The sequence below is a fragment of the Dendrobates tinctorius genome, unplaced genomic scaffold (genome assembly GCF_039654945.1).
Source record: "Dendrobates tinctorius isolate UK_male_01 unplaced genomic scaffold, ASM3965494v1 ptg000004l, whole genome shotgun sequence".
Taxonomy (NCBI): domain Eukaryota; kingdom Metazoa; phylum Chordata; class Amphibia; order Anura; family Dendrobatidae; genus Dendrobates; species Dendrobates tinctorius.
Window position 1 is genome coordinate 28,314,949 of NW_027361672.1, and position 72,089 is coordinate 28,387,037.

Below are 72,089 nucleotides of genomic sequence, written 5' to 3' on the forward strand. Positions count from 1 at the left end.
ACTTCTCGTGGCAGCCTGTTCCACTCATTGATCACTCTAACTGTCAAAAAGTTTTTTCTAATATCTAATCTGTGTCTCCTCCCATTCAGTTTCATCCCACTGCTTCTAGTCTTTCCTTGTGCAAATGAGAATAAAGATGATCCTTCTACAATGTGACAGCCCTTTAGATATTTGTAGACAGCTATTAAGTCTCCTCTCAGTCTTCTCTTTTGCAAACTAAACATTCCCAAATCCTGCAACCTTTCCTCATAAGACAGGGTTTGCAGACAGGTCACCATTCTGGTCGCTCTTTTCTGAACTTGCTCCAGTTTGTTAATGTCTTTTTTAAAATGTGGTGCCCAAAACTGGACACAATATTCCAGATGAGGTCTGAACAAAGAGGAGTAGAGGGAAATAATGACTTCACGTGATCTAGACTGTATGCTTCTGTTAATACATCCTAGAATTGCATTTGCCTTTTTTGCTGCTGCATCACACTGTTGACTCATATTCAGTCTGTGATCTATTAGTATACCCAAGTCTTTTTCACATGTGCTGTTGCTTAGCCCTATTCCTCCCATTCTGTATATGCTTTTTCATTTTTATTGCCCAAATGTAGTACTTTGCATTTTTTTACTATTATTACTACCTTCATGCAATTTTTGCAATATATTTTTTTACTTTTTTATTCCAGGATATTTGTTTTGTGTTTTGTTTTCTCTGTGTAAAGGTCATGTGTTCATATGCAATTACATTTTGCATGCACATTAATTTACTTTTTCTGCTCAGACCCAGTTTCTCATTTGTTTCATTGTGCATTCTGTGCATATAAGGGTGTGACCGCCCTGCTTCTGAGTTGGAAAATCCATCCTGTCTGGCATACACTATTACTGGTGGTTCAGTCCCTCTGTCCTTGTTCACATTTACGTCACTTGACAAGTGGAAAGGTTTTAAATACAAGAGTTAGGACTGTCCCACAAGGGTTGCCGTGACGTGGCAGGATGGCTTCTACATTATTTTGATCAAAATTATGTTAACTAAATACCCTTATTATTACTACCTTCATGCAATTTTTGCAATATATTTTTTTACTTTTTTATTCCAGGATATTTGTTTTGTGTTTTGTTTTCTCTGTGTAAAGGTCATGTGTTCATATGCAATTACATTTTGCATGCACATTAATTTACTTTTTCTGCTCAGACCCAGTTTCTCATTCCCTAGATTTTAGAGTGATCAGGTGAGAAGGAGGTTACCTAGGTAAGTACTGGCCCTGAGAATCACCCATTCTGCAGATGCAAAGTTACTTGTATTATCAGCAGGGACCAAAGGGATATGTTTTGCCAAAAACACCCCTCCCCTCAACGAAAAGAATGCCACAGATAATACAGTGATAGCTCACTGAGTACAGATAATGTAGAGGTCACCTGCAGTCATGTGTAATTCCAGTGGTAACTGTGAGTACAGATAATGTAGTAGATATAGAATCATAGAATCGTAGAGTTGGAAGGGACCTCCTGGGCCATCTGGTCCAACCCCCTGCTCAAAGCAGGATTCTCTAAATCATCCCAGTCAGATGTCTGTCCAGCCTCTGTTTGAAGACTTCCATTGAAGGAGAACTCACTACTTCTCGTGGCAGCCTGTTCCACTCATTGATCACTCTAACTGTTAAAAAGTTTTTTCTAATATCTAATCTGTGTCTCCTCCCATTCAGTTTCATCCCACTGCTTCTAGTCTTTCCTTGTGCAAATGAGAATAAAGATGATCCTTCTACAATGTGACAGCCCTTTAGATATTTGTAGACAGCTACTAAGTCTCCTCTCAGTCTTCTCTTTTGCAAACTAAACATTCCCAAATCCTGCAACCTTTCCTCATAAGACAGGGTTTGCAGACAGGTCACCATTCTGGTCGCTCTTTTCTGAACTTGCTCCAGTTTGTTAATGTCTTTTTTAAAATGTGGTGCCCAAAACTGGACACAATATTCCAGATGAGGTCTGAACAAAGAGGAGTAGAGGGAAATAATGACTTCACGTGATCTAGACTGTATGCTTCTGTTAATACATCCTAGAATTGCATTTGCCTTTTTTGCTGCTGCATCACACTGTTGACTCATATTCAGTCTGTGATCTATTAGTATACCCAAGTCTTTTTCACATGTGCTGTTGCTTAGCCCTATTCCTCCCATTCTGTATATGTTTTTTCATTTTTATTGCCCAGATGTAGTACTTTGCATTTTTCCCTGTTAAAAACCATTCTGTTAGTTGCTGCCCACTGCTCCAGTTTATTTATATATTTTTGAATCCTCTCTCTCTCTTCTCTAATAGTATTTTAAAATTTTTAACAATGGTGGGCCCTGCGATAGGGAATAGGGAAGTGGAGACCTCCTGAGCTCCCCTGAGCCAGTGTCCCTGCACTCCTAACGTTCCCTATGCCGGTTCCGCACTGGGCGCGCAACAGGAACCTAAAAACCCTAGCTCGTCCTGACCTAAACCCTCACTAGGGAATTGGTCGGTGCGGAAACTAATCCCACCACTGCACTAAAACACACATGAGGAAAGATAACAAAACAGGGGAAACACCACTTAGCTTTGCTCCGTTGCCTACGCTCCCAGCAACAGAGCCCACCACCTGTGTGCATCCTCCCCTCCACCCAGATCCATCACCACAACTGGATCCCCCACCACAGCGCAGTTCCGGAGCAGAGTCCACCACCAACTGCAGCTGTCCAGCAACAGAGTCCCAAAGACGAGTTCAGCTCCTGCCCAAACGTCCAGCATGCTTGAGTCCAGCTCTCAGCAACCAAGTCCCACATGCTGAGTGCAACTCTCTCCATAGTCGTCACTCCACCAAGCCATGCAAGCACTTCCTGCCAACACCATAAACTGTGACTCCACCACGCCATGCCAGCCCCTCTTGCAGACCACCTAGCTGCCACTCATCTCCTCTGGCTGGGCTGCGCAGGACCCAAGCCCAGCCCCCTCCTCCCCCAGGCCCACCTGCAAAATGACATACAATATCACCTGCAGTCCTATGTAACACCACAGATAACATATAGTGATAATTCTCTTAGACCTACAGATGACATCTATTACATTGTACTCAGAGAGTTATCAGTGTGTTATCTGTGGTGTTATATAGGACTGCATAGAATTATCACAGTGTGAGTACAGATAAAGAGGTAGATGTCACCTGCAGTCCGATGTAACACCGTGGATAACATTGTGATAGCTTTCTGAGTAGAGACAATGTGGTAGATGTCCCCCACAGTCCTATGTAACACCACAGATAACACCGTGACAACGCTGCGTAAGGCCTCTTTCATACATCCGTTTCTCCGGTATGTGTGGTGACAGTTTTCACACGTACCGGAGACACTGACACACGTAGACCCATTCAAATGAATAAGTCTGTGCACATGTCAGTGTTTTTCCACCGACCATGTGTCCGTGTGCACCACACGTAGACATGGCTGTTTTTTACCATCAGCACAGACGTCAAAACGTCCCGCACATGGAGAACACACATTGATATCATCCGTGGGACACGCATTGGCACGGGGGAAGAAGCGCTATAGTAAGCGCTGTTCCCTGGCAGCAGGTGCCAAAGACGCTCTCATCATTGTCCCCTGCTACTGGCGATTGGTGTGAGCAGAAGAGAATGATGAACGTTATATTCAAGTCAGAACGATGACAGCAGAAGGGGGCTTTTGGGACTCTTACTCTCATCATCCGACACATGCAGCCACTAATAAAAGTGACAGTAGGAGTGGATGATCGGGGTATTCCTCCCCCGCCGTCTGCGATATAACTAAATAAATGAATGAAAAACCCGGAGTGGGTTCGAGTCTATTTAACCAACCAGGCAAAACTCCCAGCTGGGGGCTGCAACCCTCAGCTGTCAGCTTCAGCAAGGTTGGTTATCAAGAATAGAGAGGTCTCCACACTGTTTTTTTAATTATTTAAATAATTTAAAAAACGGCATGGGGTCCCCCATATTTTTGACAACCAGCCTTGCTAAAGCTCACAGCTGGGGGCTAGTATTCTCAGACTTGTAAGGGGCCATGGATATTGACCCCCCCAGCCTAAGAACAGCAGCCCGCAGCTGCCCAGAAAAGGCGCATCTGGCAGAGGGCGGCTATTTAGTTGCCAATGACCTAGGTCCAGTGTCTGTTATACTCCTGCCCTCAGCTGAGTTAGTTAACCCCTTGCATGCCTGTGCCTTGTGCCTGATATCTTGTTGCTTGTTTTGACCCGGTCCGTCTCTTCGTTGTGAGTTTGACTACTGTCTTGGCACTATGTATTTGCTCGCTCTGGTTACTGATCTCTTGCTATGTCCTGACTATCCGTTCTGTCTAATCCTTTGGTACTGTCGTGCTATTTCGTGCTTTGACCCCGGCCTGATCGGGTTTACATCCCTGTCTATGCCCCTTGGTACCTTTGTCTAGTAGTTACCATTCTAGGAGTTTTCCTTGAGCTCCTAGCTCTCTGAAGCTTAGACCATGCCCCCAGCAGTGACGTGCTTCAGGTCCTATTTGTCTGGAGCACACATCTTCACCACTGCTGCCCCACAGGTATCTTGGAGCACAGTTTGTCTTACTCAGGACACACGCACTGGCTCAGTGAGCTAGTGAAGTGCGGTGTTCCTGACAAAAGTCCTTGAATTGAAAAAATGACACAGACTCTTTTAATATTCTCCATTAAACCATACTTGCGACCTCGTCTAATTCCACGGAAGCCCTCGTTCTCCTGTAATAAAAATATTAAAAACCAACAATATACTATACCTGTCCGTCGTTCTGTCCCACGCCATAATCCATGTCTGGGGTTTAAATAGTTTTCAACCTGGACGGTGCCAAGATGCGACCATCCAGGCTGACAACAACTGGTGAATGAGATGCTGTGAGTGCAGCCTCAGTGATATCACTGAGGATGTGCTCGCAGCCGGCCTCAACTGCGGTGACCTCAGGACTGTGGGAAAAAGTCAGTGATGAGGTCACTGCAGTTCAAGGTCAGTGTCTTCAGAGCAGATCAACGTGAGAATGTTTCTCTGTTATTTGCTGTGAATTCACTGACCCTGAACTGCGGTGAACTCATCACTGGCATTTTCCCATGGTCCTGAGGTCACCGCAGTTCAGGCTTGCTGGGAGCACAGCCCCAATGATGTCACTGAGGCTGTGCTCACAGCATCTCATTCACCAGTGTTTGTCAGCCTCGATAGACGCATCTTGGCACCGTCCAGGTTGAAAATTACTCAGCCCCCAAACATGGATTACGGCGTGGGACAGAACAATGGACAGGTATGGTATAGCATTGCTTTTTTATTTTATTTTTATTACAGGAGATTGAGGGCTTTGGTGGAATTAGGCGAGGTCATAAGTATGGTTTAATTGACATCTCTCCATTATTAACCTTGGGGCTTGATGTCACCTGACAATACAAAGGTGACATCAACCCCAAAAATATGAACCCCAATTGCCACCGCTACAGGGCAAGTGGGAAGAGCTGGCAAAAGCGCCAGAATTGGCGAATCTAATAGATGTGCTCTTTCTGGGCAGCTGTGGACTGCTGTTTTTAGGCTGGGGGGCAATATCCATGGCCCCTTACCAGCCTGAGTATACCAGCCCCCAGCTGTGAGGTTTCGCAAGGTTGGTTATCAAAAATGTAGGGGACCCCATGCTGTTTTTTTTAATTGTTTATTTAAATTAAAAAATTGCGTGGGGACCCCTCTATTCTTGATAACCAACCTTGCTGAAGCTGACAGCTAAGGGTTGCAGCCCTCAGCTGTGAGTTTTTCCTGGTTGGTTAAAGAAAATAGGGAGGAACTCACGTCGGGTTGTTCTTTCATTCAGTTAGATTGCAGGCGGCGGGTGAGGAATAGTTCGATCATCTGCTTGTGCTGTCACTGTTATTAGCAGGTGTCGAATGATGGGAGTAGTAGTCCCAAAAACCTGCTGTCATCGTTCTGACTTCAATATAACTCATCATTTTCCCCTGCTCGTGCTGATCGCCGGCAGAGCAGGGGAGAATGATGAACTGTACTTACTGTAGCGCTTCTTCCCCGGCGGCTGTCCATGTGGTACTGATGCGACACACGGGCAGCACATGCTTGCCACACATGTGCCGCAAGTATTATGGACACGGATATCTCCGATACTGGTTTTTCCGGTACTGGAAATAAACGTGTGTGTGAAACCGGCCTAAGGATAATGTGATATATTTCACTTGCAGTCCTATGTAACACCATAGAGAACAACATGATAACTCTCTGAGTAAGGGCTCATTCTCACTTGCGAGAGACTCGCACAATTCTCGTGCGAGTCTCTTGCATGAAAATCTGGCACTGCCGCCGGCACTCGGACCGGGGTGTGCGGCTACATGTATTTCTATGCAGCTGCACGCTCCGGTCCAAGTGCCGGCGGCAGTGCCAGGTTTTCATGCGAGAGACTCGCACGAGAATCGTGCAACTCTCTCTCAAGTGAGTATGAGCCCTAAAGATAATGTGCTAGATGTCACCTGCAGCTCTATGTTACACCACAGATAACATAGTGATAATAGGGTCAGGCGCAGTCCCAGCCTGGATTGATCAGAGCAGTTATGACAGCAGGCCTCCCTGTCAGATACCAGCAGTAATTAGTGACTGCTCTGAGCGCTATGCTCGGTTGGTGCTGTGTGTTGATGAGAAATCTGATCCTGCTACTACCAGACAGCTTGGAGCTCTGGATGACAGTCACTAATCATTGATTCCAATCTCTTTGCTGCCATATAGCCCCCGTTACACACAGTGAGATCGCTAGTGATATCGCTAAAGCGTCACAGATTTTGTGACGCAGCAGCGATATCGCTATGTGTGATACTTACCTCCGACCGGCTCCCCCGCTGGTAATCGCTGATCGCGCGAGAACGTCCTGGACCATTTCTCGTCGGCCACTTCCTGCTGGGCTTCCTGCTGGCGCCGACGAGCGACGTGTGGACGCGGGTGGGAGGATGTCTTCATCGCCGCGTCTGACACGTTTGGCAGCTCACTAGCGACCATTTAGCGATGCACCAGCGATACTGACCGGGTCGTATCGTGGTCGGAATCGCTGGTGCATCACTAAATGTAACGGTACCCTTACTTCAGCAAGGAACTGAGAGGCAGCAATTTTCATTCCTGGCAATTCTCACCTCCTGCTGAAGAGGCTCTGGGTCTGTGTGTGCACAGACTCTGCTCAGCACAAGCTGGAACATGGTAGCGGGAGGTTGTAAGTAGTGATGAGAGAGTAGCATCATTGCTCGGGTGTCCTCCGAGTGTTTTGGCATGCTCGGAGATTTAGTTTTTGTCATCTCAGCTGCATAATTTGCGACTTAACAAAAAGCAAAAAACACAAATATCCTGAACTAAAAAGTAAAAAATGTATACTGCAAATAATGCATAAAGGTAATAATAATAAGGGTATTTAGTAAACATAATTTTGATCAAAATAATGTACAAGCCATCCCGCCACGTCACGGCAACCCTTGTGGGACAGTCCCTACTCTAGTATTTAAAACCTTTTCACTTGCCAAGTGGCGTGAATGTGAACAAGGGTCGAGCGGCTGAACCACTAGTAACAGTTTAGGCCAGACTGGATGGCTTTCCCAGCTCAGAAAGAGGGCGGTCACACCCATATATGCACTGAATGCACAATGAAATGAATAAAAAACAAATCTGAACTGAGAAAAGTAAGTTAATGTGTATGCACAATGTAAGTGCATATTAACACATGACCATTAACCAGAGAAAACAAAAAGCAAAAAACACAAATATCCTGAAATAAAAAGTAAAAAATGTATACTGCAAATAATGCATAAAAGGTAATAATAATAAGGGTATTTAGTAAACATAATTTTGATCAAAATAATGTACAAGCCATCCCGCCACGTCACGGCAACCCTTGTGGGACAGTCCCTACTCTAGTATTTAAAACCTTTTCACTTGCCAAGTGGCGTGAATGTGAACAAGGGTCGAGCGGCTGAACCACTAGTAACAGTTTAGGCCAGACTGGATGGCTTTCCCAGCTCAGAAAGAGGGCGGTCACACCCATATATGCACTGAATGCACAATGAAATGAATAAAAAAACAAAATCTGAACTGAGAAAAGTAAGCTAATGTGTATGCACAATGTAAGTGCATATTAACACATGACCATTAGCCAGAGAAAACAAAAAGCAAAAAACACAAATGTCCTGAACTAAAAAGTAAAAAATGTATACTGCAAATAATGCATAAAGGTAATAATAATAAGGGTATTTAGTAAACATAATTTTGATCAAAATAATGTACAAGCCATCCCGCCACGTCACGGCAACCCTTGCGACTTGTAGACAGCCTGAATACATGTGGGAATTCCCTAACAAACAGGCATTTCACACATGTATTCAAGCTGCCTAGCAGTCGCAAATCATGCAGCTACAGCGACAGAAACTAAATCTCCGAGCACACCAAAATACTCGGAGACCACCCGAGCAACGAGTATACTCCCTCATCACTAGTTGTATGCAACTGGCAGAGGAGAGGAGCTGGGAGGAAGAACAACCTGTGTACCTAAGGGGCCAAAAAAAGTCAAGAAAAATAATTTGGGGAAAAACTCAAGAAAAAAAGCGAGAAAAAAGTTGAGAAACAATGTAGAAAAAAGTCAAGGAAAAACTCAAGAAAAATAGTCACAAAAAAAGTTAATTAAAAAGTAGAGAAAAAAATTGAAACAAAATAAAAAAAAAAGTTGAAAAAAAGAGAAAAAGCTGAGGAAAAACTCAAGAAAAAAATGTGAGAAAAAAGTTGAGAAAAAAAAGTCAAGGGAAAATTCAAGAAAAAAAGTCGAGTAAAAAGTTGAGGAAAAAATGTAGAAAAAAAGTCGAAGAAAACCTGAAGAAAAAAAAGTTGAAAAGCAATGCAGAAAAATAGTCGAGAAAAAAAGTAAAAAAAAGTCGAGAACAAATAGAGAAAAAAAGTTGAGACCAAAAGTCGAGAAAAATGTTGAGGAAAAGTTGATAAAAAGCTGAGCAAAAAAACGAGAAAAAAGCCAAGAAAAAAAGAAGAGCAAAAAGTCGAGAAAAAAATGTCGTAAATAGTCCATTTGAGGATATTACATTTGGTTATGCCATTATGTCACTGTCAAAAGGCCTGGTGGGTAATCTGCAATAGTTGGTATTGAAGTACCATTTGTGGGCTCATTCGGATCCAATACTTGAAAGGCACTACTATGCAACAGCATCACTGCCTAAAGGACTGGTTGGTAATTTGCAATAATTTGTATTAGGGAACCATTGTGGACCAAACTGGACCAAATATTTGAAAGAGTACATGAAAGCAGAGTGTCTGTCATAAGAATATATGATAAAACAGACATCTCTGATAAATATCGAGTGAATCAATATTTTTAGAACACCAGCTTTCTTTTTCTTTTTCTGTGTGTTATCTATTTTGAGCACCTTGCACTTTATTTGTAGGATTTTATATTTTTTGTGGAATAAAAGTTATATTTTAATCCTTTTATCCAGTTGCTGCAATATTACAAGGAGTGGATTTACCATTGCTATCTATTGTAAGAATATTCTGGGTTTTTTTTGTAATAGAGATTGAAAGACTCGCTTTACTGCCATCTGCTGTTCATTAGATGGAATTATAGCTTATTCTACACTTAATAGATGCTTCTGCTGTTCACCAATTTAAAGAAAACTATATAGACCTATAATTATAGGTTTTCTGAGAACGTTCAGAGACAAATAATTACCAATTTTTTAAATTCTTATTGGACTATTTTGCAGGTTAGGAACTTTTAATTCTTCTGCACATTAGATTACATTTTAGCTGATTTCACTCTGCTATTCTTTTCAGAAAAGTTTTCTATGTAGCCAGATAAAGTGACAATGTAAATTCTCATTTATGTGAGAGTGTTGATCTGCTTGCACATGCTTTTAGATGAACAAAAATAGTGAAATCAAGTGAAGAGCGTGCAAAAAAACTTATAGAACATCAAGTCTCCCAAAAACAAGAAGAATTAGATAAATTTCTCAGGAAGATACATACAACGCACCAAACTCCCTCTAGAAATCTGTCGGGTCATTCTCTCTCCTCTACCCAAATGGAAGACTCGAATTCTAGCCATGAGGACACAGATTGTGACTCTATGAATATTCACTTGGCCCCAATTTCCAGGTCCTTTGTAAAAAAGACTCTTGCCCAGGCTATGAAACCATTCCTCCAGGAAATTTCGGGTCTACGCACCAACCTAAAACATGTAGGTCACAGAGTTGAATCTTTAGAAGCCTCACATATGAAATTACTGGAAGTCTCTAACACCTAAAGAGAATAAACGATCCAACATCACTGGCACTGGAGGATCAAGAGGTTAGAAGCAGAAGAAAGAATATTTGCTTGAAGGGACTTCCGGAGACCTTTGCCCCTGAGTCCCTGGAAGAAGTCAATTAAATTTTTGCTTCAATACTTGATTAAGAAAGGACTGATATTATCAACATTGATACTCTCTGAGAGTATCTGACTTTCTCTATTCTCTGGTTTGTAGGAACTAGGTTTCTCGATTGAAGACTGCTTTATTATGAAAGTTGGACCTGAGTGTGTTTGTTCTTGAATAATTTGAATAAGAATTGTTTGTTCTTTTATCTTGCTGCATAGATTATCACTTGAACTAACTCATCTGCATAACTGGGATGCGTTGGCCCCCTCCTGCTGTAGATGAGCTTTCATTTGTTAACAATTGGCTGTTTGATTTAATTGTTCTTTTTTATAGGCGAAAACTGAGACTCGTGAGTAAATCCAAATGCATCTTTTATGGCTGACAAGACTCTTCCAGATCTGGTCACGGACGGTGGCTTCATTTAATGTTAAAGATATAAACTCACCTAACAAACGTAATTAAATCTTGACATTACTAAAAAAAAAAAAAAAAAAAAATCACATTTCATTTTTCTACAAGTGACACAATAAAAAAAAAGGGCACATCCCAGACCTCTCCCGTTCAATATACCCAATATGGTTTAATAGCGACACCTCATCTGCTTCCAAAGGGGTAAGCATAGCGCTAAGGAAGGGACTTCTGTTTACACTGAAAGACAGCCTCTCTGATCCAGAAGGCAGGTACATTTTTGTAAAAGGTTATATTGCCAACACAATAGTAACACTAGGTAATTTATACACACTCCATCACGGTCAGACCAGGTCAATTTATAAAACAGTGGAAATTTTGACACTTTTCATAGAAAGTTTTCTGATTTTAGGAGGAGATTTAAATATTTTTTGAACTTCTGTTATTGACACCTCCACAGGTCACAATGTCCAGTCTCAGAAAACTTTGGGAAGTTTACATAGAACACGTCAATCTCTTAAATTAACTGACTCTTGGCACCTTTCGAATCCTTCTGTAAAGGATTATACCTTTTTTCCCCAGTCCACAAGTCTTATCATAGACTAGATTATTTATTCATACACCAAAATCTTGAACTTCTAAAATCTGCTCACATTGGTTCAATTACTATTGCTGATCATGCGCCCATATTCATGGAAATAATTATACTGTAGATACACTACCTCATCCAATCCCTAATTGGAGGTTAAATTAATCTATTTAACACCAAGCATGTTGATCATTTGATGGATAAACTAGACCTTTTCTTTTGAGAATACATAAATTCAGGAAAACTAACACCAATTATATGGGAAACCCATAAAGTGGTAATGAGAGGAAAATTCATTGCTCTGGGTGCCCATATAAAGAAAGAGCGAGAAAAAGAGATAGCTTCCATTTTGCATCAAATCAATGTCTTGGAACATGTTCATAAAAAATCATTAGCTCTGAAGGTTGATTTGGAACTCTCGGTCTTGAGAAACAAACTTAAAGATATTTTAAATTTGAATTCAGCTAGACTTTACCAACGCTGAAAACAGACATTCGACATGCACGGTAATAAAGGTAGTAAACTCACCTCTTTACTTTTAAAAAACATGTAGACAAACATTACATAAAACGAATACAAACAAGCAACTCGCAATTAGTGACCAGAACGGAAGAGATAGCAGAAGCTTTAGCCAATACTATCACAAGCTTTATAATCTAGAAATGCCATCTTCAATGAATGATATAGGATGATATATAGCTTTAGATAAAATAAATAACTTCCTTAATTCTCTGACTTTACTAAAGCTAAACCTAAATGATTATATTAAACTAACATCGAAAGTCACCTTTCAAGAAATTTTCGTAAACGGACGGGAGGGTAAGGAAAACTCTGCAAAAATTATACAGGCTATATCATATGCTTTAAAAACTAACACAAGCTCACCGTTCTATCAACTGATGCTGAAAAAGCGTTTGATAGAATAAGTTGGCACTTTATTGCAGCCAAGGTCAGGGTAAATGGGACTTACTCGAGCTCTTTAGAAATACATAACGGCACTCGACAGTGCTGCCGTCTCTCCCCTTCTCTTTTATTTTAGTTATGAAACGCTTATCCAAAAAATCAGGCAGGATCAATTCTTTCACGGGCTAAGAGTTGAACATATAGAGATGAAGATGACTGCATTCACTGATGATCTTTAGCTACTGGTATTATTATTATTATTTATTTACAAAGCACCATTGATTCCATGGTGATGTACATGTACATGGTATCTAACCCTTTACAAGATTTTCACAGATTATTAGAAATCTTTGTACAATTTGGTGAATAATCCACCTTTAAGATAAATTTAGACAAATCCAAAGCACTAAATATCTCTGCACCACAAAGTGATATCTCCAAGCTGAAAAAATTACACCCTTTAAATGGCCTAATAGACAAATCAAATATTTAGGCGTATATATCACTGATAATCCTAGTACTTTATTCCACAAAAATGTTCCCCATCTTGTCGAGACTATGTAAAATTTATAAAAAAAATTATGATATGCCAAGTATTTTGTGGATAAGAAGAGTGAATATAGTCAAGTCATACATACTACCAAAATGTATTTGTTATGAACATGCTTCCAATAAACCTCCCAAGCTCCTTCTTTCTTTCTTTGAGGCTATGTGCACACGTCCGGAATTCCTGCGTATTTTATGCGTTTTTGCAGCGAAAACGTGGCATTAATGCTGCGAAAACACGGCGGAATCGCATCGCGGAAAAATACGCAGCATGCTCATTCTTTTTGCAGAATCGCGGGAATTCCGCACACATAGGAATGCATTGTTCGGCTTACTTTCCGCATGTGGCTATGCCCACCATGCGCAAAGTAAGTTATGTTACAGACAACCTACCAATCTAAGAAACATCATTATCCTAAGTTCAGTGCCCTCATATTCATCATGAGGAACATATCCTTGCAATGGGAGAAGATGCAAAACCTGCATTCATATAGAGGCCAAAGACAAAATCAAAATTCCCAACACACAGCAGGACTATAAGATCCCAGGGACAGGGGCGGACCTACCGTCCGTGCAGCCGGTTCATTGAAGGGGCCCAGGGGAGAGGGGGCCCCTCCAGCCTCCTGCACCCACATGGCTAATTATTCAATTCAAATTAGCCATGTGGAGCGCTGCAAGGAGGAGAGCAGAGGCAGCGCTGCAGGAGGCGGCAGAGTGAGGGCTGAGGTCAGTAGCGTAGCTACGGGGGGCAGAGGGGGCAGCTACAGGCCCCGGTGCCAGCAGTGGGCCCCCCACCTCACAGCCAGCAATATCCTGGGCTATTCTGTGCGCACAGGACCTGTGATGAGGTCACAGGAGGAGTCAGGGTCACATGATCAGGGGCTTCAGTGGCTGCAGGGCTCTGCTGTGCTGGTTGTCATGGTGCACTGCTGGATGAGGTAAAGATTATGTGTGGGGTCAGGAGGGGTTTACAGGGTGGATGTAGCAGAGCCGTGTGTGTATGAGGTGTACAGAGTGGAGCCGTGTGTAGAAGGTGTACGAAGCAGAGATATGCATGTATGAGGTGTACCGAGGAGCGGAGCTGCGTGTGTATGTTGTGAGCGGAGCTGTGTGTGTGTACAATGTGTACGGAGTGGAGCCGTGTGTGTACAGGGTGCACGGAGCAGAGCCGTGTGTGTACGGGGTATACGGAGCAGAGCCGTGTATGCATGGTGTACTGAGTGGAGCCGTGTGTGCAGTAGCGTAGCTACCGGGGGGGGCAGGGGGCCCCACGCTCTGAGGGGGCCCACCGGAACTACACTACACCACACCACTATATTCTGCGGCAGAGCAGGGAGAATCGATCTCCCTACTCTGCTGCCCGGCCGCTATGGGCTCCTGAGAAGGCGGTGGGGGGCCCCGGTGCCTGCAGTGGGCTCCCCACCTCTCAGCCAGTAATGTTGTCCTGGGCTATTCTGTGCGCACAGGACCTGTGATGAGGTCACAGGAGGAGCGGAGTCAGGGGTCACATGATCAGGGGCTTCCATGGCTGCAGGATTCTGCTGTGCTGGTTGTTATGGTGCTGGCTGGATGAGGTAAAGTTTCTGTGTGGGGTCAGGAAGGGTTTAGAGGGTGGATGTAGCAGAGCTGTGTCTGTATGAGGTGTACAGAGTGGAGCCATGTGTGTACAAGGTGTATGGAGCGGAGACGTGTGTGTACGGGGTGTACGGAGCGGAGCCGCGTATGTACGGGGTGTACAGAGCGGAGCCGCTATGTGTACAAGGTGTACGGTGTGGAGCTGCGTGTGTACAAGGTGTACGGAGCAGAGCCAGGTGTGTACAGCGTGTACGGAGCAGAGCCACGTGTGTACAAGGTGTACAGAGCAGAGCTGCGTGTGTACAAGGTGTACGGAGTGGAGCCGTGTGTTTATAGGGGGTATCAGGTGCAGTAATAGGGACCCATGCAGCAGCAACGGCTCAGCATTGGGGTATCGGGTGCAGTAATAAAGACATGCGGCAGCAGCGGCTCAGTATTGGGGTATCAGGTGCAGTAATAGGGACATGTACGGCAGCAACGCCTCAGTATTGGGGTATCAGGTGCAGTAATAGGGACAAATATGGCAGCAGCGGCTCAGCATTGGGGTATCAGGTGCAGTAATAGGGACAAATACGGCAGCAGTGGCTCAGCATTGGGGTATCAGGTGCAGTAATAGGGACACATATGGCAGCAGGGGCTCAGCATTGGGGTATCAGGTGCAGTAATAGGGGCACATACTGCAGCAGGGGCTCAGCATTGGGGTATCAGGTGCAGTAATAGGGACACATACAGCAGCAGCGGCTCAGCATTGGGGTATCAGGTGCAGTAATAGGGACACATACGGCAGCAGGGGCTCAGCATTGGGGTATCAGGTGCAGTAATAGGGACACATACGGCAGCAATGGCTCAGCATTGGGGTATCAGGTGCAGTAATAGGGACACATACGGCTGCAGTGGCTTAGCATTGGGGTATCAGGTGCAGTAATAGGGACACATACGGCAGTAGCAGCTCAGCATTGGGGTATCAGGTGCAGTAATAGGGACACATATGGCAGCAGCGGCTCAGTATTGGGGTATCAGGTGCAGTAATAGGGACACATACAGAAGCAGCGGCTCAGTATTGGGTTATCAGGTGCAGTAATAGGGACACATATGGCAGCAGTGGCTCAGCATTGGGGTATCAGGTGCAGTAATAGGGACACATATGGCAGCAGTGGCTCATCATTGGGGTATCAGCAGGATGAGGGGTTTGCACAGGTTGGGGATAGATGGTGATGGGGCTGGATTATGAGAAGTGAAAGGTGTTGTTGTTGTATTCTCTGTAGCAGAGTCGTGGCTGGAGAAGTTGTCATGTTGGTCTGGGCCAGATGGAAAAGACGTGAAAAGTGAACGATTCCATCACAAAGATCATCAGCTGTAAGACACCAACTACAACTGTGCAGTAATCACATATGTTTTGTAGGACTGGTATTTACCCCTGACCATATGGCGGTAATATCAATATTGGTCTTTATATAGGGATTATTTTCAGTACAGCGCAGTCATCTCCTACATCCACTATTAGGGGGCGTCACCAAGTTGTAATCAAAGTTACCTAGTTAGGGGCCTACTCAGAAGTTTCGCCCCCCCCCGAACCAAAACCCTAGCTACGACCTCTGGCTGAGGTGATGATATCAGATCAGCGGCCAGCATCAGTGCTGCGCTGCGGGGGAGGAGAGGAGGAGACAGACACAGACTGACTGTCACTCACTGTGCCTGTGGTGCTGGCCGGACTGTGGCTGCAGTGCAGCTGCAGGTCAGTGTGTGATGTGTCTGTCTGTGTCTGAGTCACTCATTTGTGTCGTGCCCCTGCCCATATGCTGCAGCAGCTCAGGAATGTGCGGAGTGCGGACACTGGACAGTGTGGAATGGATGGATCCTCTTGGTCTGGCCTGCGCTGCCTGCTCCAGGTAAGAGTACTAACAGAGCTTAGCAGGACTGAGGGACTGAGGCGCAGGCATGATTTTGGGGGGCTCCTGGGGTGGGGGAGAAGTTGAACTGAACATGGCAGGCATGATTTTGGGGGGCTCCGTCCTGGGGGAGAACTGAAGCATGATGGCCCCTGGGCTGCTCATGAATGGGGGGCCCCTGGCCTGGGGAGAAGGGAAGCATGGCCTTGGCTGTTCATGAATGGGGGGCCCCTGGGGAGAATCATGGCTGCTCATTAATGGGGGGCCCCTGGCATGGGGAGAAGCATGGCCTGGCTGCTCATGAATGGGGGGGCCCTGGCCTGGGGAAAACTTGAAGCATGGCCTGGCTGCTCATGAATGGGGGGCCCCTTGCCTGGGGAGAAGCATGGCCTGGCTGCTCATGAATGGGGGGGCCCTGGCCTGGGGAGAAGCATGGCCTTGGCTGCTCATGAATGGGGGGGCCCTGGGGGAGATGATAGGCTGCTCATGAATGGGGCGGCTCATGGGGGGGGAGAAAAAACATGAATCGGGCGGCCCACATAGGGGGAGAAGCAGCATAAACTGGGGGGGCCACATCAGGAGAAGCAGCATAAACTGGGGGGGCCACATAGGGTGAGAAGCACTATGCCAAAAGTAGATGGCATATGGGGGAGAGCATTATGAAACAAAGGGAAACGGGGGTGCCTATATATATTACCTGGAGGCTGTCGGGCTATATATGTTATTTAGAGGCTATGCTGGGCTGTATATATTACCTGGAAGCTGTTTTGAGCTGTATATATTAATTGAGGGCTATGCTGGACTGTATTACCTTAAAGCTATGCTGGACTGTATATATTACCTGGAGTGGAGGCTATGCTTGGCTGTATATATCACCTGGAGGCTGTGGTGGGCTGTATATATTACCTGGAGTCTGTGCTGGGCTGTATATATTACCTGGAGGCTGTGGTGGACTGTCTATATTACCTGAAGGCTGGGCTGTATATATTAACTGGAGGCTGTGCTGGGCTGTATATATTACCTGGAGTCTGTGCTGGGCGCTGTATATATTACCTGAAGGCTGTTGCTGGACTGTATATATTAACTGGAGGCTGTGCTGGGCTGTATATTTTACCTGAAGGCTGTTGCTGGACTGTATATATTAACTGGAGGCTATGCTGGGCTGTATATGTTATTTGGATTCTGTTCTGGGCTGTATATTTTAACTGAAGGCTATGCTGGGCTGTATACCATATTTTATTTGGAGGCTGTGCTGGGCTGTATATATTAACAACTAGAGGCAATGCTGGGCTAGTGGGCTATATATGTTATTTGGAGGCTGTGCTGGCCTGTATATATAATTTGGAGGCTGCAACTGGCAAATAATAAATACAGCCCAGCAGCACTCTACAGATATTATATCCAGCCCTGCATAGCCTCAATATTAGATATACAGTACATTTACGGTTGGGAAAATCCGCAGCAAAAATTGACATGGTATAGATTTTCCCGCTCTAAAAAACGCAGCATATCTGCTGTATATTTTTGTGGCACCATGTAACGCGGATCTAGCACAACTGCACTTGGCGCAGCCGGCCGCAAGCCCAGTAGAGAATGAATGGGGCGTGCCGTATCGGTGCCACAAGTCGCCCGTTAGGCGGCAGAGGTGCGGAAGTCTGCCGGATCAGCTGCTAGTAGGGGGGGCCCGAAAAATTTCTTGCACAGGGGCCCACTACAGTCTGTGTCCGCCCCTGCCCAGGGACATTCTCATGTTCCTCTTCCAATGTGGTGTATTTAATTCTATGCAATATATGTCCTGTGGTGGACTCTATGATGGAGAAACAGGACAGACACTGAGAGCAAGGATGAGGTCTCATCGTCATACAATTACAGACAAAAAAAAACATTTACCTGTGGCTAAACATTTCTGCGGTCCAGGACACAACATAGACAATATGAACGTTGTCATTTTAAAAGGCAATTTTAAATCACAGAGACATCGGAGGGTGTGGGAACATAAATTCATTACATTCTTTGACCATAAATCCTTCATTTGTCAGAAGGATTTATGGTCCATTACCATATCTGAGCTATTTCCTCCAAATAGCCCTATGATCTCACAGAACTTTCACACCACCTATCTAATCTTACCTAATTAAGGATTCTCTCTTCAAGCTCAGTGTTTGTTTATTGAAATGTCCATGTATCATAGCAAGCCTGTGCTTTATACTGTATATAAATAAGGTTTCTTCAAATATTTTGTTATATTAGCCTAATGAAGGGACGTAAGCAGTCCCAAAAACTTGCTTTGTAACATCATTCACTATAATTTGTTAGCCATTAACCCCTTCACCCCCAAGGGTGGTTTGCACGTTCATGACCGGGCCAATTTTTACAATTCTGACCACTGTACCTTTATGAGGTCATAACTCTCGAACGCTTCCATGGATACCGGTGATTCTGACATTGTTTTCTCGTGACATATTGTACTTCATGTTTGTGGTAACATTTCGTTCAAATAACTTGCGTTTATTTGTGAGAAAAACGGAAATTTGGCGAAAATTTTGAAAATTTCGCAATTTTCCAACTTTGAATTTTTATGCCCTTAAATCACAGAGATACGGCACACAAAAAACTTGATAACTAACATTTCCCACATGTTTACTTTACATCAGCACAATTTTGGAACCAAAATTTTTTTTTGTTAGGAAGTTATAAGGGTTAAAATTTGACCAGCGATTTCTCATTTTTACAACACCATTTTATTTTTAGGACCACATCACATTTGAAGCCACTTTGAGGGGTCTATATGATAGAAAATACCCAAAAGTGACACCATTCTAAAAACTGCACCCCTTAAGGTGCTCAAAACCACATTCAAGAAGTTTATTAACCCTTTAGGTGCGTCACAGGAATTTTTTTGAATATTTAAAAAAAAATGAACATCTAACTTTTTTTCATAAAAAAAATACTTCAGGTTCAATTTTTTTTATTTTACCAAGGGTAACAGGAGAAATTGAACTGCAAAAGTTATTGTGCAATTTGTCCTGAGTACGCAGATACCTGATATGTGGGGGGGAACGACTGTTTCGGCGCATGGCAGAGCTCAGAATGGAAGGAGTGCCGTTTGACTTTTTCAATGCAAAATTGGCTGGAATTCAGATTGGACGCCATGTCACGTTTGGAGAGTCCCTGATGTACCTAAACAGTGGAAACCCCCTACAAGTGACCCCATTTTGGAAACTAGACCCCCCAAGGAACTTATCTAGATATGTGGTGAGAACTTTGAACCCACAAGGGCTTTACAGAAGTTTATAACGTACAGCGGTACAATTAAAAAATCATATTTTTTCCACAAAAATGATCTTTTCACCCCAATTTTTATTTTCCCAAGGGTAGCAGGACCCTAAAAGTTATTGTGCAATTTGTCCTGAGTACGCTGATACCCCACATGTGGGGGTAAACCACTATTTGGGCGCATGGCAGAGCTCGGAAGGGAAGCAGCGCCATTTGACGTTTTTGGCTGGAATTGAGATCGGACACCATGTCGCGTTTGGAAAACCCCTGATGTACCAAAACAGTGGAAACCCCCCACAAATGACACCATTTTGGAAACTAGACCCCCTAAGGAACTTATCTAGATGTGTGGTGAGAACTTTGAACCCCCATGGGCTTCACAGAAGTTTATAACATAAAGCCATACAATTAAAAAATCATATTTTTTCCACAAAAATGATCTTTTCACCCTCAATTCTTATTTTTCCAAGGGTAACAGGACCCTAAAAGTTATTGTGCAATTTGTCCTGAGTACGCTGATACCCCACATGTGGGGGTAAACCACTATTTGGGCGCATGGCAGAGCTCGGAAGGGAAGCAGCGCCATTTGACGTTTTTGGCTGGAATTGAGATCGGACACCATGTCGCGTTTGGAAAACTCCTGATGTACCAAAACAGTGGAACCCCCCCACAAATGACACCATTTTGGAAACTAGACCCCCTAAGGAACTTATCTAGATGTGTGGTGAGCACTTTGACCCCCCCAGTGCTTCACAGAAGTTTACAACGCCCGGGCGTGAAAATAAAAAATTCGTATTTTTTCCACAAACATGATCTTTTAGTCACCATTTTTTTATTTTCCCAAGGGTACCAGGAGAAATTGGACCCCAAAAGTTGTTGTCCAATTTGTCCTGAGTATGCTGATACCCCATATGTGGGAGAAAACTACTGTATGGGCACACGTCGGGGCTCGGAAGGGAAGTAGTGACGTTTTGGAATGCAGACTTTGATGGAATGGTCTGCGGGTGTCATGTTGCCTTTGGAGAGCCCCTAATGTACCTAAACAGTGGAAACCCCCCACAAATGACACCATTTTGTAAACTAGACCCCCCAAGGAACTTATCTAGATGTGTGGTGAGCACTTTGACCCCCCCAGTGCTTCACAGAAGTTTACAACGCCCGGGCGTGAAAATAAAAAATTCGTATTTTTTCCACAAACATGATCTTTTAGTCACCATTTTTTTATTTTCCCAAGGGTACCAGGAGAAATTGGACCCCAAAAGTTGTTGTCCAATTTGTCCTGAGTACGCTGCTACCCCATATGTGGGAGAAAACTACTGTATGGGCACACGTCGGGGCTCGGAAGGGAAGTAGTGACGTTTTGGAATGCAGACTTTGATGGAATGGTCTGCGGGTGTCATGTTGCCTTTGGAGAGCCCCTAATGTACCTAAACAGTGGAAACCCCCCACAAATGACACCATTTTGTAAACTAGACCCCCCAAGGAACTTATCTAGATGTGTGGTGAGCACTTTGACCCCCCAGTGCTTCACAGAAGTTTACAACGCCCGGGCGTGAAAATAAAAAATTCGTATTTTTTCCACAAACATGATCTTTTAGTCACCATTTTTTTATTTTCCCAAGGGTACCAGGAGAAATTGGACCCCAAAAGTTGTTGTCCAATTTGTCCTGAGTACGCTGCTACCCCATATGTGGGAGAAAACTACTGTATGGGCACACGTCGGGGCTCGGAAGGGAAGTAGTGACGTTTTGGAATGCAGACTTTGATGGAATGGTCTGCGGGTGTCATGTTGCCTTTGGAGAGCCCCTAATGTACCTAAACAGTGGAAACCCCCCACAAATGACACCATTTTGTAAACTAGACCCCCCAAGGAACTTATCTAGATGTGTGGTGAGCACTTTGACCCCCCCAGTGCTTCACAGAAGTTTACAACGCCCGGGCGTGAAAATAAAAAATTCGTATTTTTTCCACAAACATGATCTTTTAGTCACCATTTTTTTATTTTCCCAAGGGTACCAGGAGAAATTGGACCCCAAAAGTTGTTGTCCAATTTGTCCTGAGTACGCTGCTACCCCATATGTGGGAGAAAACTACTGTATGGGCACACGTCGGGGCTCGGAAGGGAAGTAGTGACGTTTTGGAATGCAGACTTTGATGGAATGGTCTGCGGGAGTCATGTTGCCTTTGGAGAGCCCCTAATGTACCTAAACAGTGGAAACCCCCCACAAATGACACCATTTTGTAAACTAGACCCCCCAAGGAACTTATCTAGATGTGTGGTGAGCACTTTGACCCCTAAGTGCTTCACAGAAGTTTACAACGCCCGGGCGTGAAAATAAAAAATTCGTATTTTTTCCACAAACATGATCTTTTAGTCACCATTTTTTTATTTTCCCAAGGGTACCAGGAGAAATTGGACCCCAAAAGTTGTTGTCCAATTTGTCCTGAGTATGCTGCTACCCCATATGTGGGAGAAAACTACTGTATGGGCACACGTCGGGGCTCGGACGGGAAGTAGTGACGTTTTGGAATGCAGACTTTGATGGAATGGTCTGCGGGTGTCATGTTGCCTTTGGAGAGCCCCTAATGTACCTAAACAGTGGAAACCCCCCACAAATGACACCATTTTGTAAACTAGACCCCCTAAGGAACTTATCTATATGTGAGGTGAGCACTTTGACCCCCCAGTGCTTCACAGAAGTTTACAACGCCCGGGCGTGAAAATAAAAAATTCGTATTTTTTCCACAAACATGATCTTTTAGTCACCATTTTTTTATTTTCCCAAGGGTACCAGGAGAAATTGGACCCCAAAAGTTGTTGTCCAATTTGTCCTGAGTACGCTGACACCCCATATGTGGGAGAAAACTACTGTATGGACACACGTCGGGGCTCGGAAGGGAAGCAGTGACGTTTTGGAATGCAGACTTTGATGGAATGGTCTGCGGGTGTCATGTGCGTTTGGAGAGCCCCTGATGTACCTAAACTATTGAAACTCCCCACAAGTGACCCCATTTTGGACACTAGACCCCCCACGGAACTTATCTAGATGTGTGGTGAGCACTTTGAACCCCCAAGTGCTTCACAGAAGTTTATAACACTCGGATGTGAAAATAAAAAAATCATTTTTTTCCACAAAAATGATATTTTTGCCCCCAATTTTTTATTTTCCTAAGGGTAACAGGAGAAATTGGACCCCAAAAATTGTTTTGCAATTTGTCCTGAGTAGGCTGCTACCCTACATGTGGGGGTAAAACACTGTTTGGGCGCATAGCAGAGCTTGGAAGGGAAGGAGCACCATTTGACTTTTTCAACTCAGAATTGGCTGGAATTGAGATCAGACGCCATGTTGCATTTGGAGAGCCCCTGATGTGCCCAAACAGTGGAAACCCCCAATTCTAACTCCAACCCGAACCCCAACACGCCCCTAACCCTAGCCCTAACCCTAGCCCTAACCCTAGCCCTAACCCTAGCCCTAACCCTACCCCAACCCTACCCCAACACACCCCTAGCCCTAACCCTAGCCCTAACCCTAATGGAAAAATGGAAATAAATACATTTTTTTTATTTTATTATTTTTCCCTAACTAAGGGGGTGATAACGGGGGGTTTGATTTACTATTTATGGCGGTTTTTATGTTTGGCGGCTGTCGCACGCTAAAAGACGCTTTTTATTGTAAAAATAGTTTTTGCATCACCACATATTGAGAGCTATAATTTTTCCTTATTTTGACCCACCGAGTCATGTGAGGTCTTATTTTTTGCGGGACGAGTTGACGTTTTTATTGGTACCATTTTCGGGCACGTGAAATTTTTTGATCGCTTTTTATTCCGATTTTTGGGACGCAGAATGAACAAAAACCAGCGTTTCATGAATTTCTTTTGGGGGGGGTGCGTTTACACCGTTCCGCGTGCGGTAAAATTAATGAAGCGGTTTTATTCTTCGGGTCAGTACGGTTACAGCGATACCTCATTTAGGTCGTTTTTTTATGTTTTTGTCGGTTTTATGCAATGAAAACTATTTTATATAAAAAATAATTATTTTTGCATCGCTTTATTCTGCGAGTTATAACTTTTTTATTTTTTCGCTGATGATGCTGTGTGGCAGCTTGTTTTTTGCGGGACAAGATGACGTTTTCAGCGGTACCATGGATATTTATATGCGTCTTTTTGATCGCGCGTTATTGCACTTTTTGTTTGGCGGTATGATAATAAATCATTATTTTTTGCTTCGTTTTTTATTTTTATTTTTTAAGGGGTTCGCTAAAGGGGTTAACTAATGGGACAGTTTTATAGGGCAGGTCGTTACGGACGCGGCGATACCTAATATGTGTACTTTTATTGTTTTTTTTTTTTATTATTTTCAAAAAATGAATTTATTGGGGACTATTTTTTTTTTTTTTTACTAATTTATTTGGCGATTTTTTAAATTTATTTTTACACTTTTTTTTATTTTTTTTTTTACTTTATTACATAGTCCCAGGTGGGACATCACTGTCCTGTGACAGATCGCTGATCTGTCACATCACAGATCACTGTGACAGATCAGCAATCTGTCACAGGCAGTGCACAAGGCTTCCTCATGCCTGCGCTTTGCAGGCACTGAGGAAGCCAGCTTCCCCAGGCCCCCGAAGGCCCCCGTCGCCATCTTGGATTCAGGGGCCTGGAGGAAAGGAGCCCCCCGCAGCAGCGCTGCACATTACGCTGCCGTGGGGGGCTCAGGGAAGCACGGAGGGAGCCCCCTCCCTGCCGATGCTTCCCTTTAACCCCCGGTACACCGCGATCATGTTTGATCGCGGTGTGCAAGGGGTTAACGTGTCGGGGGCGGTCCGTGACCGCCCCTGACACGTAGTGCCGGGTGTCAGCTGTGATAATCAGCTGACACCCGGCCGCGATCAGCGGCGCTCACCACGTGGGCGCCGCTGATCGCGGTAGACGTACTATCCCGTCCCCGGTCATACGGGCCCGGGTACCGTGGACGGGATAGTACGTCTCATGTCAGGAAGGGGTTAAAAGGTATCTCACCCACAAGTTTCCTATTTTGTTTCTCTCACTGAGAGCACTTTATATATTTTTTTCTACTGGCTAACACAGTACTAAACCACTTTTTTCTTTTTAGCAAACTCTGTGTGTGCTTTCATATGTCTTGCATTGAGGAAAGGTTTCTGTCATGCCACTCTGCCATAAAGGCCCAACTGGTGGAGGGCTGCAGTGATAGTTGACTGTTAAACTTTCTCCCATCTCCCTACTGCATCTGTGGAGCTCAGCCACAGTGATCTTGGGGTTCTTCTTTACCTCTCTCACCAAGCCTCTTCTCCCACGATTGCTCACTTTGGCTGTACGGCCAGGTCTAGGAAGGCTTCTGGTGGTCTCAAACTTCTTCCATTTAAGGATTATGGAGGCCACTCTGCTCTTATTAACCTTGAGTACTGCATAAATTCTTTTGTAACCTTGTCCAGATCTGTGCCTTGCCAAAATTCTGTCTCTGATTTCCTTGGCCAGTTCCATTGACCTCATGATTCTCATTTGGTTTGACATGCACTGTGAGCTGTGAGGTCTTGTATAGACAGGTGTGTACCTTTATAAATCAAGTCATATCAGTTTAATTAAACACAGCTGGACTCCAATGAAGTAGAACCATCTCAAGGAGGATCACAAGAAAATAGACAGCATGCGACTTAAATATGAGTGTCTGAGCAAAGGGTCTGAATACTTATGACCATGTAATATTTCACTTTTTCTTTTTTAATAAATTTGGAAAAAATTTCTACATTTATGCTTTTTTTCAGTCAAGATGGGGTGCAAAGTGTACATTAATGAGAAAAAAATGAACTTTTTTGAATTTACAAAATGGCTGCAATGAAACAAAGAAGAGTGAAAAATTTAAAGGGGTCTCAATACTTTCTGTACCCACTGTAATTTTACCAAATTAGATGAGACGATACTTACTACCCTAAAAACTACAAGGGATGTACTTCAGAATTTATACACATGGTCAAAATTGTTGGTACCCCTGGTTTAATGACACAAAAACCCACAATGGTGATAGAAATAACTTGAATCTGATAAAAGTAATAATAAATCAAAACTCTATGAAAATGAACAAATGAAAGACAGACATTGATTTTCAACCATGCTTCCACAGAATTAAAAAAAATAAAACTCGTGAAATAGGCCTGGACTGAAATGTTGGTACCCTTAACTTAATATTTTGTTGCACAACCTTTTGAGGCAATCACTGCAATCAAACGATTCCTGTAATTGTCCAATGAGACTTCTGTACCTCTCGACAGGTATTTTGGCCCACTCCTCAAGAGCAAACTGCTCCAGTGTCTCATGTTTGAAGATTGCCTTTTCCAGATGGCATGTTTCAGCTTTTTCCAAAGATGCTCAGTAGGATTTAGGTCAGGGCTTATAGAAGGCCACTTCAGAATAGTCCAGTGTTTTCCTTTTAGCCACTATTGGGTGTTTTTATCTGTGTGTTTTGGGTCATTATCTTGTTGCAAGACCCATGACCTGTGATTGAGACCAAGCTTTCTGACACTGGGCAGCAAATTTCTCTTTAGAATCCCTTGATAGTCTTGAGATTTCATTGTACCCTGCACAGATTGTAGACATCCTGTGCCAGATGCAGCAAAGTAGCCCCAGAACATAACAGAGCCTCCTCCATGTTTAACAGTAGGGACAGTGTTCTTTTCTTGATATGCTTCATTTTTCTGTTTGTGAACATAGAGCTCATATGCCTTGCCAAAAAGTTCCATTTTTGTCTCATCTGTCCATAGGACATTCTCCCAGAAGCTGATGTGCCTTGCCAAAGAGTTCCATTTTTGTCTCATCTGTCCATAGGACCAGTGGCATAACTACAAAGTTATGGGCTCCGGTGCAAACTTTCAAGTGGGGCCCCCCCATGCCAAAGTACACGCACATTTCCGCTCCGCACACATTGTACACGCGCGGCTCTGCACAACTCGTACACGCGCACATCTCCGCTCTGTACACCTTATAAAAGCGCACATCTCCGCTCCGTACACCTCGTACACGCGCACATCTCCGCTCCGTACACACACACACATCTCCACTCCGTCCACCTCATACACATGTCTCCGCTCTGTACACCTCGTACACACACGGCTCCTCTCTGTCCATCTCATACAGATGGCTCCTGTCCGTCCACCTCATACACATGGCTCCGCTTTGTACACTTCGTACACACACGGCCCCTCTCTGTCCACCTTGTACACATGCGGCTCCGCTCCGTACATCTTGTACACACACGACTCCGCTCCGTACACCTCGTACACGGCTCCGCTCCGTACACCTCGTACACGGATCCGCTCCGTACACCTCGTACACGGCTCCGCTCCGTACACCTCGTACACGGCTCCGCTCCGTACACCTCGTATACGGCTCCGCTCCGTACACCTCGTACACATACGGCTCCGCTCCGTACACCTTGTACACACACGGCTCCGCTCCATACACCTCGTACACACACGGCTCCGCTCCGTACACTTCATACACACACGGCTCTGCTACTTCCACCCTCTAAACCCCTCCAGACCCCACACATAAACTTACCCTCATCCAGCACCGTCCATGACAACCAGCACAGCAGAGTCCTGCAGACACCGAGGCCCCTGATCATGTGACCCCTGACTCCTCCCCTCCTGTGACCTCATCACAGGTGCACAGAAGAGAACAGCCTAGCGGTGATTGCTGGCTGTGAGGGACTGTGTGGATCTCTGGGAGGGCGAGGATGGGGTTGGTGCATGGGCGGTGCAGCTTATCTCCCTGCAGTGCGGGAAATTAAAATCCTGTGTGGGACAGCGGGTGGGAGTGGGGGTCCAAATCAGGACTGTCCTGCGAAATCCAGGATGGTTGGGAGCTATGGTGAAGGATGTGCAGACACAGAGTTCTTCCTGATATGATGCTGCAGCACGTCATTTCCAGTCCTGTGCATTGTGGGGGTGTATTGGGTGTACTGGTCGGCTCCAGAGCATGAGCACTGCACATTCTGAAGCTGGTCAGTACACCCAATACTCCCCCACGATGCACAGGACCGGAAATGACGCGGATGCAGCTCACAGACAGGAGCCAGCTGCTTCTTTGATGGATGCAGTGGGCCCCTAAGCACTCGAGCCCCTTCGCAGCTGCGACCCCTACGACCTCAGTAGTTACACCCCTGCATAGGACATTCTTCCAGAAGCTTTGGGGCTTGTCAACATGTAGTTTGGCAAATTCCAGTCTGACTTTTTATTTTTTCAACAATGGTGTCCTCCTTGGTCATCTCCCATGAAGTTAACTTTGGTTCTGTCACACTGCTGCAATGCAGGTAGAAGCAAGCTCCACTAGATCGCAATAGAGTGGAGGGAGGACTGCACACAGCAAGAGCAGACCTGCAGCGCAGCAGCAAGGCCACCAGAAGGTGGCAACAGAATAGTCAAACAAGCCGGGTCGATATTACTCTGTAACGCAGTACCAAAGGAATAAGCAAACACAGAGTCAGAAACAAGCCAAAAGGGTCAGTACCAGTCAGGAGCAGATATACCAAAGACAAAAGACAAAAAGCAGGTCAGAGTCCAAACCAAGTCAAGTACCAGGGAGCAGGGCTGCCACTAGGAATTTCGGTGCCCCATACTGGCAAAATTCTCGGGGCCCCCTTGAGACTCCGCCCAGGCTCCACCCCTCAACCTATGGTGCCTGTACCACCATATAGTGCACAGTCACACAGCTGTAAGGTGCCTGTACTGCCACATAGTGCACAGTCATACTGCTATGAGGGGTCTGTACCACCAAATAGTGCACAGTCATACAGCTATGAGAGGCCTGTAGCGCCATATAGTGCACAGTCACAGAGCTATGAGGGGCCTGTACTACCATATAGTGCACAGTCACAGAGCTATGAGGGGCCTGTACTGCCATTTAGTGCACAGTCACAGAACTATGAGGGGCCTGTACCACCATATAGTGCAGTCACACTGCTATGGGTGGCCTTTAACGCCATATAGTGCACAGTCACACAGCTATAAGGGGCCTGTACCGCCATATAGTGCACAGTCAGACAGCTATGAGGGACCTGTACTACCATATAGTGCACAGTCACAGAGTTATGAGGGGCCTGTACCACCATATAGTGCACAGTCACACAGCAGTGAGGGGCCTCTAGTCCTGTGCTGCAAGTCACCACTGTCTAGGAGCGGGCTGATAACTTCAGAAGATTTGGAGCTGTTTGGGCGGAAACTTTCCTGCAGCTCATTCCTGGTGCCTCAGTGTTAGTGCTGCAGCCTGCAGCAGTGCGGCACATGTGACTTCTGGGGGTCCTACCTGAAAGCAGTGTGTGAAACTTTCCCTGACACCATGATGAGGCTGCCCGACCGTGTGCTGCTGCCTACTGCTCCTTGTGGCTGGAACCAGAGGTAAGCCTGGCAGTCCTGGGGTGGGCTCGGCTCTGAGACAGCTGGGCTGCTATGTATAGTTGTGTTGTGCACCTGCCTGCTGTCTCCTGTGACTCACTGGTCTCAGTCCCCACGTGGCGCGCACACACTGCTATGCTGAATGAGGAAGTGGAGCAGAGCGGCATGTGACGCCACGTGAGGGCGGCGCTCAGGCGCTGGACCATGGTGCACAGGGGGGGAGGGACCCAGCAGCGCTGCCTGAAAAAGTGGAGAAGCCTAAACAAAATGTAGGGAGGGGGCCTGGGGCCTGAGCGCGGACCGGGCTATCAGCGTGCTGGGGCGCCGGGCGGGCCCCCGGGCCCCCTTAGTCATTGGGCCCCATACACCTGTAAGGCTGTCATGCCCTGATGGCGCCCTGCCAGGGAGTCCAAACACAAAGGGGAACACAGAGTCGAGATGGGAAGAGGGGGATAAACAGACACAGTTACAGTCAGCAAAAGCAGCAGGACAAATCCGGGTACGCAGAGTCCGCCTGCAGGATGTAGTCGAGAGAAAAAGCCAACCTGATGCCAGAACGAGGCAGAGAAAAGGTAACCCTTGACCGGGAAAAGGAGACCGGATACAAAACCCGGCCTGGATAATGACAGTATCCTGGGACCCCCAGGCTTCCCAGGATAACGGGCGTGAAAGGCCCAAAACAGGCGATCAGCATGGACAGGTCGCGCCGAGATGCACAATCAATCCTCAGGGCCGTAACCCCTCCAATGAAACAAATACTGAAGTGAATAGCGGACCATGCGAGAATCCACAATCCGTTCCACTTCATACTCAGTCTGACCATCCAGGTGACGGAAGGGATGGAGACTAAACAGCGGAAGGTACAAATGACTTCAGGAGGGACTTATAGAACACATTGGGAATCTAAAGTGACAGAGGTAAGTGTAAACGAAAGGCAACTGGATTGGCAACCTCAATGATTTCATAAGGACCAATAAACTTGGGACACAGCTTAGCAGATGGAACCGTATGTTCTTGGTAGACAGCCACAACTTATCTCCTACTAGAAATACAGGTCCTATACATCGTCGCTTAGCAGCAATATGTTTATGTTTGCCCTGAGCCTCCCCAATGTTCCTCTGGACTTCCCTCCAAACCTCTCCCAACCATTTAACTGCCGAAAACACCCCTGGACATCCTGAATCCAACCTGGAAAATTCACCAAAATGTGGGTGAAAACCGTAGTTACAAAAGAACGGAGAGGTACCAGTGGACTGATTAATCCAATTATTAAACGCAAACTCAGCCACGGGCAATGAAGAGCACCAATCATCCTGCTGAGACGTGGCAAGACACAGCAAAATTTGTTCAAGTGACTGGTCCTCTCTGTCTGACCATTAGTCTCGGGATGGTATGCCGAGGAGAAGGTCACGCAAATACCCAACCTTATGCAAAAAGCCCTCCAAAATCTGGACACAAATTGTACCCCCCTATCAGAAACCACACTCAGAGGCACACCATGTAACTGCACAACATGCTCCATAAACAACTTAGATAGTGTCTCAGCATTAGGCAGTCCTGCCAAAGGTACAAAATGCACCTGCTTACTGAATCTGTCAACCACCACCCAGACCACCATTTTCCATTGGAAGGAGGGAGATCAGTGATAAAATCCATGGACAAATGAGTCCAAGGTCTATCTGGAATTGGCAATGGCACCAATTCCCCAGCCGTTTATGGGAGACTTTAGCACAAGCACATGTATCACAAGCAGACACAAATACAGCGACATCAGAGGCCATAGAGGACCACCAAAACAACCTAGCAATAGCTCTCCAGGTGGTCGAGATTCCAGGATGCCCACTGAGAGCCGAATCGTGAAACTATCGAAGCGCCCTCATCCGGTATTGAACAGGAACGAAGAGCTTATTATCAGGCAAAGACAGAGGAGCAAGAGACTGAGCCTCACGAATCTCCCGCGCCAATTCTGTGGACACCCCAGCAATGACCACCCCGTGCTGAAGAATGGAGGAAAGAGGTTCAGGAGATGATATCAAATCCAACCTGCAAGATAAGGCATCACCCATGACATTCTTTGAACCAGGTGGAAAGGTGATGGAAAAATGAAAGCGTAAAAAAAGCAAGCACCTCGCCTGAATAGGAGTCAAACATTTAGCAGACTCAATGTAGGATGAACTCTTGTGGTCCGTAATCACCGTGATCTAATGAACAGTCCCCTTCAAAAAGTGCCTCCATTCTTCAAAAGCCAGTTTTATGACTAATAACTCCCAATTCCCGACATTGTAATTTCTCTCAGCAGGAGAAAATTTATTTGAGAAAAAGGCACAAGGTCTTCAATTAGTTAAAGTGATGGGTCCTTGGGACCACACCGCCCCCATCCCCACCTCCGATGCGTCCACTTCAACAATGAACGGTTCAGATGGATCGGGCTGGATCAACACAGACAGACATAAAACATTCTTTCAATGAAGAAAAAACCGCCACTGCTGGAGGAGACCAGTTTTTGAGATCAGCCTCCTTTGGAGTGTGATCAGTGAGGGGCTTGACCACCTGAAAAAAATCCTTAATGAATTTATGGTAATAATTGGCAAAACCCAAAAAACGCTGAAGACCCTTAAGGTCTCTGGGTTGTACCCAATCAACAATGGCCTGTACCTTTCCAGGGTCCATATGAAACCCCTTGGCAGACAATATGAACCCCAGAAAGGACAGCTCCTGGACAAAACATGAGCACTTTTCAGGCTTAACAAATAGAGGTCTCCCGTAACCTCTGGAGAACTGCACATAGATGACCCATGTGAGCTTGTTTGTCAGATGAAAGTAAAAGAATATCATCTAAATAAACCACCATAAAGCACCCAATGACATCAGCAAAGACGTGGTTAATAAAACTCTGAAAAAATGCTGGTGCATTCGTGAGACCAAAGGGCATGACCAAATTGCATTGGTGAGTCTCGGTGACCATCGCTGCATGCTAATCCATTGCTAATCCTATAGTTGATTAGTAAATAAAGACACAGCCAGAATAAAGTCCTTTATTAGAAATAAAACTAAACACAGTTTTCCATTTTATTTAACGATAACAAACACAGTTATACTCACCTAACGCCTATTCCACCGAAGCCCTCGTTCTCCTGTGAAAAAACTATAATAAAAAAAATACCATACCTGTCCGTCGTTCTATCCCTCACCATATTCTATGTCTGGGGGATTAATAGTTTTCAACCTGGATGGTGCCAAGATGCGACCATCCAGGCTAAGAACCACTGATGAATGATCTGCGAGTGCTGCCTCAGTGACTAGCAGTGGCATCATCACTGTTACCTCCAGTCACAGAGGCTGCGTTCCCAGCAGGGCTGAACTGCCCTGACCTCAGCACCATGGGAAAAAGCCAGTGATGAGGTCACCGCAGCTCAAGCTTAGTGACGTCACCGCAGATCACAATGATCTGCTGTGAAGCCACTGAGCTTGAAAGTGTGACAGGCAGGGACCACAGAAAGTTCAACATAGAAATGTCTTTATTTTCAGACTCCCATAAACAAGCGGTATCATCCAGCTTGCAGCCGGGTTAACACAAACAGTCCTTGTTCAAACCCATTTCCGTGAGCAATTGCATCGCTGTAACTCCTGGGTGCGTCAGCCGCTGTGAAATCCCTGGCTCTGTCTTGGCTTCACACAGGCCTGGGTGGCACAGAGTCTCCGGCTCTGCAGCTTGCAAGACTCCAAACTGACACACCCAAGGCCAAACTAAGAGATTAAAAGGAATCATGGCCATACAGCCACAAGAAGAAGAAAGTTCGTTCGGCACACCGGCATAAATGAAAAAAAACTTTATTAGGCTAATATGCCATATTAAAATGCAAAAAACACCTGACGCGTTTCTGGTGCACAAAGGCACCCTTAGTCATAGGTAAATAAAAACAATATGCATAGAAAAATATATACAGGTTACAAACCAATCACAAAGCTTGCAATTAATTACAAAAAGTGGCAACACATGAAAGGAAGAGTGAGCGGTTCCTTGCAATGATACAGATCGCTCCAGGATTGAAGTTCCCAAGGGAAAAAAAAAATTTTTTTTACAATAATATAAATGGATATATCTAAAAGTAATTAAATAACTCCAAAATGATCTTCAAATGGAAAATGGATTTTCTGCGCAGAAATAAATGATTCCATGTGAAAGGTGTGAATGAGTGCCTACGGACAATATATAGAGTTAGTCAGAATCAAAAGGAATTTTTTACACCTCAAAAATAATTTATAGATGCGCAGGAATGAGTGGTTCCATGCAAAAGGTGTGAATAAGTACCTACAAACAATATATGGAATTAATAACAATCAGATGGAGTTTTTTGCACATGAAATAAAATATTTCATGCAAAGAGTGTGAATGAGTGCTTGCGAACAATATATAGAATTAGTCACAAAACAAAAAAAAAAAAAAGTTTTTTTGGACTTGAAAAATAATTTATAGATACGCAGGAATAAAAGGTTCCATGCAAGAGGTGTGAATGAGTGCCTATAAACAGTATATAAACTTGGTGACAATCAAATGGAATTTTTAGCACATAAAAAATGAAAAATAAATTATAGACACATAGCAAACAATGGTGGAACTATTGCAGAATGCTCGATAAACATATGAATAAAATAGGAGCTATGAGATAAATTCTATGCTTTCCTACTATAACAAAATAAATGCGCAAAATAAACTAAATGCGGATCACTGTAAAATTATTTTTGACAGAAAAAACTAATAAGTACATAAATTTCATTAATAAATATAGAACAAATCGTTCCTAAAATTCATACCGTTTGGAGATTTAGTGTCTAATTTTAATATCCAAAAAGCTTCATATATATTTAATAGCTTGTGTCTATCACCACCTCGTGCTGGAGTTTTAACCTTTTCTAGACCATAGAAGGCAAACGAATCCATATTGCTATGATGAGCATGAACGAAGTGTTTTACCGCTCCTGAATAGGAAGCGTTTTTTTGTTCTATATTTCTGATATGTTCAGCCATTCTTTTTTTTAGCTTACGTATAGTACAGCCGATATACTGAATCTTACACTCTGTGCAACAAATGCAATAAACGGCAAACTGACTGTCACAATTGATAAAAGATGTAATTTGTTGAGAAAAACCTTGGTATGAAAAAATAAATTTGGATTTGTCTATTGCATATGTGCAAACATTGCACCTGGAACCAGCGCATTTGTAAAATCCAGTGGAAGTAATCCAAGTACGAATTTTTTCTGGTGATTTTAAAAGACTGGGAGAAAGATAATTCGCCAAACTGGTTCCCCTTCGGGCAACATAACGGCAGCCAGATTGTATGATTTGTCTTGGTTTGTGATGGGCAGATATTTTTTCACTATTTATTTAATTTGATTGAATTGGGGGCTGAATGGTGTTGAAAAAGTCACCATATGATCAGCACAAGCTGAGGATTTTTCCTTTAAACTGGTAAATCTTGGTTTGACATGAAGAAGAAAGTATGGCTTGGTGGGAAGAGCAATTTCTTTTTTATGATCTTAACCCATTCTTCAATGACATTTTTTGGTTTGGTAGATATGTGGACAATCTGATGTTCGTTTGGAAGGGTAATTCCACAGACTTGTCCCTTTTTCATTCTTATCTCAATTCTAACAATCTAAATTTAATATTCACTATTAGTGGTACAGGGAATCAAGTTTCCTTTTTGGATTTATTGCTCACAGGTGATTCTATCAATGGCAAATCACAAAACTCAAGATAAAAAGCGGACGGCACCGCTGTTACCGTGTGACTTCAAATGATGTGCGGCATACAGAAGCCCAGCAGCTGGGAATCTCGGGTGCCAGACCTGGAAACAGTCAATCCTGGGAATCCATGCAAAGAGAAGAGGTCGCACTCATCGAGATGGAAGTTTCACTGATTTATTGACATATCATGAACATGTCAAGTCGGGGGAGTGTCATAAGGAGTGCAGGAAAGGCTGACAACGGCCGTTTCGCGCTGCTCGAGCGCTTCAACGGGTTCACACTACCATTTATAGAAAAGAAACTGCAGGTAATTCACTTTTACTTTCTTCTTCATGTCATCCCCAACATACCATCCAGTCCATCCCTTATGGGGAATTCAATAGGGCTAAACGTTTATGTTCAGACAATGCCTTGTTTTTACAAGAAAGTAAAGTCATAAAAAAAGTCTTTTTGATCGAGGTTACAATAATCAAATTGTCAGCAATGCCTTCCACAAAGTGATGAACAAACCAAGATTTACCAGTTTAAAGGAAACCAAGACAAATCATACAATCTGGCTGCCGTTATGTTGCCCGAAGGGGAACCAGTTTGGCGAATTATCTTTCTCCCAGTCTTTTAAAATCACCAGAAAAAATTCGTACTTGGATTACTTCCACTGGATTTTACAAATGCGCTGGTTCCAGGTGCAATGTTTGCACATATGCAATAGACAAATCCAAATTTAATTTTTCATACCAAGGTTTTTCTCAACAAATTACATCTTTTATCAATTGTGACAGTCAGTTTGTCGTTTATTGCATTTGTTGCACAGAGTGTAAGATTCAGTATATCGGCTGTACTATACGTAAGCTAAAAAAAAGAATGGCTGAACATAGCAGAAATATAGAACAAAAAAACGCTTCCTATTCAGGAGCGGTAAAACACTTCGTTCATGCTCATCATAGCAATATGAATTCGTTTGCCTTCTATGGTCTAGAAAAGGTTAAAACTCCAGCACGAGGTGGTGATAGACACAAGCTATTAAATATATATGAAGCTTTTTGGATATTAAAATTAGACACTAAATCTCCAAACGGTATGAATTTTAGGAACGATTTGTTCTATATTTATTAATGAAATTTATGTACTTATTAGTTTTTTCTGTCAAAAATAATTTTACAGTGATCCGCATTTAGTTTATTTTGCGCATTTATTTTGTTATAGTAGGAAAGCATAGAATTTATCTCATAGCTCCTATTTTATTCATATGTTTATCGAGCATTCTGCAATAGTTCCACCATTGTTTGCTATGTGTCTATAATTTATTTTTCATTTTTTATGTGCTAAAAATTCCATTTGATTGTCACCAAGTTTATATACTGTTTATAGGCACTCATTCACACCTCTTGCATGGAACCTTTTATTCCTGCGTATCTATAAATTATTTTTCAAGTCCAAAAAAACTTTTTTTTTTTTTTTGGTTTTGTGACTAATTCTATATATTGTTCGCAAGCACTCATTCACACTCTTTGCATGAAATATTTTATTTCATCTGCAAAAAACTCCATCTGATTGTTATTAATTCCATATATTGTTTGTAGGTACTTATTCACACCTTTTGCATGGAACCACTCATTCCTGCGCATCTATAAATTATTTTTGAGGTGTAAAAAATTCCTTTTGATTCTGACTAACTCTATATATTGTCCGCAGGCACTCATTCACACCTTTCACATGGAATCATTTATTTCTGCGCAGAAAAGCCATTTTCCATTGTAGATCATTTTGGAGTTATTTAATTACTTTTAGATATATCCATTTATATTATTGTAAAAAAATTTTTTTTTTTCCCTTGGGAACTTCAATCCTGGAGTGATCTGTATCATTGCAAGGAACCGCTCACTCTTCCTTTCATGTGTTGCCACTTTTTGTAATTAATTGCAAGCTTTGTGATTGGTTTGTAACCTGTATATATTTTTCTATGCATATTGTTTTTATTTACCTATGACTAAGGGTGCCTTTGTGCACCAGAAAAGCGTCAGGTGTTTTTTGCATTTTAATATGGCATATTAGCCTAATAAAGTTTTTTTTCATTTATGCCGGTGTGCCGAACGAACTTTCTTCTTCTTGTGGATATCTGCTGTGCTCACCAGCGAATTCGTGCACCCACCTGTGGATTAATGAACTCAGCCCAAAGTGGTTTTCATTTGGATGCGATGCAAGCAAGCAACTACTTGGACCCAATCGACACTTCCTTTTATTTTGCCTTGTGATCCACGAGCATTCTGCTGTAAACACAAGTTGCTCCAGTGGGTTTAATAAGTCTTCGTCCGCATCTTGGGGGGGACACATACCAACCCTCCTGTATGATCCTTCTCTCTACCTCACTTACTGTAAGTGATATTTCTATTTTGATGATCATGTAACCCCTTCTCATGTACAGCACCATGGAATCAATGGTGCTATGTAAATAAATAATAATAATTATAATATTGCGACTTGGGGGCTTATACCATGTCTGATAAAATCCAGAAAGATAAGTTTGCAGGGGTCAGAACAGTACCAAGATGATATGGGGGGGGGGGCAGAGATTGATCATGGCAGTTCTGAATAAGCCATTGCAGTACTCTACCTGTGCTCCCTGCCTAATCCATGACCATATACAATATGGACTGCCATGGCTGCACAGGAGAGAATCACAGTATGTACTTGTAGCTTCTTTATGACATGTCCAGGTTCATGGACAATCATAAAGAAGGTTTACAGGCATAGCCAAAATAGAGTAAGCAGAGGCTAAATAGATTTACTGCTGCTTGACAAGGGCTGGCCATGCCTGCCCCCTAAACGGAATACAAGCACATATAAGGGTGCTGGCAGCTACTATCAGGGAGCAGACCACCCCCTGACACGCCCCCTGATCTGGGAGTGCATAGAAGCAGATGTTATCAGGGGACTGGCAGCTACTAGAAGCCAGGAGCAGGCCATGCCCCCTGAAACGGCACTATAGAGGCTCTCTTTACAGCTAATGAAGGGATGGCCATTAAGGTCATTGTTTTTATTTCCCTGGGTACCCCTTTAAATCATGTATCTGCAGCACTAACATAATTTCTAACTTCCCAGTTATATTAAAAATACTGTGATTACGCTGACACTGAAGACTATATTTGGATACATTTAGGACTAAAAAACATTTCTTTCTTTCCACTGTTTTCCGAAACACTGTATGTATTTGGCTCACATTTTGCAAGAAATATGTGCAGGATCTACAGGTATGTAAAGTAAGAACACGGAAAACTTTAGTTTTGATGTTTGATCCAGGATTGCATTGCTTGGATTTTATTTGTATTATTCATTCAAAGGAATTTGTAGAAAGCTACTGTCTGTATTAATAAAGAAATATCTTGCATACTGAATTAAATAACTAATAATGTATTTCAAACCAAAGAAATATCATTTATACATTGTTATAAACTTTTGCCGCAAACTCTAATTGTTTTGCAATTTTACTTATCTTTAATGATTTTATTAAGGAAATAATAAATGCTGGAACACTTAAAAGGCTAAAGCCCCTGTCACACATAGCGATCTCGCTAGCGAGATTGCTGCTGAGTCACAAGTTTTGTGACGCAACAGCGATCTCACCAGCGAGATCGCTGTGTGTGACACTTCTCAACGACCGGCCCCCCTGCCGGGTACCACTGATCGTCCTGGAATGGCCAGGACATTTTTTTGATTGCTGGTCTCCCGTTGGCCAGCACGCATCGCTGCATGTGACAGGCGGGAGACCAGCGATCAGCGAGCTGCCACTGGTAACTAAGGTAAACATCTGTTTTCTAAGCGGCGTGCAGCGCTTAGAAACCCGATGTGTACCTTAGTTACCAGCGCGCTGGTGCAGGCAGCTGGTAACCAAGTGCCGCGCGCCGCTTAGAAACCCGATATGTACCTTGATTACCAGCTCCCTGTATCAGCGCGCTGGTAACTAAGGTACACAGTGGGTAACTAAGCGACATTCGTCGCTTGTTACCTGTGTGTCGCTGGTGCTGATCGCTGGTGAAGCTACCTGTTTGGCAGCTCACCAGCGATCATGTAGCGACACACCAGCGATCCTGACAAGGTAATATCGTTGTTGGGATCGCTGGTGCGTCGCTATGTGTGACGGGGCCCTAAGGGTTGATCCTGCACTCTATACCCACAGCATCTTCTCACCATGCTTTCCACATTATACACCCAAACATAATCAAATTAGTTAATGTATGTCATTGTATTCCGACACACACTTTTTAAGGAAACAGCCTTAAGCCTTCTTCACACATCTGTGTTGAACGTTCCTGTTTCGTTTTTTTTTCATGAATCGCACACATACCCATTATATTCTATGGAGCTATTTACATGTCCATGTTTTTTCACGAACCAGGTGATGGTGCAAAACACATAGACACATGTCCGTTTTTTTCTCGCATCATGGTTATAAGGGCCAATACACGTCTAAGGGTCTGTGAAAAACATGTACAGAACATGGATGGTATCTGTGTGCTTTCTATGTGCTGTCAGTGTTTAAAGGAACCTGTCAGCAGTTTTGGCCGATATAAGATACGGCCACTGGCTTTCAGGGCTTATCTACAGCATTCTAAAATGCTGTAGATAAGCCCCCGGTCCAACCTGAAAGACAAGAAAAATAAGTTTTATTATACTCACCCAGGGGGTGATCTGATGCAGTCTGGTCCGATGGGTGTCGCAGGTCCGGGTCCGGCGCCTTCCATCATCTTGTGATGCCGCCCTCCTGTTGCTTCATCACTCCCTGGCATTGCACTCCTGACCAGGCGTACTTATCTGCCCTATTGAGGGCAGAGGAAAGTTCTGCAGTGCACAGGCGCTGGGCCTCTCTGACCTTTCCCAGCTACTGTGCACTGCAGTACTTTGGTCTGCCCTCAACAGGGCAGGTAAGAACGACTGCACAGGAGCGCGATGCCGGGGAGCGATGAAGCAACCTTTGTATTGTAAGGTGACATCAAGCCCACTGCTTAGTAATGGAGAGGTGTCAATAAGATACCTATCCATTACTAATCCTGTAGTTGTTACATGTTAAATAAAGACACAGCCAGAATAAAGTACTGTATTTTAATGAAATAAAACAATACAGTTTCCCAATTATTATACGCCTAATTCTTGCGACACCCTCAATCATCTGTAAAAAAATAAAATAATAAATCAACACAAATACTCCCTGTTCTGATGTAATCCATTTAATAATGAGTGTCCCATGACGAACACCCATGTAGAGCTCTCACGTCGGAAGATGTGACCGCTCTACAGGGCCTCCGATGACACACTGACTGGAGATAATACTCCCACAGTGTACTTCATCAAAGTTCTTGCTCTTTTCTCACGCAGCGGTGCTGCAAGTGACAGCATGAACTCAGGTGACCTCTAGGCGGCGGAGGGATACACTGCGGAGTATCACCTCCGGTAACTGTACATCGGAGCCCCTGTAGAACAGTCACATCTCACGATGTGACAGCTCTATATGGGAGATTGTCATGGGACAATCGTTATTAAATGGATTACATCGGAACAGGGAGTATACTGTTGGTTTATTATTTTAATTTTTTTATAGATGATCGAGGGTGTTGCAGGAATTAGGCTTATAAAATTTTTTATTTTTTTGGCAGGCGATCGTGGACATCGGAGATTAGCTGTTTGGTGAGTATGTACTATATGTGTATATGTGTTTTTTTTTCACTATTCAACACAGTAGCCGGATAATATGGGACTACTACTCTCCCATTATCGGCTAATACTGTCTCTGTAGCAGACATAGCCAGATGGGGACTAGTAGTCCCATCGGACGATGCCTGCCTACACACAGACTGGCACACACACAGACCCACAGACACCGGCGCACACACACACACACAGATACACACAGACACCCGCAGACAGACCTGCACACATTCTCCGCACACACAGTTTCCGCCCATACACTCTTCCTCCTCCCTATCTGCAATGTTTTTCGCATGCAACTCTGCAGCAAAACTGCAAATCTTTTTACACTTGCAGTTTTGCTGCAGATTTCACTGACTCAATGGAAGTCAATGGGTGCAGAAACGCTGCAGGTCCGCAAGAAGAATTGACATACTGCGGAAAATAAAACGCTGCAAATCCACACTTATTTTTCCGCAGCATATGCACACAAATACTGAATTTCCCATTGACTAACATTGGTTGTGCACTACACTGCGGATTTGATGCAATTTCACGCATCGAAAAAATGCTGTGGATCCGAATAAAAATCCACAACATGTGCACATAGCCTTAAGGCTCACTTAATATAACAATGTCCAATTCAGGGGTAGACACAGACTGAAGAGCACCCCTGTACTAGAATAGCATATTGGCCCTTTGTAATACTATAATTCGTCATAATTCTTTATTTTTCTTTGACAGTACCCTCTTGTAGATTTGGAGTTGGAAATGGGCCCCCTTACCTTCACATCATGGTATCTATTTTCACTTCATTAAGGGCCACTTAATGCTCTGTAGGGAGAATGGTTTGTTCTGACTAATTATTCCTGGTACCCTTTCACCTTTTCAATTGTTGCAACGCATTATTTCAGCAGCATAGCATGGCCTCCCGCTGTTGTTCTGCCTGGGACATGGGCCAAGTAGCATTATAAGGATGAACACATAGTAGAGCTGTGGACACAGATGATTAAGTTCAGTTCATACTCCATTTCTTATTTGTATATTTTCATGACCTTTTTATAACAAATAAAAATAAATAAAAAATAAATTAAAAAGGACTTTTACCACCCTTCCCGATGAAGCTGTTCCCAGCGAGTTAGCTGGGAACTCCTGCCAACTTAGTAGTACATACTTAAACCTATTGCTGATTTCATAGAATCTCACGGCTTTCAGTATCACCTCTATGCTGATGACACACAGATCTACATCTCTGGACCAGATATCACCTCCCTACTAACCAGAATCCCACAATGTCTGTCTGCTATTTCATCCTTCTCCGCTAGATTTCTAAAACTTAATATGCACAAAACAGAATTCATCATCTTTCCCCCATGTCACTCAACTCCCCCAACAGAACTATCCATTAAAGTAAATGGCTGCTCAATCTCCCCAGTCCCACAAGTTCACTGCCTCGGGGTAATTTTTGACACTGATCTCTCCATCAAACCACATATCCAAGCCCTTTCCACTTCCTGCTGACTTCAACTCAAAAATATTTCCTAGATCCATACATTCCTAAACCAAGAATCTGCAAAAACCCTAGTACATGCCCTGCCTTGACTACTGAAACCTCCTGCTCTGTTGCCTCCCCTCTAACACTCTCGCACCCCTCCAATCTATTCTAATCTTTGCTGCCCGACTAATCCACCTGTCCACCCACTATTCCCCGGCCTCTCCCTGTCAGTCCCTGCACTGGCTCCCCATTACCCAAAGACTCCAGTCCAAAACTCTAACCATGACATACAAAGCCATCCACAACCTGTGTCCTCCATACATCTGTGACCTCGTCTCCCGGTACATACCTGCACGGAACCTCTGATCCTCACAAGATCTCCTTCTCTACTCCTCTCTTTGCTCTTCTTCCCACAATCACATTCAAGATTTCTCCCGCGCATCATCCCTAGTCTGGAACTCTTTACCCCAACATATCAGACTCTCGCCTACCATGGAAACTTTCAAAAAGAACCTGAAGACTTAACTCTTCTAACAAGCCTACAACCTGCAGTAACCACCGATCCACCAAACCACTGTACGACCAGCTCTGCCCTCACCTACTGTATCCTCACCCATCCCTTGTAGATTGTGAGCCCTTGCAGGCAGGGTCCTCTCTTCTCCTGTACCAGTTGTGACTTGTATTGTTTAAGATTACTGTATGCATTTTTATTATGTATAACCCTCCTCACATGTAAAACGCCATGGAATAAATGGCGCTGTAATAATAAATAAATAAATAATAATCTTTCCATTTTCCCCTTTTAGGACATTACCTAAGTATTTAATTATCCATGTATTTCTTTAAATTGATTATGTTTTTCTGTGATTGGGGTTCATTTTCAACAATATTTCATTGTTTGTTATATTTGGATATTGTGCCAACCCACTTGGGATATATCATTGTAAGGGTTGTACCGTTTATCCATATTTTGTGCTTCCATTTGGGAGTGTCTTTGAGCACATTGAGGACAGACACTGAGAGTTGTTTACTCTTATGTGTATTTTAAATGTTTTTAAAATTTGCGACTGTTATTAATTTTTTTTGCAATTTATAAAAAATTTAATTTTTTTCCATATATAGTATGTAATGGGTTTTGGATGTACCATTATTTTACAGTGTATCTCACTCTTGTTATTGTTATTATTTAGTTTTGGAAATTGTGACACAACCACAAGAAAATAAAATATGTGAAAGTCTTGCTTATCCTTCCTTATTTGCAAATTTTTGCCCTATCAAATAAAGTCTGTCCATGTACTTATGATTCTAGTACACTGTTGTAGGGAAGTTGGACTGATGGACAGACTTACCTGTAGTGAGAGGCAGAGGTGTAGTGCAGTGTAGGTGTGAAACCGCTGAGATAAAGAGAAAGGGTGCAGTATTATAGTTTGACCATTAGAGGGCAATGGAGAGTGTAAGAGTGGGACTAAATAACTGCCATTGATCAGAGAAACTGTCAGGTGATGGTGGGTGGAGTTACCAGAACTGGAAGTATAAAGGGCTGAGGGAAGGTTCTGAAAGGTTCAGTCAGCGATAGGAGCACAGTAGAGAGGACGTTCTGCTGAGGAGGAAGAGACAGTAGAAAGGCTCCTCAGGGGACTGACAGTTGAGGCGGTCATGGGGGGTGGCCCAGAGGACAGTAGCCGCAGACGAAGACGGCCTGGGGGTGTCAAACGGATGGTGTACTCAGACTGGTGAAGCGCTGTGGTGGATGGGCCTAGGGCAGCCACAGTGAAAAGAGCCACGAAAGATGCCACGACTACAGTGAAAAAGAAGTGAAGGTACCCGGGCCTGTATATGGAGAAATGTGAAGCTGCTGTGGTGTATTCCTGTGGTCGACAGAAGGGCGGCTAATAAAAACGGACCTGTTGAATACAAACTCTGTCTCAGTCTTGTGTTTGTCTGCGACCAGAAGTGGGTCACCCCCCCCAGTCGGTCACCCTTCCCACATTTGGCGTAGTCGGCAGGATTATTGCCGCAAATACAACATCTTTAGCGGCAAGCCTGCTACAAAGTACCAAAGGACCCCAAGCTATACGAGGTGAAGATTTTATTTTTCCTGTGGATTACAAATTGGGACTGTGCTTCGGATTGCTGGCTACATCAGGAGACAGCCGCCCTCCCATGCTGGACATTGGAAGATGGGTGGAGAGACCCAACGCCCCACCCATGAGCAGGAGTGGCCCAGGTGAAGAGACTGGGTGCAGCTGCTTGGCGCCATTGTGCTTTGGGAACTCGAGCGAGATGCGTCCCTGCAGCTGCTGTGGCCTCGGACGCCTGGAGTGGAAATGGCATCAGGAGGTTGAATCCCGTCGGGAGACCTGCCCCTGGGAGCCATTCTCGATACCCCGGACATTGTTGGAACCGCCGCTGGAAGAAGCGGCATGAGTTCACCCTGCGGAACCATCGGGCCTGGAGGCTGGCCCTGCCGGATGGCAGGGTGAAGACCAACGGCTACTAAAAGAGCTGCATGAAAGCCTGCCAGGAGCCGCGACGTCGGGGGAGGTGAGCGCTCCCCCGATCCAGCCGGCGGCGCCGCAGACAGATCCTGCCCCCACGCCCAGCACAACAGACAGGTCTCAGGGCCCTGACACTGGCCCTCGGCCCCCCCGGCCAACCTCCTGCTCTCCAGCGACTACGGCCCTGAATGACTTTACGGCTCCTGACAACCATCCTGAGCCACCCCGCCCCGGCGGCGCCAGCGTGCAAGCAACCTGGGCCGCCCCTGCCACGCTCCATCTTCCAGCCGCTGTCTATTCATCGGAGCCTGCTGTCACTTCGGGCCCGCCGCAAATCACCGCAGCCTACTTACCGGCATCCGCTGCCGCCAATGTCCCATCCGCGGCCTACTCACTGAAGCCCACGGCCGCCTTGATCCCACTGCCGACTCCACAGCCTATCCGACGAAGCCTGTGGCCGCCTCTCTCCCATCTGCTACTCTGGTTGCGGCCTGCTCCCCAATGTCTGCGGCCGCCTCTGCTCCGCTCTCGATCGCGGCCCGCACACCGAACTCTGCGGCCTATACAGGACCCTCCGCTTGGGTTTCGGAGATTATTGAGAAGAAGGAGGCCAAAGAGCGGGAGGTGTGGGCGCTGCTCCATGAGAAAGGGGAGGCCGCCATGTCTACTCCTCCTTCATATAGGCGGCTGGTATATATGGATACCGGCAAGGGCTACGGCTTTATTCGAGACCTCACCACCGGCTACAAAATTTATTTGAATGTAGCCTCAATCAAGCATGGCCGGGCTCCGTGGGAGAGAGACCTAGTCTCCTATTATAAAGAGTATTGCCCCCCACAGTTACTATGCGATGGCCATCATCACCTACCCTGAGGGGTACAAGCCTCCATAAAGAGATGAGGACTCCTGGGTCTCGAGCATCAGGGACACTCGAGGCCCAGAGATACTACAAGTATCCCAGAGACTCCACGGCTGTGGAGTCCCCTGTTATGGCGAGACATCGGCCGCCAGGAGGTGGCCCGGAGTACCCATTGAAATGGACTGCCGGGACTGCAGTGCACCGTTGTACAAATAGGGGACTGTTCCGTGTCCCCTCGGGGTAGAATACCCTGCTCCTGGTGCAGTGGGGATGCCTAGAGGGAGTGTTCTGAAAGGAAGGGGGAGCACCCCTGTCCTTCATCGTTTAATATTTTAGAAAATATAATGTTTTGCTAAAAAAAAAAGTAAAAGTTAAAAAAAAAAAATGTTCTGATAAATACGTATTGCAGTAAATATTGTAGAATGTGTGGTAAATTTGAAAGGTTGATGTGTTATTTAAAAAAAAAAGTGTGTTCAACAGGTCCCAGGTACTTGGAGTATGCCGACCACGGCTTATTTAAGTCGGCAGGACGAAGAGACAAGTAGAATGGAGACAGACAGTGGTCCTTAAGTCAGGCCCCCAGTACCACGTACCCCCAGAAGAATAGAAGGACGCTGACGATGACCTGATGTAATGTCACGTGTGACTGGATACACCGCCTCCAGCAGGGCGAATTTCTATAACACCCGTGAACCTGGATACACCGCCTCCAGCAGGGCGAATTTAAACAGAGTTAAGGGAAACACCGGGGAAACCGTTACAATGGAGGGCCCTGCAATAGGGAACGGGGACGTGGAGACCTCCTGCACTCCCCTGAGTCAGTGTCCCTACAATCCTGATGATCCCTAGGCAGGTTCCACACCTGGCGACGAGCTGGATACCTCAAATCCCTAGCTCGACCTGCACCTATCCCTTTCTAGTGAATTTGACGGTGCAGAAACTAATCCCACCACTGCACTAATACACACACAAGGAAAGTCACAAACAGGGAAAAACACCACTTAGCTTTGCTCTGTTGCTATTGCTCCCAGCAACAGAGTACAACACCAAAGTTCAGCTTCACCCCTGAAGCTCGACACTTGAATTCAGCTTTCGCCTGAAGCTATTACACCAGAGCTCCCCTGAGCTGCCAGGAACTCCTCTCTGTAGTTCCTTCCTTCACCAGACTTGGTTGGAAATGAGCAATATCACCAACAGTGAGACCACCTGCTACTCCTTTATAGGTAGCAGCCAGGGAATCACACCTGCTTCATTATCACGTGCAATAACACTAGCGGCCACCGGGGGCAACTAAACTAAAGTAACCAGAGTGCAATGACCCTAACGGCCACTGGAGGCAAAACTAGAACTAAAATAACCACAGTGTAATGACCCTAATGGCCACCGGGGGCAAAACTAACTTTAAGCCAGCAGCTTAAAGGAAAAAAAGGTTGCTTGTGCAAAATCTGTCATAATCCAACCTGGATCATGACACCTGATAGGTTAGGGCCTCGGTTATGACGGTCCGAATGGAAAAGGGTCACAGAAAAGGAGAAAGGTGGGAGGTACACTCTGTAGAATAGTGCAAGATTGTCGAGGACGACAATGGATAAAGGTGGGAGAGTGTAGGGAACATGGACTGACGGACAGACTTGCCTGTAGTGAGAGGCAGAGGTGTAGCGCAGTGTAGGTGTGAAACGCTGAGATAAAGAGAAAGGGTGCAGTATTATAGATTGACCATTAGAGGGCAGTGGAGAGTGTAAGAGTGGGACTGAATAACTGCCATTGGTCAGAGAAACTGTCAGGTGATGGTGGGCGGAGTTACCAGAACTGGAAGTATAAAGGGCTGAGGGAAGGTTCTGGAAGGTTCAGTCAGCGAGAGCACAGTAGAGAGGATGTTCTGCTGAGGAAGAGACAGTAGAAAGGCTCCTCAGGGGACTGACAGTTGAGGCGGTCATGGGGGGTGGCCCAGAGGACAGTAGCCGCAGACGAAGACAGCTTGGGGGTATCAAACGGATGGTGTACTCAGACTGGTGAAGTGCTGTGGTGGATGGGCCTAGGGCAGCCACAGTGAAAAGAGTCACGAAAGACGCCACGACTACAGTGAAAAAGAAGTGAAGGTACCCAGGCCTGTATATGGAGAAATGTGAAGCTGCTGTGGTGCATTCCTGTGGTCGACAGAAGGGCGGCCAATAAAAACGGACCTGTTGAATACAAACTCTGTCTCAGTCTTGTGTTTGTCTGCGGCCAGAAGTGGGTCACCCCCCAGTCGGTCACCCTTCCTACACTGTAGTTCCTTGAGTCACATAACAGTGAAGCGACACAGGTGGTGATAATGGCACATTGTTTTACCAGGGGTATAGGACAACTGCTGAAGGTCTGGGAAAGAGGCATTGACATCCCACATGTTCAGCTTGCATACACTATCCCTGCACCTGTGAGTACTTCAATAGTAACTTTATTTCATGAATCAATAATACAAGAGAAGATAAGGAAACTGTAATATATCTTATCCGTTAGTTATTCTTTTGTCTCCACTTATCAGTCATTTTGTGATCTCCAGCACTGATCATTCACTCTCAAAAAATACCTAAACTGTCAAAAACTAGTCTGCTGTGTCTATAAAAGTCTATGAGGTGGGGAGGAAGAAAGGCAGAACAAACAAAGAAAAAATGCTGAGCTTTCGAATGCAGTGTGGGGAAAAATGCTAAAATGCAGCATGTAAGTCACATAGTGGCCAGATATAGTCTTATGCCTCAGGACAGATTATTCTGAAGAGTCACATGAAAGTGCAGCTATATTTTGTATAGAACCTTGCCTGAACTTTATTCCTTCTTTTATTATTGTTATTATTAATAATAATTTTAAAGCATAATTAATTCCATGGGGCTCTACTTGTGAAGAGGGTTTACATGCAAAATTCATATGTAAATTACAGTGATATGCTGGTACACAGGTGTAGAGGACCCTGCCCTCATGGGCTTACAATCTTCAGGGATAATGAAATTATGCTGGATAGATCAAGCACGCCATTTTCTTCAGTTACAAAATGTTGGAAAAGTGACAGGACCTTCAACAGATACAGCCAAACCACAGACAATTTCAATGGAGTACCGTCCAAAGTGGAAGACCATGTGGCCACCAAGAATTAGGAGAAACCACGCCCAAGTGGCACTTCCCTTCCCCCTCAGCCCTTTTTGTCTGGCATTCAAATTTCAATAGTATCTGCATTTACATTGTATCCTTAGGGTGCTGATACAGTTGAATGGTGGAGGAGGAAACCATCAGCACCCTCTTCCGCCATTTATCCTGTAAGGCCGGAGTCACACCAGCATATAGCATCCAATGCAAGAGCATCAGATGCGATATGCTAATGACCCTCGACTCCTGCTCTGCTACGAGCGGGAGCTGAGTGTCAGTGCTCTGTGCTCCCATCCTCTCACATGATAGGATTGGAGCACAGCTGCGAAGGAGACGGACAAAGTAATTTCTCCATCTCCTCTGCTGTGGGAATTGCACTGCACTCGGGTGATATCCGAGTGCAGTGTGATGTTTCCAGTGTGATGTTTCACTCACACCCATAGACTTGTGTGGGTGCGAGTGGGCTGAGTCTTGCTGCCAATTGCAGATCTGAGCTTCCCCTTACAATAACACTGGGCCGAGTACTCTGTAATGTTTTATCGCATACTACTCGGCCATGTTATATGGTAATGTGACTCCGGCCTATGTCTGAAACTCAGTGGAGCAGACATAATGATGTCTTTGGGCACAGATCAGAGCAGTGCATTAGAATAAGGGCTAGGTAAGTATTTTTTTATATTTCCTCATCATTACTTGGTGTGTATCATACTGAATGGGGGACTATGCAAGCATTATACTGTGAGGAAGTCATCATGCTGTTTACAGAGTTAAGAGGGCAATATACAATGTGGGGGCAATGGCGGTCATCATACACTATGTAGGGCTGTGGTGGCCATCATATTGTGTAGGGGGTTGTATGAGGCCATCATACTGTGGGGGGTGCTATGAGGTGCATCATACTGTGTGGAGGGTGGCCGGTAGCCTTCATACTGTGTGGATGCCATCATAGTGCATGGGGTGGGTTGGTGTCATAGTACTGTGTGGTGGATGTATTTTGCTATAATACTTTATGGGGCAAGTTTGGACCATCAAAACTTTATGGTGGGACTGTGGGACCTATCATACTATGTGGGCAGACTGTTGTGGACTAAGGGGGCCATCATACTGTGTGGGTGACTGGCGCCATCATATTGTGCTGCAGGACTATAGGGCAATCATACTGTAAAGGGAGATTGTGTGACAGCCATCATAATGTGTGAGGGGACTGTGGGTGCCATCATTGTGTGTAGGGAGACTATGGGGCCCTAATTTGTGTGGGGAAACTCTGGGTTCCATCATACAATGTGAGGGAACTGTGGGGGCATCATACTACGTGAAGGACATTGTGGCAGCATTATGCTATGGGGAATCACTTTTGGGGCATCATTCTATATGTGTCGGGGGTACTGTGAGGAGAAATTGTGTAGGGGACTTCATTGTGAGGTATTATGTGTAGGGGCATTTATCATACAGTATGTGGGCTATGAAAGAGAAATCATAGTAAGAACATATAGGCGACTCAGTAGGGGCACTATTTATGCATATAGACCACAATACATTTCCCTTTCCCAGTGTTTAAAAGTCAGATTGTATGCCTTCTATGGGTGTGCCTATGTGCCATGATAATCCTGCCTACTTTGCTGAACTTTTTTTTTGGGGGGGTGGCCAATACAGCCTTTAGTTATGGGGCCTCATGATATCTTTGTATGCCAATGGACAATGGCCACTGTTCTGTAAAACAACTCACAGTAAAGAGCAATGTGGTTTTATATAGTTTCCTAACAAGTGACTCATTACCAATCTCAAGTCTCCATTTAAAGACATCTCATGTTTACAGAGTGAAACTTTGGAAAGGAGAGGGAAATCATGTGGCTCATAACAGACTATGCATTCAGTTTGGGCAAACAAAGTGGTTAAAGGTAAAGTATCAGTAAAATCACCCCCTCCCAAATTGTATATATTGGCATGCAGATCCTTGAAAACAAAATCTATTGACACCTTTATATCTTCTATCTGTTACTGTATTCCGGAAAAAATAGAATTTTCATTCATATACAAATGAGGCATTAAGTGCTCTGGATGTGACAGAGCACTTCTTGAGCCTCTGTCTCCCAACATTATTTCCTTGCAAAGCATCAGCCCTATTAGCTTAATTGAAAGTGCACAGTCTAACTTACTTGATCTATTTGTATGATGGATAATAAATGGGGTATTTTGTGATAGACATGAATTGCACGCTCCCGATCAGTGATGAGAGGGAGTTTATATTAGAGTTCCATTTGTGATCTGTGTGGTCTCCTGTTTTTCTGCCTATGTTTTAAAGATTGGAATTCTAACTCCCTCTATTATATCATGCAGAATGTATAAATCCCTTTGCTTGAATTTCCATAAGTAACGTGGTGCTTTATGTTAGGTGGACCACTGTCTTCCGACTTATGTTGCTGATACCGGAAGATGAACTCCATATATCATTGCACCTAACAGGGTGACGGTATTGGAAGTCATATGAGGCTGCATTTGCCAGCGTACGTCCTGCTGACTGTAATCGGAGCACATCTTTTTGGTGTGCTCCGTGAGTGGACGTCACCAGAGGTGGAGCACATCTTTTTGGTGCGCCACGGAGGCTGTACTTGTCAGCGTATGTTTCGCTGACCGGAAGTGGGACACATCTTCTTGGTGTGCTCCGTGAGTGGACGTCACCGGAAGTGGGGCAGATCTCTTTCGTGTGCTCCGTGAGTGGACGTCACCAGAAGTGGGGCACATCTTTTTGGTGTGCTCCGTGAGTGTACGTCACTGGAGGCGGGGCTAACGCCTTAGTGGGTGTTCACTTTTGCTGGCGTGCTTTCCACGGGTCAGAAGTGCAAGTGATTAATGGTGGATGACCAGGACGCCAGCAAAGCATGATCTTTCATATAGATATGGGGAGCGAATATGTGAGGTAATTGATTGCGGCGACAGGTGATAATGATTCTGTGTTATCTCACATGAAGCTATAATATAAATATGCCCTCTTTCCTCCACTTTCTGCAGACAGCATTGAGAGTAGGAGGATTCATGTCTCTCGAGTTATAGCACTATGGCACTTTATAACAAGTTAGTCCCCCGAAGAGTTACTTGGGTGAAACGCATTGGGACACCCCTTTAAGGGAAAGTGCAGGGCATGTGCAATATAGGGTGAGCTGTGGACTGCCCTTGTCAGGGCGGGAGTTTGGGGATCAGATGACGATTAGCCTTTTAGGGATTTGACAGGGTATTGTCTTCCCATCGCTACTTTCCTGTGACCACACAGAGAATCCTTGGAGATTCCCAGCCCTCCATCTATTTTGGTGAGATTGTTCCTTTCTTATTTATTTATATCTCACCTACTGTCATTATTGTGGCCATAAATATATGTTTTTTTGGTCTAGGTATGAATATATGTGTGCAATTGGCTACGGCATTTATGTGCTGATCTGTTAACTATTGCTGTATCCTTTAGATAAATTGTTACCTGTTATAAACATGAAGAGAGAAGGAAGATCCGGCACTGGAGACTTAATAAAATCCACGATAAGTTTTATTCACATAATTTCATGATAAAACCATAAAGGGGAAAACAGACCCCCCACGCCTGACGCGTTTCGAACCTTACACCAGGTTCTTCCTCATGAAATTATGTGAATAAAACTTATTGTGGATTTTATTAAGTCTCCAGTGCCGGATCTTCCTTCTCTCTTCATGTTTGCAACACATGGTGGTCAGCCATTTGATCCCTAGGCACGACCGGCTTACAGGACTATTTTGGTGAGCACAAATTTCCCTTTCCCCTTCCTAATTTTCTAAGTTACCTGTTATAGACCATTAGGTAAGATTTTATATCCTGTACGATGCATTTAGGTGGTCTCTTTTCTTTTTAGGGACTAACCACTAAACTAGCATTTTTATTGATATCTTAAATCACATTTGGGTGACACATACTATTAGTCATTTTAATTTACAATTATCAAGACACCCTCAATAAAGGAGTGTTTCTGCAGGTGGGGACCACAGACCACATCTCAGCACCAATGCTTTCTTGCTGATATTTTGGTTACTTTTGAATGTTGGTTGTGCTTTCACACTCGTGGTAGCATGAGACGGACTCTACAACCCACACAAGTGGCTCAGGTAGTGCAGCACATCCAGGATGGCACATCACTGCGAGCTGTGGCAAGAAGGTTTGCTGTGTCTGTCAGCATAGTGTCCAGAGGTTGGAGGCAGTGGGTCAGTAATAGTGTGGGGTGGCATCTCTTTGGAGGGCCACACGGTGTTGGGCTGTGAGCATCTGTGGATGTCGGGCCCTCAGACCATCCTCATGGAGTTGGTTTCTAACCGTTTGTGCAGACACATGCACATTTGTGACCTACTGGAGGTCATTTTGCAGGACTCTGGTAGTGCTCCTCCTGTTCCTTCTTGCACAAAGGTTGAGGTAGCGGTCCTGCTGCTGGGTTTTTGCCCTCCTTTGGCCCCCTCCATGTCTCCTGGTGTACTGGCCTGTCTCCTGGTAGCGCCTCCAACCTCTGGACACTACGATGACAGACACAGCAAACCTTCTTGCCACAGCTCGCATTGATGTGCCATCCTGGATGAGCTGCACTACCTGAGCCACTTGTGTGGGTTGTACTGTAGAGTCCGTCTCATGCTACCATGAGTGTGAAAGCACAACCAACATTCAAAAATGTCCAAAACATCAGTGTCATGATCCAGGTTGGATATGACAGGTTTTGAATAAGTAACCTTTTTTTCCTTTGAGCTGTGTGCTTAAAGATAGTTTTGCCCCCGGTGGCCATTAGGGTCATTGCACTGTGGTGGTTTCAGTTCTAGTTTTGCCCCCGGTGGCCGTTAGGGTCATTCCACTCTGGTTACTTTAGTTTAGAGCATGTGATTATGAAGCAGGTGTGATTGCTGGCTTTTACCTATAAAAGAATGTAAGGTGGTTGCAATCACGGTTGGTAATATTGGTCTTTTGCAACCATCCTTGGTGAAGGAAGGAACTTGAGAAGAGTCCCGGGCAGTTCAGTCAGAATTCTGGAGTGGCAGCAATGGTGTCAGCGAGGAGTTCTTGCAAAGCTTGGTGGAGTGGCAGCTATGGTGTCAGCGAGGAGTTCTTGCAAAGCTTGGTGGAGTGGCAGCTATGGTGAAAGCTGCACTCTGATGCTGGTCTCTGTTGCTGGAAGAGAGCTGCACTCAGATGCTGGACTCTGTTGCTGTAAAGCTGCACTCGGATGCTGGACTCTTTGGCTGTAAAGCTGCACTCAGATGCGGAACTCTGTTGCTGGAAAGCTGCACTCAGGTGTTGGATCCGGTTGGAGGAAAAGATGCACTCAGGTGTCGGACTCTGTTGCTGGGAGCATTAGCAGCAGAGCAAAGCTAAGTGGTGTTTCCCTGTTTGTCACTTTCCTCAATGTGTGTTTTAGTGCAGTGGTGGGATTAGTTTCTGCACCGTCCACTTTACTAGTAAGGGATTGGTTCAGGGCGAGCTAGGGATTTCAGGTATCCTGATTGGCGCTCGGTGTGGAACCGGCCTAGGGATCGTTAGGAGTGTAGAGACACTGACTCAGGGGAGTGCAGGAGGTCTCCATGTCTCTGTTCCCTATCGCAGGGCCACCATTGTAATTGTTTTCCTGGTTTTCCCCTTTATTCTGAAATTCGCCCTGCTGGAGGCGGTGTATCCAGACATACATGTACTACTGAAATTCGCCTGCTGGAGGCGGTGTATCCGGCTGCACATTCTATTATTTAAGTTCGCCCTGCTGGAGGCGGTGTGTCCAGTTACACGTGACCATGACAATGAGCCAGAAAGCATTGGTACTGAGATGTGGTCTGTGGTCTCCACCTGTAGAGCCACTCCTTTATTGAGGGTGCCTTGATAATTGCCAATAATTTCCATCTGTTGTCTATTCCATTTGCACAACAGCATGTGAAATTGATTGTCAATCAGTCTTGCTTTCTAATTGGACAGTTTGATTTCACAAAAGTTTGATTTATTTGGAGTTATATTCTGTTGTTTGAGTGTTCCCTTTATTTTTTTTGAGCAGTGTATTTTGGGATTATGTTATGAGACAGTGTTATATTTTGTTTACTTACCCGCTGATTCTTTCTCTCCATGATCTCTGCTTTTTATATGTTTTTTATATGTTTTTGATAAACTCAATAAAGATATATAGCACAATAGGCAAGCAGCTTGATGAGAAGGCAACAACTGTTGGTACATTTGAAGGGTTCTAGCAGGAAAGCAGGATGCAGTAACGGACCAAGACAGGGCAATGGTTAAAGGGGGTTTAATAATACAGTAGATACTCCTTGCCGGGAGAAGTGGGGGAAATGGCAGGTTTAAATAGGGGTATTTTAACCTCAAAAAGGGGACGGTAGCAAGTATATTAGGCAAACAGCTCAAAGATGATAAACTTATCTAGCCAGCAACTTCAGTAGTTGGAGTCCTGGGTGTAGGCGTTGGCATCAAGGTCATGGCGCGTATGAAATCCATCGGCGTCCTGGAGATGATGACGTCCTGGATCCTGGAGTGGGTGATGATTCCTCATGGTTCTGGCATTGGTCCTGTGTCCGGATGATGGAGGGAAGGAGAGGAAGGAGTCCCTTTCCCGTGCAGAGGAAAATGCCTCATGGCGGTTATATGCAGGCTTAACAGGCCCCTGTCCACAGGGGGTCACCGGCTTTCCTACCGAGTAAGGCGCATGTCCAAGTGTCCAACACGGGCCTTACGGCTCAAAGTGGGCGGTGTCAGCAGTTCTGGCGGTATAAGCGTTGTCAGTGGTGTCAATACCGGTCTCTGTGGTATGTATCCTGCAGTGACACTGAGGCCTATCTGGATCGGGCCTGCTCTATTGTGATGCCCCGAGGTTGGAACGCTGACACAGTCCCCCTACACGCTGCACTTTCACTCCAAGACTGCTTTTTTTAGCTTAGCCACGCCCGCTAAAACTGAGTGCAGAGGACGGTCCGGGGCCTTTTGTCTTCCCCCATGCAACACAGGTGACAGCCCCGATGGTTCTGCCTCCTTCACAGAAAAGGTACGCCTGACTCGGCTCTTCTCCTTACACATTTATTAGAAAATGGAAGATACACAAGATGACTGTTAATCTTCCTTGGTCTGGGGCTCAGTGCAAGATCTCGCCTTGTGTCATAAGGATGATTGTGAGAAAGGTCAGGAATCAGCCCAGAACTACAAGGAAGGCCCTGGACAATGACCTGAAGAGAGCTGGGACCACAATCTCAAACATTACTGTTAGTAACACATTACGCCTTAATGGATTAATATCCAGTAGGGTATGCACGGTCCCCCTGCTCACGTTAGCACATGTCCAGGCCCGTTTGAAGTTCACCAATGACAATCTGGAAGATGCAGAGGAGAAATGGGAGGTTAAGTGTTTAGATGAGACCAAAATAGTTCTTTTTAGTATCATCTCCATTCGCCGGGTTTGGAGGAAGAAGGATGATGAGTACAAACCCAAGAACATTGTCTCAACCGTGAACCATGGTGGGGCAAACATCATATTTTGGGGGTGCTTTTCTGCAAAGGTGACAGGACTACTGCAGCATATTAGAGGGAGGCAGGATAGGGTCATGTATCTCAAGATTTTGTCCAACCACCTCCCTCCCTCAGTAAGAGCATTGAAGATGGGTTGTGGCTGGGTTTTCCAACATGACAATGACCCGAAACACACAGCCAGGGCAACTAAAGAGTGGTTCTGTAAGAAACATTTCTGTGTCCTTGAGTGGCCTAGTCAGTCTCCAGACCTGAACCCAATAGAAAATCTTTGGAGTGAGCTGAAACTCAATGTTACCCAACAACAGCCCAAAAACCTGAAAGATCTGGATAAGATCTGTATGGAGGAGTGGGCCAAAACCCCTGCTGCAGCATATGCAAACTTGGTTAAGAACTACAGGAAACATCTGACCTCTGTAATTGCAAACAATGATTTCTGTGCCAAATATTAAGTTCTGTTTTTCCATTGTATCAAATACTTATTTCACACGATAGAATGCAAATTAATTATGCAAATTAATTATGTAAAAATCAAGCAATGTGATTTTCTGTATTTTTTTAAGATTCTGCCCCTCACAGTTGAAGTGTACCTACAATAGAAATTACAGACCTCTCCATTCTTTGTAGGTGGGAAAACTTGCAAAATGGGCATTGAATCAAATACTTATTTTCGCCACTGTATAAAGCATATTGCTGCTATTTGAATATAAAGCTCTGGCAAAAATGAAGAGACCACTGCAAAATTTTCATTTTGTCTGATTTTTCTCTTTATAGTTATATTTTTGAGTAAAATGTAAATTGCTCTTTTATTCTATAAACTACTGACAACATGTCTTCGAATTTTGTATTAATATTTAGAAAATGAGAAATGGTCTCAGGAATGATTTTTAATCACAGCTTTCATGCATCTTGGCATGCTTTCCATCAGTCTTTCACACTGCTTTTGGGTGACCTTATGTCACTCCTGGTACAAAAATTTAAGCAGTTCTTTGTTTGATGGCTAGTGACTATCCATCTTCCTCTTGATTACATTCCAGAGGTTTTCAATAGGGTTCAGGTCTGGAGATTGGGTTGGCCATGACAGGGATTTGATGTAGTGGTCCTTCATCCACACATTGATTGACCTAGCTGTCGCATGGCGCATTGTCCTGCTGGAAAAAGCAGTCCTCAGAATTGGGGAACGTTGCCTGAGCAGAAGGAATCAACTGCTTTTCCAGGACAACCTTGTATTCGGTTTGATTCATATGTCCTTCGCAAAGATTAACCTGCCCAATTCCAGCCTTGCTGAAGCATCCGCAGATCATCACCGATCCTCCACCAAATTTTACAGTGGGTGCAAGACACTGTGGCTTGTATGTCCCTCCAGGTCTCCGTCTAACCATTAGACGACCAGGTGTTGGGCAAAGCTGAAAATTAGACTCATCAGAGAAGATTACCTTACTTCAGTCCTCTATGGTCCAATCCTTATGGCCTTTGGCAAACTTCAGCCTGGCTTTCCTTTGCTTCTCATTGATGAAAGACTATTTTCTAGTTTTACATGACTTTAGCTCTGCCTCTAGGAGCCTGTTACGAACTGTTCTTGTCATGCACTTCGCCCCAGCTGTCATTTGTCATTCCTTTTGTAGGTCACTTGATGTCATCCTGGGGTTGCTGCGTGACATTCGAGTAAGATGACTGTCATCTTGGTCAGTGGAGAGTCGTTTTCACTCTCTGCTGGTCTGTAGCTTTGTTGTCCCCAATGTCTGCTGCTTGACCTTGTTGTAATGGACTGCTGTTTTAGAAATTTTAAGGATGGAGGCAACATGACGCTCACTGTATCCCTCTGCTAGTAAAGGCAGAATTGAGCCCTTCTTTTCCTCACTTAAGACATTTCTTTTCAACTCTTTTGGCATGGTTAAAAGTTATTTTTTCATTCCTAATACTTTTGGGATATTACTAGCACTTGTTTTGACCTCCAGCTTACCCTATTGAAAGAGGATTGTGAACACCACAGCAGGTTTTTTTTTATACAGGGTGAGCCATTTATATGGATACACCTAAATAAAATGGGAATGGTTGGTGATATCGACTTCCTGTTTGTGTCACATTAGTATATGGGAGGGGGAAAACTTTTCAAGATGGGTAGTGACCATGGTGGCTATTTTGAAGTCGGCAATTTTGGATCCAACTTTATTTTTTGCAATGGGAAGAGGGTCATGTGACACATCAAACTTATTGAGAATTTCACAAGAAAAACAATAGTGTGCTTGGTTTTAATGTAACTCTATTCTTTCATGAGTTACTTACAAGTTTCTCTTTGTTTACAGCCACTGACATGTCGCAGAGGTTAACACGTGAGGAGCAGATAGAAATTGTGTTGATGTCTGGTGAACGCAATACCCAGGTCATTGCAGCAGATTTCAGTGCAAGACACCCTACACAAGAAAACTGTCACTATTTCCATTTTATTTAGGTTTATCCATATAAATGGCCAACCCGAAAAAGTTTGCCTCATCACTGAACATAATGTTCTGTGTAAACTGAGGGTCCTGTTCCAATTTTTGTTTTGTCCATTCTGCAAATTCAGTGTGGCGATCTGGGTCACCAACCATTCCCATTTTATTTAGGTGTATCCATATAAATGGCCCACCCTGTACTTTCCTTCGTTAAATAAGATTTGGTTCAGGTGATCATCTAATAAGAAGCACATTAAGTAGAATGAGGTGTACTCTGGTGGGAATTCAACTGACACTGAAATGGAATGACTGTCAGACATGGAGAGAAGCTGATTTTTATAAAACTGTGCAGTGGTCTCTTAATTTTTGCCAGAGCTGTAGTCTACTGATTTATGAACCGTCACAGGTTTCGTGGCAGGCTGCAATAAGAGATGAACAGAAAAACTTTCTTTTCCAGAGAGAGGCACTTTCAGCAAAGCAGTTCATAATGGGTAAAGCAATTAACCATTCGACTATACAGCAACAGTTGAACAAGTTTTGTCTCTTTTTAACCCCTTTCCGACATCTGGCATAATAATACGCTGATGTCGGACACAATGCCTTTGATGTGGGCTCCGGCGCTGAGCCCACATCTTTCCTGGCATAAGTCAGCTGTTTTGAACAGCTGACATGTGCCTGGAACAGCCTCGGTTGGAATTGCGGTCCACTCATGGCTATTAACTCATTAAATGCCACTGTCAAACTCTAACAGCGGTATTTAACATGCACTTCAAGCAAACGCGTCGGAAATCTGCCCATCGGTGACCCTCCACGTGATTGCAGGTCACCAATGGGTTGGCATGACCTGCAAAACTCTATGGTGGTCAATGCCAGAGTGCTATGAGCGCCGCCTGATGGTCGGCGCTCATGGCAAGTCAGCAATTCTGCTACAGACAGGCGATCTGATCATCGCCTGTATGTAGCAGAGCTGATCAGGTTATGGCAGCTTCTAGTCTCCCATAGAGACTATTGAAGCATGCTAGAAGTAAAAAAAAAAGTTTTTAAAATATAAAAAATTTCAAAATAAAGCAATAAAAAACTCAAACATTCACATATTTGGTATTGCTCGTTCAGAATCGCCCGATCTATCAATAAAAAAAGGATTAACATGATAACTAAATGGCGTAGCGAGAAAAAAAGTCAAAACCCCAGAATTACGTTTTTTTGGTCGCTACGACATCGCATTAAAATGCAATAACAGGTGAAAAAAATTCGTATCTGCATCAAAATGGTATCATTAAAAACGTCAGCTCGGCCTGCAAAAATAAGCCTTGACCCAACCTGAGACAACAAAAAGTGAAGAAGCTACAGGTATCAGAAAATGGCGCAAATTTTTTTTTTTAACAAAGTTTGGAATTTTTTTTCACCACATAGATAAAAAAGAACCTAGACATGTTTGGTGTCTATGAACTCACAATGACATGGAGAATCATAAGAATCATAATAGCAGGTCAGTTTTAGCATTTAGCAAACCTAGTAAAAAAGCAAAACCAAAAACAAGTGTGGGATTGCACTTTTTTTTAACCATAAACTAGAATTGCACTTATTTTTTTTTGCAATTTTACCGCACTTGGATTTTTTTCCCGCTTTCCAGTACACGTTATGCTAAAACCAATGGTGTTGTTCAGAAGCAAAACGTGTCCCGCAAAAAACAAGCCCTAACATGGCCATATTAACTGAAAAATGCAAAAGTTTTGGCTTTGGGAAGAAGTTTAGCAAAACACGAAAACGCAAAAACGAAAACAAGTCCTGGTGTTAAGGGGTTAAAGGATGACCTCTTCTCTTTCAATTATCTCTTGTCCTTTTTGGTTTGTTTTAGAATTATTCCCCTCTGTTTAAATTTTTTTTATATATATATTATCATTTGTTTTTAATGATGCCAAATAGAAAAAATAATTGAAAAAGGTTTAGTATTTCCACTTTGAAACACTGGGGGGAGCAGCTGCTTAAATTTGCAATGAAAACCTAGTGTACAGCTAGCTCATATTAGGACAGCACAATGTGAGCTGAATCTGTTCATGTGTGTCTGACCAAACCTGCAAGAAACAAAAATGAGCATAAACCCTGATGTAATTACTGTATTTTTTTTGATTATAAGATTTTTCCTCCAAAAAAGATGTACTATCTATCTATCTATCCTCTGTGGCAGTGGATGGGAGAGGCGTGGCCACATGAAGGAGCAGGTCCACATAGGGCCACCATCAGGCCATTACGGCCTTGACTGGCGTATAGGTCCCGATCAGCAGAGGGGGTCCACATCGGGCCCTGTCTTTTCTGGTCATCGGGCTCCAGAGGCAGGATTCTGTTGGTGCTGAAACTGAACCTGCGTCCGAGACGCAGGTTGAGTTAAACTCTATTGCCGTGTGGTTCATGTAGCAAGTAGAAAAAGAGTGGCATTCACCGTCCTTAAAATCTCACTTTATTTTGGCAATTTTTAAAACATCCAGGCCAGGAGAGTTGTTGGTGGTTGTTCTGTAAAGGAGGCTGAGGACCGTAGTCGTGACCTGTACTCTGGTGGCAGCTGCTCCCAGCCCTTCCTTTACACGAAACAATAGTATCTAACAAGATACATCTTCACCCGGGCACTTCCCAGGCCATAATGGTCCCTCTTCTAGATGACTCACATCAATGGAGACACAGTCTGAGACAACGTTAACACTTTCATTACTTAGGATTTCACACGTTACATCCACATTTACTTGCTTTTTGATCTTTCCCTTGTTTGCTGTCACTTCTGTGCAGTACATGCCCGGACCGGACTGTACTATAAAGCTTCCCAGTTCCTTCCAGGTCTGACCTCACTACAATGACATTTCCTTCAGCATGTTTCGCCCCAGACATGAATTCATCAATCACTACGTTTGGTGACCCCCCGGTGAAGCATCCGACCCGTCTGTACTGATCTCATCGAAGTGCCAACTCCTTTCATCTCCTTAGTCCCGTCAACTTCTGGCCCAGGTGGCAAGATGCCACATCTTCCTTTTACTGTTCTGACCCACTGCTAAGACCTGCAGTGGCCGTGGATAACGTGGGCAATAATGACTTAACATTACGTGACTGCCAAGCTGTTCGGGCCTATAGCCCATGTGGATTCTTCGGCACCCTGGCCCCATCTGACTAAACCACCCTTCCTCACTAACCTTACTCTCGGCAGCCTCTCCTACAATTAACCCTCTAAGAACCTACTATCAGGCCCCACTAGTATACCCCCACCTAGTGGCCCGCAGCATAATTACAACTACCCAGCCTATGGGGAAATTATATACTAAGAGTGCCCTCCTCTAATGTAACAATAAAGGATGCAATCACTTTCCCTAACCATACATACATAAATGACACATAATATACATGCAGTATTATCTTACAAAAACATGAGGGAATATATACAATTATCTATACAATGGTAACACTTTCAAGTAGCAATATCATAAGTTATAAGCGGTAATACATTGTTATACTGTACATGTAGCAGTACCACAGGCAATAATCATAAAAACACGTCTGTAAACATTAGAAACTGGAAGACAGTCAGAGGGAAGGGAAGCATAAGAGACATCATATCTTATCCCCCATACACTCCTCATTTCCTTAAACTTGGTCGTCCCCAACCAAGGCATGATACAAAAACCATCAATAAAAACCGCAAGAAAACCATCAAAAGAACCACAAGTTATTTGGCTTAATGTAGGCCGTGTCCAGAATGCACTGCAGTCTATGGTGCACAAATAACACTCCAGATTCCCAGTCTTTCAGGGTTGCAAAGAAAGGCAGTCCTAGGATAGATGGTCCCCCTTTCCTTGAGGGGAGTACAGACTTTCCAGAGGCCTCCAGCTAAAGAGACAGCCTCTCCTATTTCCAGCAGAATGGAACATAAACAGTTTCATGGGGGAAAACCACAGTTCAACTGTGGCCCTTACTAGCTACGCTGCACCAACGTTTTGGTGCTTCAGGGCTCCTTTGCCCACAGGGACACTGAACAGTCCCAATACATCTTCCTATGATGCATCAAGCACAACTCCTTTTTTTTCCCCAGACATATTTACAGTTCAACGGCATGTGACCCGTGCCACTGCACATCAGGCTCCAAGCCCGTGCTCCAGTAAATGACCCTGTAGCCACAGGTGTCGTGTCCTCCTGTCGGCACAATGACAGGAGAGGGCAAAACCTGGCCGTTCATGGACCTGGGATAACGGGGCTAACTGCGCCGCCTAAATCTGGTGGGCTGAGATATGATCGTGAGGCTTTGGACTGCTCTGCAGGGGCTCACTACCTGGGATGGGAAACCAAATGACAGGCCGGGCATCTGGGGTACGGGGTAGAGGCACAGACCACCCTTCAGGGTTGAGGGGCCATACACCAGCTTCCAAAGCGAGGGACCCAGGGAGGAACTTCACTCCGGGGTCGAGAGCTGAAGTGCACTCACCCTTTCCTGCTCAAGAACGCTGGCCAGGCCCGTCCCAGAACTACGGGATCCTTCTATGGGTGCGTCTGCGTACTCTGCTGCTGGCAAATTGATCTCCAGCTCATACTTGGCTTTCGGCTCTGGTTCTTCCAGGGCGGTTGTTGTTTCTGGTCCCTTCTGAGAAACTTTTGGCTCCCGTCCTCGCTGAGTTAACAGGGGGTATTTCGGTTCGCCCGATCCTCGGGCCCGAGGCTGCTCCGTTGGTTCCGCACCACCAGCATTCCGCCTCCAGACAGATGATATCTTTGCCAGTTGGACACTCTGGGGTCAAGGCAACTCTAAAGTTGGATAAGTGGGGGGGCCTCTGCTGGCTCTTCGCTGGCTGTTGGAGGCCGGACGCTTGCTCTTTCCAGTCGCCCCTCCCCTCCATTGCTGATCAGTAGCAAGGAGCGAAGTCTCCTTTTTGTTTAGTTGCTCCCACCAGGGGCGGACCCGGCCATATTGACAGGCACGGTTTGGCACCAAAGAGTGACGGCAATGCCCACGAAGGACGCGGTTCTCGTTGTTTACTTATTCTTCTCTATCTTTTCCCTCTATTCTCTCCGCTGCCATCTTAGTTACTGTGAAAGGGTTAGTTTTTCTTCAATCAGTCAAATCAGATGCAATGGTCAAGTCCGGTATGGTCAAATAGTTAACAGTAGACAATTTCAGTGTTTTCCTCATCATCAGCAAGTTTTAGCTTTGGTTCCTTCTGCTGGTCATCTTCCAGTGAGGCAGCCATCGCACACACTTTTTCCTCATCTTCTTCAGCAACTTCTTCACATGGCAAGGCAACTGCATCCTGCTAAACTTCATCTTTCTCAAGCTCATCAATTGCAGCACTTCCTCGCTGCACGGTGTCGACATCCTGCCGACTACGCCAAGTGTAAGGGAGGGCCAGGACCTTAGTCATGACTTGTACTCTGGTGGCAGCAGCACCCAGCCCTTCCCCTACGTGAAACAATACTATGCTCCTTGGCATACCTGCATCTCCAGATACATCTTCACCCGGGCACTTCCCAGGCCATAACGGTCCCTCTTCTAGGCAACTCATATCAATGGAGACACAATCCGAGATAACTTTAACACTTTCTTTACTTAGGATTTTGCATGTTACATCGACAGACAGTGGCGGATTATAATGAGGTCAATTTGGGCAGTTGTCCCGGGCCCAGTGGGGTTAAGGGGCCCACAGCCCAGGCCAGTAAATTGCCCCATTATAATCCGCCACCGCGCAGGGCCGGATTATAGGCAGGGCAGGCGGGGCTTCAGCCCCGGGGCCCCCACCACAAGAGCTTCTAAGGGGGCCCCCACCACATTCCTGCTGGCTGCTGCAATGGCACTCCATCTTCTCCCCACCTAAAAGTGAGTGACCGTGGGGGCGGCATTATGTGCTCTGCTACCAGCAGCATCTACAAGTAGCCTGAACGCTGGTGCTGCTGGTAGCGTGCAAAGGCTTGTGATGAGATCACAGGAAGTAAGGTGTCAGGGCCCCCGATCATGTGACCCCTGTCTCCTCCCCTCCTGTGACCTCATCACAGGTCCTGTGCGCACAGCACAGAGCACTGAGAGCAGCCATGTATGTGGAGTGCGGCTCTGCGGGTGGAGGTCAGTGCTGGAGGCCCCATTATTCTCTATGTGGAGTGCGGGTGGAGGTCAGTGCTGGAGGCTCCATTATTCTCTATGTGGAGTGCGGCTCTGTGGGTGGAGGTCAGTGCTGGAGGCTCCATTATTCTCTATGTGGAGTGCGGCTCTGCAGGTGGAGGTCGGTGCTGGAGGCCCCATTATTCTCTATGTGGAGTGCGGCTCTGCGGGTGGAGGTCGGTGCCGGAGGCTCCATTATTCTCTATGTGGAGTGTGGCTCTGCGGGTGGAGGTCGGTGCTGGAGGCTCCATTATTCTCTATGTGGAGTGCGGGTGGAGGTCGGTGCTGGAGGCTCCATTATTCTCTATGTGGAGTGCGGGTGGAGGTCGGTGCTGGAGGCTCCATTATTCTCTATGTGGAGTGCGGCTCTGCTGGTGGAGGTAGGTGCTGGAGGCTCCATTATTCTCTATGTGGAGTGCGGCTCTGCGGGTGGAGGTCGGTGCTGGAGGCTCCATTATTCTCTATGTGGAGTGCGGCTCTGCGGGTGGAGATCGGTGCTGGAGGCTCCATTATTCTCTATGTGGAGTGTGGCTCTGCGGGTGGAGGTCGGTGCTGGAGGCTCCATTATTCTCTATGTGGAGTGTGGCTCTGAGGGTGGAGGTCGGTGCTGGAGGCTCCATTATTCTCTATGTGGAGTGCGGCTCTGCGGGTGGAGATCGGTGCTGGAGGCTCCATTATTCTCTATGTGGAGTGTGGCTCTGCGGGTGGAGGTCGGTGCTGGAGGCTCTATTATTCTCTATCTGGAGTGTGGCTCTGAGGGTGGAGGTCGGTGCTGGAGGCTCCATTATTCTCTATGTAGAGTGCGGCTCTGCGGGTGGAGATCGGTGCTGGAGGCTCCATTATTCTCTATGTGGAGTGTGGCTCTGCGGGTGGAGGTCGGTGCTGGAGGCTCCATTATTCTCTATGTGGAGTGCGGCTCTGGGGGTGGAGGTCGGTGCTGGAGGCCCCATTATTCTCTATGTGGAGTGCGGCTCTGCGGGTGGAGGTAGGTGCTGGAGGCTCCATTATTCTCTATGTGGAGTGCGGCTCTGCGGGTGGAGATCAGTGCTGGAGGCTCCATTATTCTCTATGTGGAGTGTGGCTCTGCGGGTGGAGGTCGGTGCCGGAGGCTCCATTATTCTCTATGTGGAGTGCGGCTCTGCGGGTGGAGGTAGGTGCTGGAGGCTCCATTATTCTCTATGTGGAGTGCGGCTCTGCGGGTGGAGATCGGTGCTGGAGGCTCCATTATTCTCTATGTGGAGTGCGGCTCTGCGGGTGGAGGTAGGTGCTGGAGGCTCCATTATTCTCTGTGTGGAGTGCGGCTCTGCGGGTGGAGATCGGTGCTGGAGGCTCCATTATTCTCTATGTGGAGTGTGGCTCTGCGGGTGGAGGACGGTGCCGGAGGCTCCATTATTCTCTATGTGGAGTGCGGCTCTGCGGGTGGAGGTAGGTGCTGGAGGCTCCATTATTCTCTATGTGGAGTGCGGCTCTGCGGGTGGAGGTCGGTGCTGGAGGCTCCATTATTCTCTATGTGGAGTGTGGCTCTGCGGGTGGAGGTCGGTGCTGGAGGCTCCATTATTCTCTATGTGGAGTGTGGCTCTGCGGGTGGAGGTCGGTGCTGGAGGCTCCATTATTCTCTATGTGGAGTGCGGCTCTGCGGGTGGAGGTCGGTGCTGGAGGCTCCATTATTCTCTATGTGGAGTGCGGCTCTGCGGGTGGAGGTCGGTGCCGGAGGCTCCCCATTATTCTCTATGTGGAGTGCGGCTCTGCGGGTGGAGGTCGGTGCTGGAGGCTCCATTATTCTCTATGTGGAGTGTGGCTCTGCGGGTGGAGGTCGGTGCTGGAGGCTCCATTATTCTCTATGTGGAGTGTGGCTCTGCGGGTGGAGGTCGGTGCTGGAAGCCCCATTATTCTCTATGTAGAGTGTGGCTCTACGATTCGTGACCCCCGTCACGTGACGAGGGGGGCCCACAGAGTCTGAACTGCCCCGGGCCCTGGCTACCCTTAATCCACCCCTGTCGACAGATGGTACATCATCTCATTTACTTGCTTTCTGATCTTTCCGTTGCCTGCTGTCACTTCTGTGCAGTACACGCCTGGACCGGACCGTACTATAAAGCTTCACAGTTCCTTCCAGGTCTGACCTCACTACAATGACATTTCCTTCAGCCTGTTTCACCCCAGACATGAATTCATCAATCGCTACGTTTGGTGACCCCCCGATGAACCATCCGGCCCGTCTGTACCGATCTTGTTGAAGTGTCAACTCCTTTCATCTCTTTAGTTCTGCCAACTTCTGCCCTAAAAGCATTGGCCCAGGTGGCAAGATGCCACATCTTCCTTTTCCTGTTCTGACCCACTGCTAAAACCTGCAGTGGCCATGGGTAACATGGACAATAACGACTTAACGTTACGTGACTGCCAAGCTGTCCCGGCCTACTGCCCATGTGGACTCTTGGGCACCCTGGCTCCATCTGACTAAACCACCCTTCCTCACTAACCTTACTCTCGGCAGCCTCTCCTACAATTAACCCTCTAAGAACCTACTATCAGGCCCCACTAGTATACCCCCACCTAGTGGCCCGCAACATAATTACAATTGCCCAGCCTATGGGGAAGCTATATACTAAGAGTGCCCTCCTCTAATGTCACAATAAAGGATGCACTAACTTTCCCTAGCCATACATACATAATTGACACATAATATACATGCAGTATTATCTTACAAAAACATGAGGGAATATATATAATTATCTATACAATAGTAACACATTCAAGTGGCAATACCATAAGTAATGAGCGGTAATACATCGTTTTACATGTAGCAGCACCGGAGGGAATAGTCATAAAAACACGTCTGTAAACATTAGAAACTTGAAGACGGAGGGAAGGAAAGCATAAGAGACATCATATCTTACCCCCTTACAGTTCCATCAACAACTCTCCTGACTTGGATGTTTTAAAAATTGGACTGCATTATTGTCTTTTTCATGAGTGGTCACCCAGGAGTCTGATTTGGGCAGCCAATATAGCGGATTGGATTTGCACAATTAATCCAGCATATGTGCTGCAGTGGTGCGCATCATTTTGTCTTGCTCGACATTTCATGAACTTGTCTATTGCCGTTTGGGCCCAGGCCTGTACGGCAATAGTTAAAAGCCGCCAGCCAATCAGAGGCTAGCAGCTGACGTCAGCGCGTATGTCACCGACATATGCATTCATCGGTGAGTCCGCGCTTGAACTGCATGGAGGGAACATCGCTGCAGGAGCGTGGCCAGGGGGCAGGATGGGAGACACGGGGACAGGATGAGAGACATAGAGGCAAGAATGGAGATACAGGGGGCAAGAATGCAGACAGGGGCAATAATGGAGACACGGGGAAGAATGGAGACACAGGGGGCAAGAATGGAGACAAGGGGCAAGAATGGAGATACAGGGGCAAGAATGGAGACACAGGGGGAAGAATGTAGACACGGAGGGAAGATTGGAGACACAGGGGGGCAAGAATGGAGACACAGGGGGCAAGAATGGAGATACAGGGGGCACAATGGAGACACGGGGCAGGATGGAGACACAGGGGCAAGAATAGAGACACAGGGGGCAAGAATGGAGACACGGGGCAAGAATGGAGACGGGCAATAATGGATACACAGGAGGAAGAATGGAGACACGGGGAAGAATGGAGACACAGGGGGAAGAATGGAGACACAGAGGGAAGAATGGAGACACAGAGGGAAGAATGGAGACACAGGGTGTTAGGGTTGCAGATCGCACTAAATATAAAATATAATAAAGTGCGATCGCAACCCGGAGTCCACCGTGCAGAGATGACAAACTGCTGCTAGGTAATGGCGGACGTTATATGGCGGTACAATAGAGGAACACATGGGGTTAACTCCACCTAGTGTGTACAGAGGCAGACTCTCTTACCTCACAGAGCCGCCCGACCGCAAACACAAATGGCGCAGCCTGTTTATGCTCACAGAGCTCGGCAATGTGAGCACTGGTGTATAGACACAGGACTCTACCCCTGAGACACTGGGTTAGAGTCCCTCTAGTCACACTAGTGCTCGGCACTGTATATAGAAGGGTGCACTACAAATAATATATAAATTAAGGGAGGTGCAAGGTTGGTAGTAAAAAATGCAGTGAAAAAGGAGAAAAGCACTACCATGAATATGCACACTACACCATATTTGATGAGAAACTGTTTGCAAAAGCTTTATTGGCACAGAAACTGGACAAGTGCATAATAAAACGCAATTAAAATCATGGGCCCGGTACCGGGTACCTGCCAAAGCACGGGAAAATAACATGCATGTAATACATACAATATGAAATATCATGCGGTAAACCTGATGAGAGACGTGTTACAATATAAGATATCAAATATCATGCGATGAACCCAATAAAAAACAATATGTGACACCCACAAGGATATATATGACTGACACTATAAAATGATATAGTGACAAGATTATGTGTCAAGTCCTATATACATATAACTGCAGGGCTGCTCAGCAGTAAAAACGATCCTATGAAGATGAATAATATGTAATATACTGCGGCCAAAGAGAATAATCAGGCCAGGTGGCACAAAATATATACAAGCAAGCCAGCCCCAGCCCAGAAAATAATGGGTTAAGTGCTGCTCTATAAACGCAACCCCAAATGTGCAGGATATAGTGAAAGCACAGGGGAATAAGGTTTACCAGACAGAAATCATCCGTGCATAATTGCAGCTGGCAGGACCCAGAGTGGGAGCCCAGGAAGGTGGCCCCACGCGTATCGTCGTAGCAGGTACGGCTTCGTCAGGGGCTACATTTCTAGAGCCGTTCTTAACCCATTGTTTTCTGGGCTGGGGCTGGCTCGCTTGTATATGTATATATTTTGTGCCACTTGGCCTGATTATTCTCTTTGGCCGCAGTATATTACATATTATTCATCTTCATAGGATCATTTTTACTCCTGAGCAGCCCTGCAGTTATATGTATATAGGACTTGACACATAATCTTGTCCCTACATCATTTTATAGTGTCAGCCATATATATCCTTGCGGGTGTAACATATTGTTTTTTATTGGGTTCATCGCATGGTATTTGATATCTTATATTGTATCACATGTCTCTCATCAGGTTTACCGCATGATATTTCATATTGTATGTATTACATGCATGTTATTTTCCCTTGCTTTGGCAGGTACCCGGTACTGTGCCTTGATTTCAATTGAGTTTTATTATGCACTTGTCCAGTTTCTCTGCCAATAAAGTTTTTGCAAACAGTTTCTCATCAAATATGGTGTAGTGTGCATATTCATGGTAGTGCTTTTCTCCTTTTTCACTAGTGCTCGGCACCGCAACAGTGGTGCCAAGAAGAAACAAATAACTAAAGCGCACTATGTACGAACTGCACTGCTCTGGCGGATGCCACTAACCACCTGGAACAGTGGAGGAAAGCGCTAGACTGGCGCACAGCGTCGCACTGGTAGATGCCGGTGCTTAATGTGGTACTGAAGGTGCCCAGCTCTGGACAGCACCATATGGCGCTTAGTGAGGTGCTGAGATGTGGAAGCACTGTGGCGCAGACCAAGCTACTAGTAGGCGCTGACTCTAACTCTATAGCCCTATATCATATGTATCCAAGGGAGGGGAGTCATAATGAGTCAGTCACCAGATACATGCATCCATCATCACTCACACAATACACAATAAGAGTCTATACTAGCGCATGGCCAAGCGGCCATGTGGCTCTTTTATCGCGGCATCCTTCTGGGACCTTCCCAGTAGTGGACCAATCCAAGCACGAACGGGACCTGCGCATGTGACCTCCGGCCTCCAATGAGAGGTCGTCCCATGGGCATGCTCACTACCCAAAAAAAAGGACTTAGTCCCAGGAGCATCTACTTGCTGCTGACTCAAGGATGGAGTTATAGCAGAGCCAGAAGAAGCAAACAGTCGCCTAGCATCAGCCAGGGCAAGACGCCTGGACCGACGTCTTTGCTGAGCAAGAATCTTTGTGGCTGCAGAGGAATGGGAGACCGCAGAGGACATGGCTTGAGATTCCCCCTGTGCAGTGGGGGAAACTCGACGCCAGACACAGGGGACAAGAATGGAGTCAGGGGCAATAATGGAGACATACGAGGAAGAATAGAGGCACAGGGGCCAAGAATGGAGACACAAGGGGCAATAATGGAGACATAGGGGGCAAGAATGGAGACACAGGAGGAAGAATAGAGGCACAGGGGGAAAAATGCAGCCACAGGGGGCAATAATGGAGGCATAGGGGGCAAGAAAGGAGACACAGGAGGAAGAATGGATACACAGGGGGAATAATGGAGACACGGGGCAAGAATGGAGACACAGAGGCAAGAATAGAGACACAGGGGGCAGGATAGAGACACGGGGGCAAGAATGGAGACACAGGAGGAAGAATGGAGACACAGGGGAAAAAATGGAGACACAGAGAGCAAAAATGGAGACACAGGGCAGGATGGAGACACTGGGGCGGATCATGGGGTAGGATGGAGACAGATGGGACAGAATCATGGGGTATGATGGAGACAGATGGGGCAGCATGAAGACACATGCCGCAGGATGGAGAAACATGGTGCAGGATGGATACAATGGATACAGATGAAGCAGGATCATGGGGCAGGATCATGGGACAGATGGGGCAGGATCACGGGACATCACAAGGGGGAAGAATGAATATTTATGAGGGCAGGATGGGAGAACATATGGCTGGAGCCAGGAATGAGACACACGGGGGCCAGGATGGGGGATATTATTACTATAGGGGCTAATTAAGGGATATTATTTCTGCAGTCATGTATTTATTTTATTTTTTGAGGAGACTGTTTTAAATGGGGGGCGGGCCCGTTACTGTACAAAGCGACACTATGTCGCCTTTTTTCTTCATCTGGTGTAGTGTAGAAGTTGGGAAAAAATTAAGTAATGTGTTCTGCAAGCGGTGCTCAAGATAAGTGTGTTATTTCCTGCAGAGACAAACCCTGGTTGGAAGAAGTGATGGCGGTCTGTGCTGGATGAAGATGTAAAGCACAGATGAAGAACTTCATATAGAGACATCACTGGTGAGCCAGTGTGTTACCTGTACACTGACACTATACACTGTATACTTTATACAGCGGTCCTATGTACAATGTCACCAGTGATCACTGTATTACCTTTACACTGACACTATATACAGAGCTCTTGTGTATAATGTCATTGATTGATCACTGTATAAACTGCAAAATATATACAGCGCTTGTGTGTATAATGTCTCTATTGATCACTGTATTACCTGTACACTGATACTGTATACAGAGCTTCTGTGTATAATATCACTGGTGATCACTGTATTACCTGTACACAGTCACTGCATACTAAGTACATATCTCCTGTATATAATGGCACTTATGGTGATATTAGTATTGTTTTTTTTATTAAAGGTCAGTATTGTAGTATTCAGACACTATGTTGTGGTAATATGTTGTCAGGCCATGGTGTGGCTGTATTTGCTCCTTGTATGTGCTATTATTTGATCACTATATGGTGGTAATATGTGGTCTGGACATGGTGTGGTGGTATTTGTTCCTTGTATGTGATATTATTCGGTCACTGTGGTGGTAATATGTGGTC